At 44.7% G+C, this 64937-nt stretch overlaps 1 protein-coding gene and 1 pseudogene across 1 annotated transcript; one reads left to right on the forward strand and one right to left on the reverse strand.

Moving 5' to 3' along the window:
* LOC135550575 (cell adhesion molecule DSCAML1-like) overlaps nucleotides 1-16171 on the forward strand; it is a 151855-nt pseudogene extending 135684 nt beyond the window's left edge.
* Nucleotides 16172-36918: 20747 nt separating this feature from the next.
* On the reverse strand, nucleotides 36919-60625 carry LOC135550576 (rho GTPase-activating protein 35-like). The gene is made up of 7 exons (XM_064981513.1): nucleotides 60016-60625; nucleotides 46112-50031; nucleotides 45484-45625; nucleotides 44747-44824; nucleotides 44213-44344; nucleotides 40463-40568; nucleotides 36919-40282 (listed from the first exon to the last, which is right to left on the reverse strand). The coding sequence occupies exons 2-7, from the start codon at nucleotides 49838-49840 to the stop codon at nucleotides 39877-39879; spliced, it is 4593 nt and encodes a 1530-aa protein (XP_064837585.1). The 5' UTR covers nucleotides 49841-50031; nucleotides 60016-60625; the 3' UTR covers nucleotides 36919-39876.
* Between the last annotated feature and the right edge of the window lie 4312 nt (nucleotides 60626-64937).

Genomic DNA, 64937 nt, shown 5'->3' on the forward strand with positions numbered 1-64937 from the left:
GTCAGCTGGGGAGGGGCGGGGCCAGGTCAGGGTGTCTCTGAAGGGTTATGTTAGATGTGGTTGTCCCTGTCTCTGAAGGGTTATGTTAGCTGTGGTTGTCCCTGTCTCTGAAGGGTTATGTTCTGTTGCCTGCCTGAAGGGTTATGTTAGCTGTGGTTGTCCCTGTCTCTGAATGGTTATGACTGTGGTTGTCCCTGTCTCTGAAGGGTTATGTTAGATGTGTGGTTGTCCCTGTCTCTGAAGGGATGAACTGTCTCTGAAGGGTTATGTTAGCTGTGGTTGTCTCAGGGCTGTTCCTGGTTGTCCCTGCTCTGAAGGGTTATGTTGCTGTGGTTGCTCTCTGAAGGGTTATGAGCCTGTACTGTCAGTCATCTGAAGGGTTATGTTACTGTGGTTGTCCCTGTCTCTGAAGGGTTATGTTAGCTGTGGTTGTCCCTGTCTCAGGGTTATGTTAGCTGTCTGTCCCTACTCTCTACAGGGTTATGTTACTGTGGTTGTCCCTGTCTCTGAAGGGTTATGTTAGCTGTGGTTGTCCCTGTCTCTGAAGGGTTATGTTAGCTGTGGTTGTCCCTGTCTCTGAAGGGTTATGTTAGCTGTGGTCCTGTCTCTGAAGGGTTATGTCTACACTGGTTGTACTGTCTCTGAAGGGTTATGTTACTGTGTTGTTGTACCTACTGTCTACACGTAATGTCTACTGAAGGGTTATGTTAGCTGTGGTTACTGTCTCTGAAGGGTTATGTCTACATGTGGTTGTCCCTGTCTCATAGCTGTTGTACCTGTCTCTGACTGGTTATGTTACGTTGTCCCTGTCTACACATACTGTCTCCCTGTCTCGTTATGTTAGATGTGGTTGTCTACACATACTGTCTAGGTTATGTTACATACTGTCTGACACGATTTATCTGTCTACAGAGTCATACTGTCTTCCAGTCACTAATGTTAGTTAGGATTGTCTACTACTCTCACTGTCATATTGGACACCGAGACATAAAAATGTATCCACAACTGTCATCTGACTTCAAAACTCATAGTATTTCTATAATGGAGTGTTTATGTGAGCAGGGTTGTTACTGTCTTACTGTAAACTGCTCTGTCTTGGAGGTCAGCTGGGTAATGTCCAGGGTCAGCGGTGACATATGTACCTCAGACACGTAAGCTGTCTCCGTCTGCTGTGCTCTGCCTCATACCCACGTCTAACTCTCTAAGCTGTGGTTGTCCCCCCTAAACAGATGAACACGTAATGTCTCCACTCACTGCCTGGCCACTTGACTGGCTCACACGCCTAAATGTCTACTACGTCATCAACACACATGTTGTCCACACGTACTGTCTACACATACTGTCTACACGTACTGTTTACACATAACTGTCTACACGTACTGTCTACACATACTGTCTACACGTACTGTCTACACATACTGTCTACATTTAACATACTGTCTACACGTACTGTCTACACATACTGTCTGTCACACATACTACACATACTGTCTACTGTCACATACTGTCTACACATACTGTCTGCACGTAATGTCTACACATACTGTCTACACATACTGCCTACACATACTGTCTACACGTAATGTCTACACGTACTGTTTACACGTACTGTTTACACGTACTGTCCACACACACTGTCCACACACACTGTCCACACACACTGTCTACACATTTAATTTAATTTTACCTTTATTTAACCAGGCAAGTCAGTTAAGAACAAATTCTTATTTTCAATGACAGTAGGTTAACTGCCTGTTCAGGGGCAGAACGACAGATTTGTACCTTGTCAGATTTGTACCTACACATACTGTTACCTACTGTCTACACGTAATGTCTACTGTCTACACATACTGTCTACACATACTGTCTACACACTGTACTGTCTACATACTGTCTACACTGTCTACACATACTGTCTACACATACTGTCTCCACACACATACTGTCCACACACACTGTCACACATACTGTCACACATACTGTCCACACATACTGTCTACACATTTAATTTAATTTTACCTTTATTTAACCAGGCAATCAGTTAAGAACAAATTCTATTTTCAATGACAGTAGGTTAACTGCCTGTTCAGAACACCTTGTCAGATTTGTCCACACCTCCGGTTACTGTCTACACACCACTGTCCACACATACTGTCTACAATAATGTTCACGCATACTGTCCACACCTACTGTTCACACATACTGTCTACACATACTGTCTACACATACTGTCCACACCTACTGTCCACACATACTGTCTACACACCTACTGTCTACACATACTGTCCACACCTACTGTCCACACATACTGTCCACACATACTGTCTACAATACACATACTGTCCACACCTACTGTCCACACATACTGTCCACACATACTGTCTACACATACTGTCCACACCTACTGTCCACACATACTGTCTACACATACTGTCTACACATGCTGTCCACACATACTGTCTACACATACTGTCAACACATACTGTCCACACATACTGTCTACAGGACATTACTCTAGGAATACTGCCCACTTCATCAGATAGAAAGACGTGGGTCTCCCTGGGTTACGAGGGACTGGGCTGAAATGAATATTGCGAGGCTCGACTACACTAGACCTTCTTCCATGTATTGTACCGTACTGTAGGACCTAGAGCACACAGATTAATAAGGACACATCCAATCCTAGATAGACATCAGTAGCATTCTGTGCCTGCTGCACTTGACCCTGCTGGATCCTTTATGGATGATAGTGAGACTGTTAGAAAGATCCAGGACCCCCTCTCCCCTCTCTATCCCACCCAGGGCAGCCTGCTCCCCTCAGTAATCCTGCTCTTCCTGGGCCCCCTCCATCCCCTGGGGCTCCATCTCAAGCTGCAGATAATGTCAGGAACGACACCAGGAACATGAGAGAGGGAGGAGAGGGAGGTGGGAGGTGGGTAAAGGGCAGCCCCAGGGGGAGATATGATAGGGGACAGGATGTTTACAGGAGAAAAGCATCATTATCAGAACTGGCCCTCCATGTCAGAATGTGTAGTTAAGGTCCAACTGCTTCTCAAAATCTGCCCGTGTCCAGTCTGTCTGATCCACTGTCAGAACAACCCAATGATATGGAGTCATATACAGTATAGTAATCTACAGAACAACTCATTATAACCATGACCATAACCATGGCTATGTAGCCCAACCACAGCTACCATAACCATGGCTATGTAGCCCAACCACAGCTACCATAACCATGGCTATGTAGCCCAACCACAGCTACCATAACCATGGCTATGTAGCCCAACCACAGCTACCATAACCATGGCTATATAGCCCAACCACAGCTACCATAACCATGGCTATGTAGCCCAACCACAGCTACCATAACCATGGCTATGCAGCCCAACCACAGCTACCATAACCATGGCTATGTAGCCCAACCACAGCTAACATAACCCTTCAGAGAGAGGGACAAATACAGCTAACATAACCCTTCAGAGAGAGGGACAACCACAGCTAACATAACCCTTCAGAGACAGGGACAACCACATCGAACACAACCCTTCAGAGAGAGAGACAACCACATCGAACATAACCCTTCAGAGACAGGGACAACCACAGCTAACATAACCTTTCAGAGAGAGGGACAACCACATCAAACACAACCCTTCAGAGAGAGGGACAAACACAGCTAACATAACCCTTCAGAGAGAGGGACAACCACATCAAACACAACCCTTCAGAGAGAGGGACAAACACAGCTAACATAACCCTTCAGAGAGAGGGACAACCACATCTAACATAACCCTTCAGAGAGAGAGACAACCACAGCTAACATAACCCTTCAGAGACAGGGACAACCACAGCTAACATAACCCTTCAGAGGCAGGGACAACCACAGCGAACATAACCCTTCAGGGACAACCACAGCTAACATAACCCTTCAGGGACAACCACAGCGAACATAACCCTTCAGAGACAGGGCCAACCACAGCTAACATAACCCTTCAGAGAGAGGGACAACCACAGCGAACGTAACCCTTCAGAGACAGGGACAACCACATCTAACATAACCCTTCAGAGACAGGGACAACCACAGCTAACATAATCCTTCAGAGACAGGGACAACCACAGCGAACATAACCCTTCAGGGACAACCACAGCGAACATAACCCTTCAGAGAGAGGGACAACCACATCTAACATAACCCTTCAGAGACAGGGACAACCACAGCGAACATAACCCTTCAGAGACACGGACAACCACAGCGAACATAACCCTTCAGGGACAACCACAGCGAACATAACCCTTCAGGGACAACCACAGCGAACATAACCCTTCAGAGAGAGGGACAACCACATCTAACATAACCCTTCAGAGACAGGGACAACCACAGCGAACATAACCCTGCAGAGACAGGGACAACCACAGCGAACATAACCCTTCAGAGAGAGGGACAACCACATCTAACATAACCCTTCAGGGACAACCACAGCTAACATAGCCCTTCAGAGAGACGTACAACCACAGCGAACTTATGTTAGATGTGGTTGTCCCTCTCTCTGAAGGGTTATGTTAGCTGTGGTTGTCCCTGTCTCTGAAGGGTTATGTTAGATGTGGTTGTCCCTCTCTCTGAAGGGTTATGTTAGCTGTGGTTGTCCCTGTCTCTGAAGGGTTATGTTAGCTGTGGTTGTCCCTGTCTCTGAAGGGTTATGTTAGCTGTGGTTGTCCCTGTCTCTGAAGGGTTATGTTCGCTGTGGTTGTCCCTGTCTCTGAAGGGTTATGTTAGCTGTGGTTGTCCCTCTCTCTGAAGGGTTATGTTAGCTGTGGTTGTCCCTGTCTCTGAAGGGTTATGTTAGATGTGGTTGGCCCTCTCTCTGAAGGGTTATGTTAGATATGGTTGTCCCTGTCTCTGAAGGGTTATGTTAGCTGTGGTTGTCCCTGTCTCTGAAGGGTTATGTTAGCTGTGGTTGTCCCTGTCTCTGAAGGGTTATGTTCACTGTGGTTGTCCGTGTCTCTGAAGGGTTATGTTCGCTGTGGTTGTCCCTGTCTCTGAAGGGTTATGTTAGCTGTGGTAGTCCCTCCCTCTGAAGGGTTATGTTAGCTGTGGTTGTCCCTCTCTCTGAAGGGTTATGTTCGCTGTGGTTGTCCCTGTCTCTGAAGGGTTATGTTAGCTGTGGTTGTCCCTGTCTCTGAAGGGTTATGTTAGCTGTGGTTGTCCCTCTCTCTGAAGGGTTATGTTAGCTGTGGTAGTCCCTGTCTCTGAAGGGTTGTGTTCGCTGTGGTTGTCCCTGTCTCTGAAGGGTTATGTTAGCTGTGGTTGTCCCTGTCTCTGAAGGGTTGTGTTCGCTGTGGTTGTCCCTGTCTCTGAAGGGTTATGTTAGCTGTGGTTGTCCCTCTCTCTGAAGGGTTATGTTAGCTGTGGTTGTCCCTGTCTCTGAAGGGTTATGTTAGCTGTGGTTGTCCCTGTCTCTGAAGGGTTGTGTAAACAGTGTGGTTGTCCCTGTCTCTGAAGGGTTAACAGTATGTGTAGACAGTTGTGTGTCTCTGAAGGGTTATGTTAGCTAGACAGTGTGTCCAGTGTCTCTGAAGGGTTGTGTAAACAGTATGTGGTTGTATGTGTAGACTCTGAAGGGTTATGACAGTATGTGTAGACAGTACGTGTAGACAGTATGTGTAGACAGTATGTGTAGACAGTATGTGTAGACAGTATGTGTAGACAGTATGTGTAGACAGTATGTGTAGACAGTACGTGTAGACAGTATGTGTAGACAGTATGTGTAGACAGTATGTGTAGACAGTATGTGTAAACAGTACGTGTAGACAGTACGTGTAGACATTACGTGTAGACAGTATGTGTAGACAGTACGTGTAGACATTACGTGTGGACAGTACGTGTAGACAGTACGTGTGGACAGTACGTGTAGACAGTACGTGTAGACAGTACGTGTGGACAGTACGTGTGGACAGTACGTGTGGACAGTACGTGTGGACAGTACGTGTGGACAGTACGTGTAGACAGTACGTGTGGACAGTACGTGTGGACAGTACGTGTGGACAGTACGTGTGGACAGTACGTGTAGACAGTACGTGTAGACAGTATGTGTAGACAGTATGTGTAGACAGTAAGTATGTGTAGGGTCCTGTGTGGCTCAGTACGGTAGAGCATGTGCGACATTACGTGTACAGTATGTGTGACAACGTGTAGACAAGCGTGTGGACTGTATGTGTAGACAGTATGTAAATGTAGGCAGTATGTGTATACAGTATGTGTAGACATTACGTGTAGACAGTATGTGTAGACAGTACGTGTGGACTGTATGTGTAGACAGTATGTAAATGTAGACAGTATGTGTAGACAGTATGTGTAGAAAAGCGTCTGCAGTATGTAAATGGGATATATTATTATTATTATTATAGACATTACGTGTAGACAGTATGTGTAGACATTATGTGTAGACAGTATGTGTAGACAGTATGTGTAGACAGTATGTGTATACAGTACGTGTGGACAGTAGGAGGCTTTATGTGTGTTGATGACTGATAGTAGTAAGGCTCTTTAGGCGTCTCAGTGAGCCAGTCAAGTGGCCAGGCAGTGAGTGGAGGATCAGCCTGATACTTGTTCATCTGTTTAGGGGTTAGAGAGTTAGACTGCAGGGTGTCATGGCAGGCCAGAGCACAGCAGACGGAGCAGAGCAGCTCCGCTGACCAGTGTCTGAGGTAACATATGTCACCGCTGACCCTGGTCTGGCCCCGCCCCTCCCCAGCTGACCTCCAAGTTATCTCAGAGCAGTTTACAGCACAAAATAAGATTGGCAATCTGCGAACAACCCTGCTCACTTAAACACTCCGTTATAGAAATACTTCTGAGATTTTGAAGTCAGATGAAGTTGTGGATACATTTTTATGTCTCTGTGTCCAATATGAAGGAAGTGAGAGGTAGTTTTGCGAACCAATCCTAACTAACATTAGCACAATGACTGGAAGCTAGTTCATCTGACTCTGGGGAGGCAGATAAATCCCCAAGTATCCCTTTAACACCCACACACATGCTTGGAAACGTATTTATATTTGTGTTTCTTTGAACATGGCTTTAGTATACACACACACACACACACACACACACAACCCTGCTGACCTGTCTATCTGTTGTGAACTCTCCAGTCCCAGGTCCTCCAGCTGGTATCAAAGCCGTGCCCTCATCTCCCAGCAGTGTGGTCGTGTCCTGGCTACCCCCCCATAAACCCAATGGTGTCATCCGCAAGTACACCATATACTGCTCCAGCCCAGGCTCCGGACAGCCGGTAAGTACCACTGAGAGGGGAGAGTGTGGGATGGGGGAGGCGCAGTTACAGGTATTGGAGAGGCAGATTATTAAGGACCTAACGACAAAACATGATGTGAATGCATGATATAGCACTTGATGGATAATTTATTAGTAACCGTCACTCAGTGTGTGTGTGTGTGTGTGTGTGTGTGTGTGTGTGTGTGTGTGTGTGTGTGTGTGTGTGTATTTGTTCGGGTGTGTCTCTCTCTCTCTCTCTCACTGTGTTTGCTCCGTCACTTTATTTCCTGCCCCCCCCAGATGAACAGATGTGGTTGTCTTGGCAACGTGATGAGACGTAGATATGCAAATGAGGTGGAGAACAAGCTCCCACATGCACACTGCAGCATCAGGAGCTCTCACACACAGGCCTGCACTAGTGATGCAGATTTCACACAGATTTCACACTATGCTCACACACACACATACACATATACATTAAAATCCTGCTATCATGGAAGAATCCCACTTTCTTATCATTCACAAATCCTCACCCTCTCTCTCTCTCTCTCTCTCTCTCTCTGCATGAGTACCATGTGAATGAGTATGGAGGAGGGAGGGAGGGTATCCGTCACACTGAGATGAGAGTGCTTTTGTTCCTCTTTTCATTATGTCCCCGTATCGTTCCCTGAATCACCACGAGACTGCTGCCTCCACACTGGAGGAATGTTCTAATGTTCCTGTTACTCACCCCCCCAGAGCCCCACATTCACCCCTTCTCCCTCCTCCCCTCCCTTCTTCTCTCTATCCCTCTGTCATACCCACCCTGCTCTCCAGCAAGCCTGGGTAGAGGCTGAGATAGGGAGGGAGAGAGAAAGAGAGAACAAGGTAAATGAGGCAAATGGAAAAAGAGGTGAAGATGGGTATTGAGTGGTGAACAGATGAGGGAGGTGGTGCATGTGTGTGTGTACGTGCCTACATACATGCATGAGTTTTACTCCTTAGTTCTAACCCTCTTTGAAGCCATCTGAGCTGTCCCTCATGCCATTAGACCATAGATGCCAAGCTGCCCCTCCAGAGTGCCACCGTACCATGGCATCATATAATGTTAGTAATCTGACCACTGTCTCTCTCCCCCAGGCTCCCAGTGAGTATGAGACCAACCCAGAGATGTTGTTCTACAGGATCACCCATCTGACCCGCGGTAAACAGTACCTCATCTGGGCCTCCGCCGTGACAACCGCTGGCCGCGGCAACATCAGCGAAAAGGTCACCGTGGAGCCTGCTGGGAAAGGTAAGGGAGAAGGGGATGAGGGGTAATAGAGGGGGGGTGGAGGGATTTTTCTAAAGGTTATTAAGAGAACTAAAAAAAGAGGAATAAGTATTGCAGAAATACACAGAGGGATTTAATCTGTCTCTCTCTACCTTTCTTCTCTCTTCTCTTCCCCAATCTCACTATCTCTCCCATTCTCTTCTTCTCTGTCTCTGTCTCTCTCTCTTTCTCTCTCTCTCTCTCTCTTTCTTTCTTTCTTTCTTTCTTTCTTTCTCTCTCTCTCTCTCTCTCTCTCTCTCTCTCTCCCTTTCTCTTTCACTCTCTTTCTTTCTTTCTTTTTTTATTTCTTTCTCTTTCTCTCTCTCTCTTTCTCTCTCTCTCTCTCTGTCTCTCTCTCCTCTCTCTCTCTCTCTCTCTCTCTCTCTCTCTCTCTCTTCCTTCCTTTCTTTCTTTCTCTCTTTCTCTCTCTCTCTCTCTTTCTCTCTCTCTCTGTCTCTCTCTCTGTCTCTCTCTCTCTATCTCTCTTCCTTTCTTTCTTTTTTCTTTCTTTCTCTTTCTCTTTCTCTCTCTCTCTCTTTCTCTCTCTCTCTGTCTCTCTCTCTCTGTCTCTCTCTCCTCTCTCTCTCTCTCTCTCTCTCTCTCTCTATCTCTCTTCCTTCCTTTCTTTCTTTCTTTCTCTTTCTCTCTCTCTCTCTCTTTCTCTCTCTCTCTCCCTGTCTCTCTCTCTGTCTCTCTTCCTTTCTTTCTTTCTTTTTTTCTTTCTTTCTCTTTCTCTTTCTCTCTCTCTCTCTTTCTCTCTCTCTCTGTCTCTCTCTCTCTGTCTCTCTCTCCTCTCTCTCTCTCTCTCTCTCTATCTTGCTTCCTTCCTTTCTTTCTTTCTTTCTTTCTTTCTTTCTCTCTCTCTCTCTCTCTCTCTCTCTCTCTCTCTCTCTCTCTCTCTCTCTCTCTGTCCTATTGACTGACAGCTGTAGTATTGATTGAGGGCTGGCGGTGTAGCAGGAAACACTGTTGTTAATTATGTGGTGATGAACAGGGGAGGGGGGGAGAGACAGGAATCAATACAAGGGAGAATCTATGGAGTATAGATAGACAGAGAGAGATGAGGGCTGGGAGGAGGAAAGGGGGGGGGGCACTCCAGCACTCTGCTCTCATAACAGTGGGTAAAAGGCTACCCTCCAGGCTAACCTACTCAATACCAAGCTCACTCAGCAAACACTAGAGACAAACGCTTACACATCAGAAAATAGAGCAGGGAAGTTAGACTGTGAGGGATGTGTTTGTCTGGCTGTGAGTGTGCCTGGGTGCTTAAGTCTGTGTGTGTGTCTGTGTGAGTGTGTGCATGTGCGGTGTGTGTGCGTGTGTGTGTGTGATACCCAGTTTAAGCTGTGTACCCTGTGTCTGCAGCCCCAGCTAAGATCCTGTCGTTCGGGGGCACAGTGACCACTCCCTGGATGAAGGAGATCCGTTTGCCTTGCAGCTCAGTGGGAGAACCCACCCCCACCTTCAAATGGACCAAAGACAGGTCAGAACTCTCCCAACTCATCCTTAATAGAAGCAAAGTGGGAACTTTAGACTTGATGCCAATGCTGGATTTGGTCGGGGTTAAGTCTACCAGACCGGTGTTTAGCTTGTTGTATTATGATAAGTCTAACTGTGATCCTCTATGTGTGTGAATCAGTGAGTACACGCCTATTCCTGTGACTGTGGACGGACAGCGTCAGATCCTGTCCAATGGTACTCTAGTGCTACGTTCCGTCAAAGCTGAGGATTCTGGGTACTACACGTGCACGGCCACCAACACGCTGGGCTTTGACACCATCATTGTCAACCTGCTGGTGCAAGGTGAGCTGGGATACGCTGGGCTAATGTGTGTATGGTTGTGGAGACATCTGAGTACCTTTTGGGATTGTCTCAGATTGTCTTCTCAGTGGTCCTCTGACTGTGTGTCTGTATTGTCCCTCTGGTCTGTCTATCTGGTATCTCTGGTCTGTCTATCTGGTATCTCTGGTCTCTCTATCTGGTCTCTCTGGTCTCTCTATCTGGTCTCTGGTCTCTCTATCTGGTATCTCTGGTCTCTCTGGTTTCTCTATCTGGTATCTCTGGTCTCTATCTGGTCTCTCGATCTGGTCTCTCTGGTCTCTCTATCTGGTATCTCTGGTTTCTCTATCTGGTGTCTCTGGTCTCTCTATCTGGTATCTCTGGTTTCTCTATCTGGTCTCTCTGTTCTGTCTATCTGGTATCTCTGGTTTCTCTATCTGGTATCTCGGGTCTCTCTATCTGGTATCTCTGGTTTCTCTATCTGGTCTCTCTGGACTGTTTATCTGGTATCTCTGGTCTGTCTATCTGGTATCTCTGGTCTGTCATCTCTGTTTTCTCTATCTGGTCTCTGGTCTGTCTATCTGGTCTCTCTGGTTTCTCTATCTGGTATCTCTGGTTTCTCTATCTGGTATCTCTGGTCTCTCTATCTGGTCTCTCTGGTCTCTCTATCTCTCTTGTCTGTCTATCTGGTATCTCTGGTTTCTCTATCTGGTATCTCTGGTTTCTCTATCTGGTATCTCTGGTTTCTCTATCTGGTCTCTCAGGTCTCACTATCTGGTCTCTCTATCTGGTTCCTCTGGTCACTCTACCTGCTCACTGTAAGTGTGTGCTGTTTGTGCCTGGTCTATGTGATGCTGATTGGCTCTTACTGTGTGATCGCTCTGTATGTCCAGTTCCTCCAGACCAGCCCCGTCTGACCGTCTCCACCACCTCTACCTCTTCCATCACCCTGGCCTGGATACCTGGGGACAACGGAGGCAGCTCCATCAGAGGTACTCCCCTCCACTGCCTCCACCTGGGCTTTAGTGCATTAGGATCAGTCTGAGGAGAGTTCTTTAGCTGCTGTATCTCACTGTCTGCAAAAAATATCAATAACGTCAATATACCTTTTTGTGTATTTGTGTGATTTTGTCCTAATGTCCACTCCTAATGTCTGTCATACTCACAGCAGCAAAATGTATCACGAAGGGGTTTCTAAATCCTTTATATCCCCCCCTGGTGTTAAAGGGGTGTAACAGCAGTTAGAGTTGACCTGATTTTGCCTGGGATTATACATGTACAGTATTTCATTGTTATTTAAATTGTGTCTTTGTGTATTTAGCAGATGATAAGTGAACGTTTAATGAAATATGTGGTGTCTGTCCCTGTGTGTCCTCAGGTTTTGTCCTGCAGTACTCGGTAGACAACACAGAGGAGTGGAGGGATGTGTTCATTACTTCCACTGAGCGTTCCTTCAGGCTGGACAACCTGCGCTGTGGCACCTGGTACAAGGTCAAACTGGCAGCCAAGAACAGTGTGGGTTCAGGACGCATCTCTGAGATCATCGAGGCCAAGACGCACGGACGAGGTGAGGGGAAAGGAAGGATCGTGAGGGGAGGAGGGAAGGAGAAAGAGGAGAGGGAGAGGGGGTAGAGGAGGAAAGATCAGAAAGAGGGAAAATTTAAATCGGCATGACTTATATTTTACCTCACATCATGTGTTGCACATAAACCACATCAACACTCTCAAAACACTGGCTTCAATACTCCCAGTCTGACAGTCTATCCCCCTGTCTCTCCTCTTGCCCTGCAGAGCCTGCGTTCAACAAGGAGCAGCCCCTGCTCACCCACATCAACTCCACCCACGCGGGGCTCAACCTGCAGGGCTGGACCAGTGGAGGCTGCCCCATCACCACTCTGCTGCTGGACTTCCGGCCCAAGGGCACGTGGGCCTGGCAGAGCCTGAAGGCCAACGCCACAGCCCAGCTCTTCCTCAGCGAGCTGCGGGAGGCCACCTGGTACGAACTGAAGATGAAGGCCTGCAACAGTGCCGGCTGTGGGAACCAGAGCTCCCAGTTCGCCACCACAGACTACGATGGCAGTGAGTCACTTCCTGCTTCTACTAGACACTTGCTCTCACTTCCTGCTTTGACATTTACATGACATTCTAGCAGACTCTCTTATTCAAAGCGACTCACAGTCATCAAAGAGAAGGGAAAGGATTGGAGGGAGGAGGGAGGGAGGGAGGGAGGGAGGGAGGGAGGGAGGGAGGGAGGGAGGAAGGAAGGAAGGAAGGAAGGAAGGAAGGAAGGAAGGAAGGAAGGAAGGAAGGAAGGAAGGAAGGAAGGAAGGAAGGAAGCCAAAACCCATGGACGAGAGAGGGAGGGAGGAAGAAAAGTAGAGAGGGTGAAGTAGAATCTGAGTGGGCATGAAAGTAGTAATAAAAACAGTCCTTTAATCTACCTCTGACCCCCTTCCCCTCCCCTCCCCTTCCCCTCCCACCCCTTCTCTTCCTCCCAGGTACCATCCCTCCTATAAACTCGGCCCAGGAGGACAGAGACGATGTGAAGAAGCTGTTCTCCATAGGCTCTCCTGTCATCCTGGTCACCCTGGGCGTCGCCCTGCTCTTCATCATCCACAAGAAACGCAAGGAGAAGAGACTGAAACGACTCAGAGGTGAGAGACATAGGCAAGGAAGGAGAAAGAGAAGGAAAGAAGGGGGAGGGGAGAAACAGAGAGGGAGAGAATTAATTGCTTGCGAGGAAGTATCTCAGAAGCACTAAAGGTAACAGGTCAAAACAGTTGACCTAATCCACATGATGATCCATCATATCTAGTAACGATATTTGTGTTTGTTTTCACAGATGCTAAGAGCCTTGCAGAGATGCTTATCAGGCAAGAATAATACACTTGATTGATTGGTGCCTGTGGTTGTGGATGTGTCATATTCCAGTGGACCTTGATGGATATTTGAATACACCTATCAGTCCTAGTAAACTCTGTTAAAGTATCACCAATATACCCCAGTTCTATATGTACTGTATGTAAGTACTGCTGATGTGACAGTGAATCCAGTCTAAGAATGTTTCTTGTTTTGTGTGTTGAGCAGTAAGAACAACCGCAGCATGGACACCCCAGTGAAGGGTCCCTCCCAGGGCCCCCGGCTCCACATCGACATCCCCCGTGTCCAGCTGCTCATCGAGGACAAGGAGGGGATCAAACAGATAGGTCAGTATGGACACACTGCAGCCAATCAGATTGATCAGACAGAATATCGTCCAATTAGATAGCCTGCAGTTACAGTAGACTAACTAACCTATTATATATAAACTATTATTCTCAAGTTACTAAATACATATTGATAGAGTGTGATTTACAATCAGCCTATGAGGAGAACATCTGACAAGGGAGATGAATTGTGTATCACAGATATTTTTGCACAACGGTCATAATATATTTTCCTCATCCCCTGCCTCCAATAGGTGAGGACAAAGCAGCGGCCCCAGTGACGGACAGCGAGTTCAGCCAATCGGTGAATCCACAGAGCTTCTGCACGGGCGTGTCTCTGCACCACCCCGCCCTCATCCAGAACACAGGGCCATTGATTGACATGTCAGACATCCGCCCTGGAACCAGTGAGTACTTCACATACAGTGGGATGTGCATAGAATAGAAAGATGTCATATTACAGTGTAATGTGTAGAAGTTAACTTGATCTGACACCCAAAGTGGTTATAAAGCACCATTAATGTTGTACATGCTGATAAGAACTGATATGAATAGCATCCTCTCACCGTCCTCCTATCCTCTCCTCAGACCCAGTGTCGAGGAAGAGTGTGAAGTCGGCCCACAGCTCCAGGAACCGTTACTCCAGCCAGTGGACCTTGAGCAGGCCGGGCCAGAGCCAATCAACAGCCTCCGCAAGAACTCTGACCTCTGACTGGCGCACCATGGGCTCTCACGGCATCACCGCCACCGAGAGTGACAGCTACAGCGCCAGCCTGTCACAGGACACTGGTGGGTACCGCCCCGCCCTGGCAACAACGCCATTAAGACCCATCATTAACACATCTATCTTTTACATCCCCAAACCAGACCTGTAGGATACCTTGAAAGGCCTACTGGCACAGCTGTACTGTATGCAAACTTCATATTGTATTATTTAATATGGTATCTCATATATTGTTTCTCCAGATAAGGGTCGTAACAGCATGGTGTCCACAGAGAGTGCGTCGTCCACGTATGAGGAGCTAGCGCGGGCCTACGAACACGCCAAACTGGAGGAGCACCTGCAGCATGCCAAGTTCACTATCACAGAATGTTTCATCTCCGACAGCTCCTCTGATCAGATGACCACTGGCACCAACGACCCGGCCGACAGCATGACATCACTCAGCACGCCGTCCGAAACAGGCCTTTGTCGCTTCACCGCCTCGCCACCCAAACCCCAAGAATATGACCGCGGCAGACCTACCAATGTGGCCGTGCCCATCCCCCACCGCGCCAACAAGAGTGAGTACAGAGAGCCACCCTGACTGGCACAGTGGCACCATATTATACTGTGCCACAGGCTGTACATCTCAACATGCCCTCCCTCTCTCTGTTCTGTCCTCATCACTAGGTGAATTCTGCAACCTCCCACTCTACATGAAGACAGACCCTTTCTTTAGGAAACAGGCAGAACTGCATGACCCGTGCCCTGCTGTACCGCCCCGGGAGGCCTCCATCCGCAGCCTGGCACAGCGGGCGTACCACACCCAGGGCCGTCACATGACTCTGGACCCGTCCAAGCAGCAGGCCCTGACGCTGGGACACTCTGGGCTGGCCAGCCTGGGTGTGAGCTCAGGTACTGCCACCCTGCCCCAGAGGACTCTCACTATGCCCAGCTCCAACCCTGCAGCCACAGCCTCCACCTCCAGCACCAGCAGTAATCCCACTGGCTCCAACACCAAGATGGGGGGCTCCAGAGACTCACTGCTAGAGAACAGCTCCTCAGCGTTGGGCAGACTGCAGAAGCAAGGGGTCGGGGCCTACTCCAAGTCTTACACACTGGTGTAGCTACTAGCCCCCCTTCTCTCTCTCAAAGACTATACACTCCTGTCTGGCCCGGCCCCACACCAGTGTTCTACACATCAGGTCAGGGTGGGTATGTAGTGCAGTGCAGTGCAGCAGGTGTCCCCAGCTAACAGCTAACTACTGTAACAGCTAATTACCCAGTAGCGTGAGTAGTCTTTATTCTGACCTTGGGTTCTGCCTCCCAGGAATGACCAGAGACCATTGTAACCTGCCTGATTCATGCTCACCTGGACTTGTATAAAACAAACTACTATCTACTGACTACCAGTTAGCCTGCTGCCATGCTAGCATGCTGCTCAGTATCCGGGGACGTATCACACACACACACACACACACACACACACACACACACACACACACACAGAGGGAGACCTGGAGCTGTTCTCCAAGGTCATTTCAAACCAATTGAGTATTACTGAGGAGCTGAACGGTGAAAGCTCACTGCTCGTGCTGATGAAGTCAATGATAGACGAGGAGTCTGGTCTAAAAGCATTGTTGATCACACACACATACATTATGCTGCCCTCCACGGTTTTATCCCCTCTAGTCTCGTCTCACTCTCTATGTCTCCACGCCCAGTCTCACTCTCTATGTCTCCACATCCAGTCTCACTCTCTATGTCTCCACGTCCAGTCTCACTCTCTATGTCTCCACGTCCAGTCTCACTCTATATGTCTCCACGCCCAGTCTCACTCTCCATGTCTCCACATCCAGTCTCACTCTCTATGTCTCCACGCCCAGTCTCACTCTCTATGTCTCCACGTCCAGTCTCACTCTCTATGTCTCTCCAGTCTCACTCTATGTCTCCACGCCCAGTCTCACTCTCATGTCTCCACATCCAGTCTCTCCTACGTCCAGTCTCACTCTCTATGTCTCCACGCCCAGTCTCACTCTCTATGTCTCCACGTCCAGTCTCACTCTCTATGTCTCCACAGTCTCACTCCATGTCTCACGTCGTCTCACTCTCTATGTCTCCACGTCCAGTCTCACTCTCTATGTCTCCACGCCCAGTCTCACTCTCTATGTCTCCACGTCCAGTCTCACTCTCTATGTCTCCACGCCCAGTCTCACTCTCTATGTCTCCACGTCCAGTCTCACTCTCTATGTCTCCACGTCCAGTCTCACTCTCCATCGGCAGTTACTCTCTCTCTCTCTCTCTCTCTCTGTGGATTCCATAAGGAAGGGTTTCAGGTTCGCCTCACTCAGAATTTTAAGTTCGTATTTTTAGCACATTTATTGTTGATATGTCCCACCCTCCCCTCCTCTTTCCCAACTCAACATTATCCGATAGCTTTTGACCGAAACATGACAACCCAAATAACCCAGCAATGATTTGAAAACATCAGGGCTCTCGCAATACAAACAAATATAGAATATTTGGTATTTTAAAGATTTTACGTATATATTTCTATATAAGTATATTATGTCATTTAAGTGAAATTATGGCAAAGAATAAAACTATACAACCATTTAAATGTTTTAAAAACTATAAGAATGAGACAATCGCTCAATCATGTGAAGAGCAGGGAAAATGAAAGAGGAGGAAAGAATAGAAGAGTATTATGAAGAGGGAGGAGCACGTGTATATAGAGGGTGTTCTTTATGTTACTGTAGACAGGCTGAGAGGAATGAGGTGACTTCCTTTTCAGACAGGAAGTGTCTATCTCAAAGCCCCCTATTAGTTAGTATCTTATAAGATCGTCAGTGATTGGTTGGTGTACTTACTTTCAGAAGCCAAATCATTTCCTCTGAAGACGGGTGCATCCAGGGCGACCTACACTGTTGACACTGTTGTCTATCATCTCTCTGCTTTCGTTCACCTGTTACTTGAGTAAACAGAGGCCATGACCTCTCAGGGCCTCAGGTAGGGGCATTTGACCTTTGACCTGTGGTAGCAGCGGGGTTACAGAGTCACTGTGAGTGGAGCAGAAGTCAGGGATCAGAGCACGGCTACTGTACCCACAGCTAGCTACCACACAGAGTGTACACCAGTAGCCCTGTGACATCTACCAACCTCTCAGCCCATGTATTACTGTCTCCCTCCTTCCAATACAAAATGGCCGCAAAGACACCAAGGAGGATAATCATGTGAAGTAAGTTAATTGTCTAGTTTACCAGAGAGACGTTACCAGCCAGTCAGGGTGTTCAGTTTGAATATGATAAGATGATGTGCAGTCAGTGGTCTATTGGTGTCTCTGTTGCTGCCCTGTCTGAAGTACTGTATATTTCCCACTTCTTTCTCCATCCCCAATATCCATGTCCATCCTCATCCCCTGCACCATTTTGTGCTACTACATGTACATCAACACAGGAACTTGTTGGAATGTCTATTGAAGTATTGCCATTCAAGTGTTTTGTCGTTTCTTTTGTTTTTGGATTATTTGTCCATCTGTTGATTTTAATTGAATATGTTTGTTTTTGCTTGTTTATTTATGTGTATTTTTTGGGTTCCAGAGGCCAGACAGTACTGAGGCATAACACACCTATGATTTCGGCCAGCTTTAACCAAGTAAAATCAGGGACTAGCTCTTTAGGTCACACCAGAGCCATGTATTTAGAAAGCAGGGCCAATGTGGTTTCTGCATTATGATGCATTTACATGACACTTCAACATTCTATGGCAGCCATGTTAGCTCCCCATTAGCATCACATGGGGAATATTTCAGCAATGCTATGTAACTGAATGTCTAGAATTCTAAAAGTTGTTTGAACTCTCTATATACAGTGGGGAGAACAAGTATTTGATACACTGCCCATTTTGCAGGTTTTCCTACTTACAAAGCATGTAGAGGTCTGTAATTTTTATCATAGGTACACTTCAACTGTGAGAGGCGGAATCTAAAACAAAAATCCAGAAAATCACATTGTATGATTTTTAAGTAATTAATTTGCATTTTATTGCATGACATACGTATTTGATCAGCTACCAACCAGTAAGAATTCCGACTCTCACAGACCTGTTAGTTTTTCTTTAAGAAGCCTTCCTGTTCTCCACTCATTACCTGTATTAACTGCATCTGTTTGAACTCGTAACCTGTATAAAAGCCACCTGTCCACACACTCAATCAAACAGACTCCAACCTCTCCACAATGGCCAAGACCAGAGACCTGTGTAAGGACTTCAGGGATACATTTGTAGACCTGCACAAGGCTGGGATGGGCTACAGGACAATAGGCAAGCAGCTTGGTGGAAAGGCAGCAACTGTTGGCGCAATTATTAAAAAATGGAAGAAGTTCAAGATGACCCTCGGTCTGGGGCTCCATGCAAGATCTCACCTCGTGGGGCATCAATGATCATGAGGAAGGTGAGGGATCAGCCCAGAACTACACGGCAGGACCTGCTCAATGACCTGAAGAGAGCTGGGACCACAGTCTCAAAGAAAACCATTAATAACACACTACGCCGTCATGGATTAAAATCCTGCAGCGCACGCAAGGTCCCCCTGCTCAAGCCAGCGCATGTCCAGGCCCGTCTGAAGTTTGCCAATGACCATCTGGATGATCCAGAGGAGGAATGGGAGAAGGTCATGTGGTCTGATGAGACAAAAATAGAGTTTTTTGGTCTAAACTCCACTCGCCATGTTTGGAGGAAGAAGAAGGATGAGTACAACCCCAAGAACACCATCCCAACTGTGAAGCATGGAGGTGGAAACATCATTCTTTGGGGATGCTTTTCTGCAAAGGGGACAGGACGACTGCACTGTATTGAGGGGAGGATGGATGGGGCCATGTTTCGCGAGATCTTGGCCAACAACCTCCTTCCCTCAGTAAAAGCATTGAAGATGGGTCGTGGCTGGGTCTTCCAGCATGATAATGACCCGAAACACACAGCCAGGGCAACTAAGGAGTAGCTCTGTAAGAAGAATCTCAAGGTCCTGGAGTGGCCAAGCCAGTCTCCAGATCTGAACCCAATCTGCCCAGCGACAGCCCCGAAACCTGAATGATCTGGAGAAGGTCTGTATGGAGAATTGGGCCAAAATACCTGCTGCAGTGTGTGCAATCCTGGTCAAGAACTACAGAAAACGTATGATCTCTGTAATTGCAAACAAAGGTTTCTGTACCAAATATTAAGTTCTGTTTTTCTGATGTATCAAATACTTATGTCATGCAATAAAATGCAAATGTATTACTTAAAAATCATACAATGTGATTTTCTGGATTTTTGTTTTAGATTCCGTCTCTCATAGTTGAAGTGTACCTATGATTAAAAAAAATACAGACCTCTGCATGCTTTGTAAGTAGGAAAACCTGCAAAATCGGCAGTGTATCAAATACTTGTTCTCCACACTGTATATGTCTCTGGGTCACACACACTGAAGTTGTGTATATACTGGACAGGGTCAGGAAAAGCTGACACTCCCAACCAGCTCTCCCTAGTCAACTCCCTGCCACCTTGGACATACAGTATATACACTACCCCTGGCAGTATTGTTTAGAAATTAACTCTTGTACATAAAACACAGTTTTGTATGAAGAGCTATTTTCATCAGAATAAAATAGTGCAAAATCAGGGTTGAATCATGCCCCACTTCAAAATGAAAACAACATGAATGAAAATATTGATTTGATAAACATTAATTTCGACCTTGGGCAACAAATGTTTTTTTCTCTATTCCCTTCATGTTTTTATACTAATTTGTTGAATTTTTATGCTTTTTTAAAGGTATTTTGATGTTGTCATTTGTCCTGTTCACTTTTTTAATGATCATTTTTTGTATTTTGTTCATCCTCAAAAATGACATTGCATGCTTGGTAAAAGGGAAAAGGTGAGGGAAAGAAATGTACAAAAAATTTAAATTTGAAGAAAAGAAAATGTTGAGAGGATTCCAAACATTTGTTTGAGTTGCTTCTAATAGCAATTGCTTGTCTTTAAAAGAACATTTTCTATGAAAAGTAATGAAAAAAACTAACAAAAAGAGTATTCTAACACCTTGTGCAATAAAGCTATCTTTCTATATGCCATGGCTTCTGTCATTCTTAATAGACTTGCCTGCTACGCTAGCAACAAACACTTGCCTGAAGAAATTTTTTGTTATTATACTGCTCTGTTAGCTACATACTTCAGTCTGAGACTGCCAGTGTTGAAGTCATTTGTGGTGTCAACATGAGGGTGTTGTACAAAACAATGTCATCTTTGATTGGATCATCTCTAACCAATCAGAGTAACAAAGCCAATGGCGAATTTTCAAAATGCCGCTTTATCCACGTGGGCTCTGGCCCAACCCCATCGGTTTCTGGGACAAACCAGAACGGTCAGAATGTGTTTGTGTTTAGAAATCGTCAGGGAGGTACTCAGATGCAGACTCATTGCGGAGAAGAAACAAACTTCCTTGAGCGTGGCGTAGCGTTTGGCCGGAACAAGGTGTTTGGGTAGCCAGGCAAAACAAACTACCACATTCTGCTAGTGTTGGGAACAGGAATCAGAACTAGAACCAAGGAATAATCAAGATGGATAATAATTAAACCATAACGAAAATGAAAAAGCATCAATAGAAATAATACATTCGAATTGAAAAATCATGTAGCATGTGATTGTTTTTACTGTTGAATCCATTCCTTAAGCTTCTGACTATACGTGTTCATTCTGGTGATAGACTGAAGCATGCTGCAACCCACAATCAGGTTCTCATATTTTATTAGGCACACGCATTTGCTCCCATTTACAGCCTGAAAACCTATTTAGTGTCAGCCTGGGTCCACCAATCTACCATCACTCAATAATGTTCAATGTGTGAATTATACTGAACAAAAATATAAATGCAACATGTAAAGTGTTGGTCCCATGTTTTATGAGCTGAAATGATCCCAGAAATGTTCCATGGGATCGTTGGTTTATGGTTAAGGGGATGGTTTGTTTATGGTTCATGGGATGGTTTGTTTATGGTTAATGGGATGGTTTGTTTATGGTTAATGGGATGGTTTGTTTGTGGTTAATGGGATGGTTTGTTTATGGTTAATGGAATGGTTTGTTTATGGGTAAAGGGATGGTTTGTTTATGGTTAATGGGATGGTTTGTTTGTGGGTAATGGGATGGTTTGGTTGTGGGTAATGGGATGGTTTGTTTATGGGTAAAGGGATGGTTTGTTTATGGTTAATGGGATAGTTGGTTTGTGTTTAATGGGATGATTTGTTTATGGTTAATGGAATGGTTTGTTTGTGGTTAATGGGATGGTTGGTTTATGTTTGATGGGATGGTTTGTTTATAGTTAATGGGATGGTTGGTTTGTGGTTAATGGGATGGTTGGTTTATGGTTAATGGGATGGTTGGTTTGTGGTAAAAAGGATGCTTTGTTTGTTTGTGGTTAATGGGATGGTTGGTTTGTGGTTAATGGGATGGTTTGTTTGTGGTTAAAGGGATGGTTTGTTTGTGGTTAAAGGAATGGTTTGTTTGTGGTTAAAGGGATGGTTTGTTTTGCTGTGTCAGAGAATGGTAGATATAGTGGTGCATTCTGTTCAATGAACTATCTACAGTCCTCTCCAAGCGAAAACAAATCCACAGAATCCTTACATTCTAAGCTGCCATCATTTAATGCATGAAATGATGCGTTTATGCCTGTCATGTAGTAAACATGCGCTCAGAAGCAAGATTTCAAGTAGTTGCATGTCTTACCAATAGTTATTTTGATAACAGAAAAAATACATTGAATACATCAATCAAATCCGTGCATCATAAGTTAGAAAACATATGAAAATAAGAAGTTGGGTCTATTAGACCTCGGTAGTAGTTTCATTCATCTCTTTCAATGCATTTCTCTGCAAACCCGAAAATGTTGTGCGCTAAAGATGTCATTGCAGCCACACTAATACATTAGAAGATCATTGTCAACCAGATCAGAAACACTATGCTCACAACCTGTATCTCCTAAATGGTGTCGCTGGCGTATTTTGTTCGAATATTGTAATATGTTATGCAAAAGGCTTTAAGGTTTTTACAAGGTGTGTGTCCATCCATCCTGTTTGGGAATCACAAGTGAGAAATGTATATTGCAAACACTCACCCATTCTTTAGATAAAAAAAATATTGGCCTACCTTCATGTTGTGTCAACCATCCCTCCAAATAATGTAATTTCATGTCTACCTTTGTCTTTATAAACGTTCACACGTATTCCATAATATGGGCTTTTACATGTTGTCACATGTTATCACGTTTCTTTTACATGTTGTCACACGTTATCACGTTGCTTTTACATGTTGTCACATGTTATCACATTGCTTTTACATGTTGTCACGTTATCACGTTGCTTTTACATGTTGTCCCACGTTATCACGTTGCTTTTACATGTTGTCACATGTTATCACGTTGCTTTTACATGTTGTCACGTTATCACGTTGCTTTTACATGTTGTCACACGTTATCACGTTGCTTTTACATGTTATCACGTTGCTTTTACATGTTGTCACGTTATCACGTTGCTTTTACATGTTGTCATGTTATCACGTTGCTTTTACATGTTGTCATGTTATCACGTTGATTTTACATGTTGTCACACGTTTTCACGTTGCTTTTACATGTTGTCATGTTATCACGTTGCTTTTACATGTTGTCACATGTTATCACGTTGCTTTTACATGTTGTCACATGTTATCACGTTTCTTTTACATGTTGTCACACGTTATCACGTTGCTTTTACATGTTGTCACATGTTATCACATTGCTTTTACATGTTGTCACGTTATCACCTTGCTTTTACATGTTGTCACATGTTATCACGTTGCTTTTACATGTTGTCACGTTATCACGTTGCTTTTTATCACCTTGATTTTACATGTTGTTGCTTTTACATGTTGTCACGTTATCACCTTGATTTTACATGTTGTCACATGTTATCACGTTGCTTTTACATGTTGTCACGTTATCACGTTGATTTTACATGTTGTCATATGTTATCACGTTGCTTTTGCATGTTGTCATTTTATCACATTGCTTTTACATGTTGTCACACGTTATCACGTTGCTTTTACATGTTGTCACGTTATAACGTGGTTTTTACATGTTGTCACATGTTATCACGTTGCTTTTACATGTTGTCACACATTATCACGTTGCTTTTACATGTTGTCATGTTATCACATTGCTTTTACATGTTGTCACGTTATCACGTTGCTTTTACATGTTGTCACGTTATCACGTTGCTTTTACATGTTGTCACGTTATCACGTTGCTTTTACATGTTGTCACATGTTATCACGTTGCTTTTACATGTTGTCATGTTATCACGTTGCTTTTACATGTTGTCATGTTATCACGTTGCTTTTACATGTTGTCATGTTATCACGTTGCTTTTACATGTTGTCACACGTTATCACGTTGCTTTTACATTTGTACGTTATGTTGCTTTTACATGTTGTCACACATTATCACGTTGCTTTTACATGTTGTCATGTTATCACGTTGCTTTTACATGTTGTCATGTTATCACATTGCTTTTACATGTTGTCACGTTATCACGTTGCTTTTACATGTTGTCACGTTATCACGTTGCTTTTACATGTTGTCATGTTATCACGTTGCTTTTACATGTTGTCATGTTATCACGTTGCTTTTACATGTTGTCACGTTATCACGTTGCTTTTACATGTTGTCATGTTATCACGTGGTTTTTACATGTTGTCACGTTATCACGTTGCTTTTACATGTTGTCACAAGTTATCACGTGGTTTTTCAGTGAGGGATATGATACAAATCCTTTATAAAGCATCGTTAACCCAATAGAGAGAAGGACAACAGTGAGAAACTGTGTGGAGTTGTGGGGAGCTGTGGGGAGTTTCCTATATTCTCTTAGTTCAAACAGGTAAAATGTGTCTTCAGCAGATGGTGTACCTTGTGTGAATTGAGTGTGTGCTGGGTGTGTACGTGTGTATGTGCACATATGTGTGTTTGAAGAGAGAGAACACTGATGAGGTTAGACAGAGAGAGTGGTAAGGGGAGGGCACACAGTTCACCCACTCACACAGAGACACCCACTCACACAGAGACACCAACTCACACAGAGACACCCACTTACACAGAGACACCCACTCACACAGAGACACCAACTCAGAGTGGAAGGAGGCAGCTCAGCTGCTCCAGGTTTGAGAACACTGCGCAGATCAGAGCAAAGTAGGAGAGTGATGGACGGACAGACAGACTGACGGATAGGCAGACAGACAGAGGCATTAGGGTGAGAGCTGAGAGAGAAGAACACAGAACACTACGGGATTGCAAACCTCTGCACAGGTATTGTACACTTTCCTTCACTGCAAATATTCGAAACGTCTTACTGTATCTACATAAAAACCTTCTCATTTCTGTCAGGACGAACCTGGGTCTCCGGAGTGAGAAACAGTCACTTAACCAACTGAGCCACGAATAGTCAGCAGAACCCAGAAGATGAGGCAGACACAGCAGTACTTAAGACGGTGTATTTAATAAAGAAAAAATCCTAAAATACAAAAAATGGCAAATCCAAAAGGTGGTAGGAAAAACACAAAAAGACCTCAAAAGAAACTCACCAAAAAATAAACAAAAACAAAAAACAGAATACCACAAGAACTTCACCCGGAATCGACAAGAGCACACAGAACACTAGGGCAGGGTGCTAACATACAAACACAGAGCACAGAACTGAGGGAAACAAAGGGTTTAAATACAATCAGGGGAAACGAGACACAGGTGCAAACAATAATGGGGATCAAGGGAAAAACACAGGGACAAAAAGCACAATGGGGACATCTACTGACAAAAACCCGGAACACCCTGGCCAAATCCTGTCTAGGAACGGCTCCTGACGTTCCTACCAGCTCTCTCAGGGTGGAGGACCCTGAACTGACGAATGAGGTCAGGGTCCAGGATGTCTTTGGCAGGAACCCAGGAGCGCTCCTCAGGACCGTAGCCTTCCCAGTCCACCAGATACTGCCAGGACCGCTGCACCCGGCGGGAATCCAGTATCCGGTGGACGGTATAAGCCGGCTGGCCTCCAATGACACGAGGCGGAGGGGGAGGTCTGTCTGCCGGGACAAGGGGAGAAAAAACAACAGGTTTTAACAATGACACATGAAATGTGGGATTAATCTTAAGGGATCTGGGTAAGTGTAGGCGATAAGAAACTGGGTTAACTCTCCTGGCAACCTTGAAGGGACCGATGTATTTTTGGGACACTTGAGACTCCACCCGTAGAGGTAAGTCTCTTGTGGAAAGCCAGACTCTCTGGCCGGGGCGCAGGGTAGGCCCGGGACGGCGACGTCTGTTGGCTTGTTGTTGATACCTCTGTGAGGAACGCATCAGATTAAGACGGGTCTTCCTCCACATAAGCCGACAGCGTCTGACGAACCTCAAGGCTGAAGGCACTCTGACTTCTGCCTCCTGGTCCGGGAACAATGGAGGAGCATAGCCAAACTGACACTGTGCGGGGACATACCAGTGGAGGAGGAGCGCAAGGTGTTGTGCGCGTATTCGGCCCAAACAATAAAGGATGACCATGTGGACGGGTTGTCACGAGTCATACATCGGAGGGTGGTTTCCAGCTCTTGATTCATCCTCTCTGTTTGGCCGTTGGACTCCGGATGGTACCCTGAAGATAGACTGGCAGAAGCCCCCATGAGTTGGCAGAAGGCCTTCCAAAACCTTGAGGCGAACTGGGGACCTCTGTCAGAAACCACATCTTGAGGAATGCCGAAGACTCGGAACACATGATTAATAACCAACTCAGCCGTTTCCTTGGCAGAAGGTAACTTAGTCAGAGGGACGAACCTGGCCGCCTTTGAAAACCTGTCGATTATGACTAGGATAGTAGTATTGCCATGAGATGGAGGAAGTCCAGTAATAAAGTCCAATGAGATATGGGACCAGGGTCTGTGGGGAACAGGTAAAGGGTGAAGGAGTCCTTGAGGGCGGAGGTGAGAAGATTTGCCCTGGCAGCACACGGGGCAGGCATTGACGAAAGGCAACGTCTTCTCTTATGGTAGGCCACCAGAACTTACGCTGGATGAACTCCAAGGTGCGACCTACGCCCGGATGACAGGTGAGGCGAGAGGAGTGCCCCCACAGAAGGACCTGAGTCCTCACTGCCTTGGGGACAAACAACCGATTGGCAGGGCCTCCTTTAGGGTCCGGTTCGCTAGCTTGAGCACGTCTCACAGTATCCTCAACTTGCCACGAGATCGGAGCCACAATCTTAGCAGCAGGAAGGACAGGCATGTCCGTGTCATCTCGAATGGCAGGAGCGTAGACTCGGGACAGGGCATCCGGTTTGAGATTCTTCGACCCGGGCCGATAGGTGAGGATAAACTGGAATCGATTGAAGAAAAGAGACCATCTAGCTTGTCTAGAGTTCATCGCTTCGCCTGCTGGATATACTCCAGATTTTTGTGGTCCGTAAGCACTTGAAACGGGTGAGAAGCCCCCTCGAGCCAGTGTCTCCATTCCTTCAATGCCATCTTAACCGCTAGGAGTTCACGATCCCCCACATCGTAGTTCCTCTCAGTCGGGGTAAGCCGGTGTGAGAAGAAAGCGCACGGATGAAGCTTCTTGTCTTCACCCCTCTGAGACAGGACAGCTCCAACACCAACCTCTGATGCGTCTACCTCCACCACAAATGGTTCATCCGTACGGTAGTATCAGGATGGGAGCACGCGCTGCTTGAGTCCAGAGAACGTCTCAGCTTCTCTTCCCCACACAAACCTTGCATTGCCACCTTTGGTTAAAGCTGAGAGAGGAGCTGCCACCAAACTGAAGTTCTTGATGAACTTGCGGTAAAAGTTTGTGAAGCCCAGGAAACTGAACATCCTTAACGGATTTGGGGGTGGGCCAATCCGACCGACACCCTACCTTCCTAGGGTCCATTTGGACTCACGGGTTCCACTACAAATCCCAGGAATTGTACTCGGGATGAATGGAATTCACAGCTTAACGACAGATGGCTGTCCAGGAGGCGTTTGAGTACTTGTCTGACATGCTTAGTGTGTTCTTGAAGGGAGCTCGAAAAGATGAGGATGTCATCCAAGTAAACGAACACAAATATGTTAAGCATATCCCTAAGCACATCGTTTATGAGCGCTTGGAACACCGCTGGGGCGTTGGTCAGGCCGAAGGGCATCACCAAGTATTCATAGTGACCAGTAGGCGTGTTGAAAGCGGTCTTCCACTCGTCACCAGGTCTGATCCGCACAAGATGGTATGCGTTCACGCAGGTCAACAGTGAAAACAACTGCTTCCTGGAGCAGCTCGAAGGCTGTGGCCATAAGGGGTAGCGGGTAACGGTTACGGACGGTTATGTCATTGAGTCCCCGGTAGTCGATGCAAGGACGTAATCCACCATCTTTCTTGGCCACAAAGAAAAACGGGGAGGTTGATGACATGAGGCCTGCTTCCAGAGAGTCCTTGATGTAGGTATCCATAGCAGCTCGTTCGGGTGGAGATAGGGAAAAGATCCGACCCCTGGGGGGCAAGTGCCCGGAAACAGGTCGATGGGGCAATCGTAAGATCTATGGGGTGGTAGCATGGTGGCCCTCTGTTTGCTAAACACCAGTTTGATGTCATGGTAACACTCGGGAACTCGGGTCAGGTCGATGGATTCTAAAGACTCGGGAGTAGAACTCGGGGAATTCTGGAAAATACAAGTAGCTTGGCACGTAGGACCCCACTGCTTGATAGTGCCCACAGACCAGTCGATGTGAGGGTTATGGCTGTGAAGCCAGGGGTATCCAAGGACGAGAGGGAACTCGGAACAGGAGATCAAATGAAAGTTCATCAATTCCTGGTGTTGTGAAACTGAAAGTCTCAAGGAGGTACACATGAGTGACAAGTCCAGATCCCAGGGCTTCCATCCAGAGTAACCCTCATGGGGTCACACAGAGACAGAGGGAACGCCATTCTCCTTCGCCCAGACACCATCCATGAAGTTACCTGCGGCTCCAGAGTCACCAAGGCTTGAAGGTGAAGCTTGTGGTTGTCCCAGGAGAGGGTGACTGGAATGAGCAGACGGGAGTTGGACACCGTTACAGTTCCCCCGGTCTGTACGGGACAGCGTTTCCCAGCCCGGGACACGTGGAACGGAAACGCAATATAGACAGCGTCGCTCCCTCATCCGGCGGTCTCTCTCAGCCTGGGAGAGACATGGGTTCCGCTGGAGCCAGCGATGATAAAGGTGGGGACTCGGAGCTGGGACTGATAGGGGCAGAGGTCTACGGTTGAGTTCTCTCTCTCAGACGCTGGTCAATGCGTGAGGCCAGATCAGGGACACCCGAGTGGCCAGTTCATCTTGGATAGTGTCGGAAAGGCCTTTCAGAAAGCACACCGTGAGCGCCTCGTTGTTCCAGCCACTCGCTGCTGCCACCGTGCGGAACTGGATGGCATAGTCCGTCACGCTGCGCCAACCTTGATGGAGAGTCAGGAGCTGTTTGGCTGAGTCAGAACCACTGCTTGGGCCTTGAAACACTCGTTTGAATTCCTCAGCAAAGGCAGAGTAGCTGGCACAGCAGGAACTATGGGCATCCCACACAGCAGTAGCCCAGGCCAGGGCTTTTTCCGACAGCAGGGTAATGATATATGCGATCTTAGACCGGTCGGTGGGAAAGCGAAGGTTGCAGCTCAAAGGAGAGAGAACATTTGAAAGCCTTTACAAGCACTTGGATCACCTGAGAACCGTTGGGGAGGTGGAAGACAGGTTCATCCAGGGGGTTAACTGCCATGGGTACGTGAACCTGAGGTACTGGGACGGGAACCGTTGCCGGGGGTAAGTCGATCAGATATCTGCTTTATGGAAGTCAGCATCTCCGACAGAAGATGAGAATGTCTAGCCATTAAGGCCTCTTGCTGAACCAGGCGGCTTCGTGGCGTTGGACAGTCTCCTGGTGGTGGGACAGCGTGGCAAAAAGGTCCTGGGAACTGGCTGCCTCTGGGTTCATTTTTGGCTCTGTGTTTCTGTCAGGACCCGGTTTCGAACCTGGGTCTCCGGAGTGAGAAACAGTCACTTAACCAACTGAGCCACGAATAGTCAGCAGAACCCAGAAGATGAGGCAGACACAGCAGTACTTAAGACGGTGTATTTAATAAAGAAAAAATCCTAAAATACAAAAAATGGCAAATCCAAAAGGTGGTAGGAAAAACACAAAAAGACCTCAAAAGAAACTCACCAAAAAATAAACAAAAACAAAAAACAGAATACCACAAGAACTTCACCCGGAATCGACAAGAGCACACAGAACACTAGGGCAGGGTGCTAACATACAAACACAGAGCACAGAACTGAGGGAAACAAAGGGTTAAATACAATCAGGGGAAACGAGACACAGGTGCAAACAATAATGGGGATCAAGGGAAAAACACAGGGACAAAAAGCACAATGGGGACATCTACTGACAAAAACCCGGAACAACCCTGGCCAAATCCTGACAATTTCATTGATACATTCACACATCTTAAAGTCATGGTTTTTGTTTGGTTCTGTATTTACTGTTAGAGATAATAATACATGGAACAGAATAGATCAGAATTCCAGTCACTCTTATGGAAACAAAATACAGTGGGAACCTATTGAATTAAAGTCTATTAATGAATAATAATAATACTTTTCAAAAATAGCCAGTTGTGTGGACAGTTCTATCACCTATATAATCCCAGATCATCAACTTGAAATGCCAGAAGTTCTGTTGGGTGTTTGATTGGACACAGCTGTTGCTCTACCTGGGATAATCAAAAGAAATTCATTATTTACCATGTTACAGAGAAAGGCATTTGACCATACTGTAATGGAATTGCGTACAATATTGAACATTTTTATTCTATATTTAATGTTTTCATTCAATATTGCTGTATAGCTTTTTCTAGGGAACTATAAAATGCATAAACAAAAACCTAACAGTTATTATAGTCTCATCGGGGAAAATATGTACATTCTGTTCTTTGCTCTATTTTTGAACATGCATCATTTCAGTTGAGTATATAATTTCATAAAGCTTTAAAAATGTCAGGAATAATTGATTTGCTCAAGGTGTGGAAAATGCGGAACCCAAAGATAAGGAGAACAACTTCTATATTTAAAGCTTTAAGAGACAGACAATAGACAGGTGCATATGGGGAGATAGACATGTTCCTCTGAGAGGTTTGTAGCAATCTGTCAACCTCCTCAAGGGCAGGCAGGCATAAATACCCTTGTTTATCTGTTTGTTCTCCAAGTGTTCCGGGCCCCTGGTCAAAACATGAATCAAGGTTGTCGACACCACTTAGGTCAGAGTGAGCCGTATATTAGATTTCTCTACCATTTAAAACCTTTACAGCCATTGGCCCTTGGTCTCAGGGCACCTAGAGGTCATCTAGGATACCAGGTTCTGCTTCATGGTGACTCCTAACCTCTTGGAAGTCACTCGGGCTGAGTTCAGATTTAAGGGGGGCCAAGAATGTAGATCTTAACACCCACCTAGTTGTCTATTAATGTACTGCATCAAAAACAAAGCTCTATCAAATTGTAAATCAGTGATTGGCTTAAAAATATGATTTTGGTTGGAATAATACTGTGAAATTGTGAAAAGATAATGCCCTTTTAGTATAAGTGCTGTTTGAAAAGTCCGCCTGAAATTTCAGCCTTTTTTGGGGGGATGGAGTTGGTGACATCACAATGTGGTAAATTAGTTATAGACCAATAAGAAAGAGAGTTCCAAACCTCTCTTCCAATAACAGCTAATTTTCAGTTTTCCTTTACCCACTCAGACCACTCTCAGACAGTCCTATCAAAATTCTTGCTTGAGAAATTGCCCTTTGCTAAGTAGCCATTATTGTTTATTTTGACCATTTTAATTGAAAACAATCACAGTAAGGTACTTAATTGTTACCGAGGAATGATTTTATATTAAGATAAGAAACGACTGCATTGGATCTTTAAAACACTCAAACGCCTTGTGTATTTCCATTCTCTTTACAGTCCACCAATTCTGGTTAGAGATGGACCCAGTGTTTGAGAGATCTGTGGGTGGCTCCTCCAATGCCAGCCTTGCCGTACCTCCTCAGAACCACAGTGACCCATTAGCGCTGTTCTGAGGTCTGCAGTTGCTGTTGAGCTACCACCCTCTGTTCATCCCTCTCTACTGCCCTCTGGTGGCCGTGGCCTGCGTGGGCAGCACTCTCCAGCTAGCGTTCATCTTGACAGACAGACAGGAAGCTCCACAACGCCACCAACTTCTTCATAGCGAACCGTTACTACACAGGCCTATCATTAGCAATTAGGTAGAGTTTTTACTACTTGTTTGTATAGTGAATAAGTAGTCAAAACACTACAGGTAGACTACACCGGCTTTTCAGTAGTGATCAGTAGAGTTTTGCAGCTCGTTGCTGCACTTCCTGTGCTCTTGACCTCAGAAGAAGATATAAAAGGTTGCTGGCATCATTGATAAGTTCATATCTATCACACTCTCTTTATAACTCTCAAAGGATGTACTGTACATCACTGATATACTGCCTCGTCTATGAAAGTGTGTTTGCCAATGATCTAGATTGTCACTGTGCATGTGTGTCATTATCTTCCACAGCATACATCATTTTTTATTATCTTTCCACAAGCTGTTACAAATGATTATGTAAAGTAACATTTAATGTTTGAGGCAGCGTTTCCCAGCTCCAGTCCTCCAGTACCCCCAACAGCACACATATTTGTTGTAGCCCCAGACAAACTCACCTCATTCAACTCATTGAGGGCTTGATGATTCGTTGACAAGTTGAATCAGGTCTGCTTGTCCAGGGCTAAATGAAAATGTGTACTGTTGTGTATTGGAGGAATGGAGTCGGGAAACACTGGTTTAAAGGCAGGGATGAACTCCAGTCCTTGGGGCCTGATTGGTGTCACACTTTTCCCCCAGCTAACACACCTGACTCCAATAATCAATTAATCATGATAGTCAGTTTAGAATGCAATTAGTTTAATCCACTGTGTTTGCTAGGGATGGGGAAAAAGGGACTCCACTTCAGCCCCCGAGGACTGGAGTTGCCCATCTCTGGTGACATATCTCTAAGCAGACATGTCTTTTCATTATGTTTGCACCATAGATGTACCAAACAGTGAACAAATAGGTTTCCTCCCCAATGATGTTGACTCTTCCTGTCTTGTAGCTGCTGTGGTATGGATGAAAAGCAAAGACATTTGTGGAGTCCACCCACACAGGTGTCTTTGCTGGTGGAGCAGCTATAGCCGGTGTTCCTGTCTTGAGTCCAGCTACAGACCAGGGGGGATGTAGCCAGTGAGATTCATAGAAAGACACTGTGTGTGATGTTGAGTGCAAACACAAGTCTGGTATTATGATGAAACTCCCAACTATGTCACTCATCCTCAAAGGGTCCTCTATTTTTACTATACACTCACACCTCACAACTAGACTACTGTATGTGTTCACTCACTGCAGGGATACAAATACACACACATCTCATATTACCTGCAAATCTCTATCTGGTTTACATAGCCTTGTCACAGTCTAGACATGCAGTGTCTTTCTGGTGTTCTGTGCCTTATGTTGCTTTAAGGAAGGTTATGTTAAGTTTCAGTATTTCTGGTTTGCTGTATCTAGCTAGTTCTCTTGTGGCACTGTAGAAGGTTATGTTAGGGTTTGTGTTTGGTGCCAGCATTAACATCCCGGGGTCAAAGGCCATGTTTTGTTTATCAATTATGACAGATGTGTTATAGACCAATAAGAGAGTTTCAAACCTCTCTGCCAAAAACATCACGTTTTCTGTTTCCCCCTCCCCACTCAGACCACTCACAGACAGTCCTAACAAAATGCTTTCTTGAGAAATTGCTAAAAAAAAACGTTTTTGTTCATTTTAACCATTTTAATTGAAAACAATCACAGTAAGGCACTTAATTGTTATCCAGAAATTAATTGATATTTGATTGAGAAAACGGCTGCATTGGAACTTTAAGTTCAACCATGTAAACTGTGACATTCTACATTCTCCCCTTACTCCTCTCTGCTTAAAGCCCGACAGGGCTGCCTAATGCAGCAGTCCCACACAGGGGAGAGAAAAGGCTCTCAAAAGAGCATTCTCAGGTCATGAACTGTGAAAAATTCTCAAATACTCCAAAGGTCATGCAGGCTGATGAAAGCTCCACTGAAGGTACAATGTAGATCTGCAGTGTTCTCTGTTCCCTCTGCTGACTATCAGTCCTGCTAGCAGGGAAGTATAGTAAGTGTGAGCCTCCTAACATGCCAATCACCAGAAGAACTTAAGCCTTGTTCACACTGTAGGCCTTAATGCTCAAATCAGTTTTATTTTGTTTTGGAATATTGACTGTCCAAACAGCAAGTTGCAAGTGACCAAATCGGATGTGTGTGTGTTCAAACAGCAATCATTTGCTGACATGGCTACGGTAGTTGACATAGTAACAATGGATGTGTTGCAGTGGTGTAGACTGATTGGTGGTGGTGCTCCTGCTTCCCATCACTCAGACGTTGTGTAGCAGCTAAAGTGACAACAATGTCTGCCATGGATGTTTCCCAGTTGCTTTGAATGTCAACTAGCTAGCTAGGTAGCTTCTAGCGTTTTAGTGTTCTAGCACATTCACTCATTTGTTTGTAAACTATTAACAAGCTAGTTGGCTACCACATGTTCTTGTTAAACTGTCAACAGAGTAGCTAGCAAGCAACAAGATATGCCAAATACCAGTCTAGAAACTACTAGAGGGCAAATAAATCAAATTTGACTGCTCAGACACAAGTCGCATGGCCAGGCATCAGATTTGTATCTGACTTCAAACCACCTACAATGGAAATATCTGATTCCTTGTAGGATTCAAGTAGGATTAGCAAAAAAATGCACAATATGATACATCCAATGTCATTTGGAAAATACTTATGTAGGGGTTCCCAATAACTTACAGTAGCAGTGGTTTGACTGTGTACATCTTTCCATTGTAAGGGATGATCATGTGGTATAGTAATGGACAGTGACCATGAGTGAAACATCTGATCTGAAGTCAGCCCTGGCCTTTCCGCAAGCTAACTGAAAAGGCAACCTCATCTGTTGACAGCATAAAACGCTGATAGAATAAAATCCAGGAGGCATATACTGTATTGTGTACACACAGCATAAGGAACAGTACAACAATTCAGTGCATACGCTTTTATTACAATTTCATAATAACACAGATTCAATCTCATGCCAAGCGCCATAGCAGGCATTTCTGTATTTAATCTGATAAACGAGGCATGTGTGCATCTGTATGAGTAATTAGCAGGGAAGGAAACAGCGGGGAGAGGAGGTGCAGGCAGACAGAGCTCCTTCACATCACTTCAGCCTCAGTTTAACATAGAGGAGGACCATACTTACCAGCCCTGAAGGGCCCTCAAGAGCCTGATCAATGGTAAATACACATACATGCACATTGCACAAAGGCATAATTACACAAATATTGCTGCTACAGTGTGTGCATGACATTCTAATCGGAGCCATTTTAGTTGATAATGTACGTGGTTCACATGCACAAGCTTTCCCTTCTGCCAACCATCATCACACAGGCATGCTAATTAAAGAGACTGGATCTATGCTACTATCGTATCAATATACTGGCATGTCTGGAACTCAACTGTCTCCCCTTTAAACTCACGGTTGAACATCATACACCTGACATCTTTTGTGGAAGACATTTCCAAGTCATTTAATCCATAGGAGCCTAAGGATGTCCTAGTCACTGTGAGCAATCATGAAGAATCAGTCAACAAAATAGGTTACCTCAAATCAAATTTAATTTGTCACATACACGTGTTTAGCAGATGTTATTGCGGGTGTAGTGAAATGCTTGTGTTTCCAGCTCCAACAGGGCAGTAATATCTAACAAGTAACATCTAACAATACACAATCTAAAGAAAAGGAATTAAGAATATATAAATATTTGGATGAGCAATGTCAGAGCAGCATAGACTAAGATACAGTAAAATAGGATAGAATACAGTATATACATATGAAATGAGTAATGCAAAATATGTAAACATATATTAAAGTGACTAGTGTTCCATTATTAAAATGGCCATTGATTTCAAGTTTATGCAGCAGCCTCTAATGTGCTAGTGATGACTATCTAACAATCTGATGGCCTTGAGATAGAAGCTGTTTTTAGTCTCTCGGTCCCAGCTTTGATGCACCTGTACTGACCTCGCCTTCTGGATGATTGCGGGGTGAACAGGCAGTGGCTCAAGGTGGTTGTTGCCCTTGATTATCTTTTTGGCCTTCCTGTGACATCGGGTGCTATAGGTGTCCTGGAGGGCAGGTACCTTGTCCCCGGTGATGCGTTGGGCAGACAGGCAGTGATACAGCCCGACAGGATTCTGTTGTTTCCTGAAGTCCACAATCAGCTCCTTAGTTTTGTTGACGTTGGGTGAGAGGTTATTTTCCTGGCGCCACACTCCCAGGGCCCTCACCTCTCTGTAGGCTGTCTCGTCATTGTTGGTAATCAGGCCTACTACTGTTGTGTCGTCTGCAAACTTGATTGAGTTGGAGGCATGCGTGGCCCCGCAGTCATGGGTGAACAGGGAGTACAGGAGGGGGCTGAGCACACATCCTTGTGGAGGTGTTGTTTCCTATCTTCAACACCTGGGGGTGGCCTGTCAGGAAGTCCAGGACCCAGTTGCACAGGGTGGGATTCAAATGAGCAGCATAGTCAATGAGCAGCATTCTTACATAGGTATTCCTCTTGTCCAGATAGGATAGGGCAGTTGTGATGGCGATTGCATCGTCTGTGGATCTTTTGGGGCAGTAAGCAAATTGAAGTGGGTCTAGGATGTCAGGTAAGGTAGAGGTGATATGATCCTTGTCTAGTCTTTCAAATCACTTCATGATGACAGAAGTGAGTGCTACGGAGTGATAGTAATTTAGTTGTTATCTTTGCTTTTTTGGGTATAGGGTCAGTGGTGGACGTCTTGAAACTGTGGGGACAACAGACTGGGATAGGGAGAGATTGAGTGAATATGTGAGCACTCCACCTCAGTATGATTCAGTGACATCATAGCCAAGTTAAATATATATATATATATATTATTTTTTTTAAGTATGATGGTGGTGCGGCACTATAGTTATAAAACCACCAGGTGGCATCAGATGATTCAGATAGTAAACAGTGAAACCTGATGAGACAGAGTAGTAGTTACCCAGAGCAGTCACGCTTGACAAGCTGTAGATGTCGACAGTGAATTATTGATGTGTTTCAATGGCACCTTCAATGGTCCCCAATTATTTAACCCACACATTAGGCACTCGAGCAGAGTTTCACCTCTTTACCTCGATGGGGTTCTCGCTCTCTCTGAAATAACCATACCTAAAAGGTTAGAAATATGGGTTTGAGATTGAGATGCAATACCTTATAGTGAAATAACGTTCACGTGTGCAGTGTGTACAAATATATTTTGTTTTAATATCACAAATAAATCTCCTGTCACAGAATGACAGCTAAATAGGCAATACAATTATAATAGAACAAACACGCAGTGAGATCTTCTTGTACATTTTGCTCCATGATTAGGGAAGTGGTGTGTTCACTCACACATGCACACAGAGAATCACAGGAGGTCTGGACAATTTTACGATATTTAATTTATTAACTATGATACAGATCACATAAGGCCTTCATCTTCATTACACCATTCTCAGTCAGACAAATTCCATGGTTTGCTGTAGATGCACAGTACTTCATCTTTCACTTGTTTTAAGCTACTGTATTTCACTTTCATTGATCTCACACTAATGTCATGTTTTAAAATCATGAAAATGGTTGAACATTCTCCCTTGGTGTGTTCTTAAATCATGCACTAAACTGAAGTGGCCTTAAACCATTCACAAAATTGTAAAAATTGACTTTCAATCATTGAAATACACACAAAAAATGTTTTCTACCATTGACTAAAGGGCAAAGTGTTAGACCCCCTAACATACAAATAAACAACCATTTTACTATTGTTTGGACAGCAGTCCTCTTCTTTTTCTCTACCATTTCCCAGCAGATCTGTCAGAGTTGTGTAGAAAATGAAGTGATGCAGCCACATAGGTCCTCTTAGCCAAAGACACATTCTACTGGGAGTTTGTTTTCCTATCCATCTCCAATCTGATCTTTTGTGCGTCTGGTAATACTGTACTGCACTGCCCTGGACTGGGTGAGGAGTCACTGCAGCGTTAGTCCATCAATCAGAGATAACTGCCTCCCACAGCAGGAAAACCCCAAAGATAAGTACCAGAGAGTGATCCCAAGTATTAATTAGTTGACCCTCATTACAACCAAAAGCTTTGACTGATCTGTTCTGAATTGGCAGCATGAGCAACATCCAAGATGGCTGACATCGAGTACAGCCATGATTCCTGGCCAATCCTCCATCAAGATGCCAGTGGCACTCCTCTCATGGGTCAACATTCATCTGATAGAAGAACCCAGAATATAGTAGGAGTATTCATTCAACTACTTTACATTGACTGCATGTTTGTTTTCTACAAGAGAGAGGACAGATAAAGACCAACATAAACCCCATAGTATACTGGAGCTACAGTAGTTACTCTTGCTTTGTTGACATTCCTGAGCATGAGTCCAGACACACGTGCACCATCTCTATAGGATATACTATACTGTTATTGCTGTACTGTAGTTAATTGCAGTGGCAGTGTTTTCTGTATGCACACCTTGCCTCAGTTTAAGGTCCTTAATATTAGATGAGTACAAAGAGCTCAATTGGCTAGATACCCACAGCAACATATCCAGCAACCTATCATTTTGCAATAGGGCAGTGGTTTCCATGGCCACCAGATAGCACAGTGGAACAGACACGGTACGTGTAGAGGCCTGGCCTGGTATTTTGATTTATTTTACCTTCATTTATTTAAGAACAAATTCTTATTTTCAATGACAGCCTAGGAACAGTGGGTTAACTGCCTTGTTCATGGGCAGAACGACAGATTTTTACCTTGTCAGCTCGAGGCTACCTGCCACCCCCAGTATGACTAACCTCACCCTTGTCATGCTACTGTCTGATGTTACTGTCAATCATTCCCATAATCAATCTTCAATGTGGCCATCAACCCCTAACTTATGGAGTGGATCTGACATCTCAACCAAGAGTATTCCTCTCCTGGATCCCAAAGGGTCTGATTAACTGACCCTGGCTCAAACTCACTTTCCTAAACACTACCACTCAAAACAGGTGACTTCCTTAGTCAAAACATCAGTAAAGCAACAGCAGTCCTTAAAAGAGGGGAAACTCCAGGCTATTCAAACCTGCATGCTCAGAACTATTTATAACATGGCTAAAAGGAATATGAAACCAATATTAATGGTTGGGTTTTCCATGGGGTTATAAAGTGAGCCCTGAATCCTCGAAAAGAACACATATAATAACAGGATCGTGTTAACGAGTCTCTTTACTACTGCCACGCCCACCCGGACATTAAAACAAACTAGTCAATTAATCAAGGTTGCATTTCATGGAACTTAACACTACAATTTAAAAGTGCTTCAGATAAGTATGAGGATACAAAAACAAGGGTTTGGATGTAAACAACGTTTTGATCTGCAAAGGACCCTTATGAGAGGCAATGGGTATGGTTCCTTGAGCTGTGAACTCGGCACACTAAAACATTCTGACCTAACAAACCCCTTTTAAAAACAAAACCCCTACAACATTCTGACCATTAAAGGGCATCCCTGGATGTCCCCACCCCAACCCCCTAGCAGGGGCCCTACAGGCAGACAGGGAGGCTCCCCTCACGGCTGTGTGTACGTTACCAACTACAGCCCTGAGAGAGGCACAGTCCATACATCCAGTGGCTACTTTCATTAACAAACAGAACATTTAAAAACTATTATTCGCAAATAAAAACATGGTGATGGGCACAAATCATATCTTCCAGCTTGACATGGAGGCTTGGACTTTTTTTTAAAAATCATAGTGTATTGTTAGGGTAAGAACGGTTGGTTGGCAGAGAGATGCTTACTGTAACAATGACACCCACTCTGTTCTGCCCCCAGCCCTCCTGTGAGTGAGTCGTAGGTAGAGTCAGGTTATCAGGGGCTATAGGGGGTGGAGTGGACGGGTCAGCATGGTGATCTGCATTGGCACACAGGTGACAGGGACGGGTCAGCATGGTGATCTGCATTGGCACACAGGTGACAGAGACGGGTCAGCATGGTGATCTGCATTGGCACACAGGTGACAGGGACGGGTCAGCATGGTGATCTGCATTGGCACACAGGTGACAGGGACGGGTCAGCATGGTGATCTGCATTGGCACACAGGTGACAGGGACGGGTTAGCATGATGCTGTTCACAAGTGGCAAGTTTATTTGTCAAACACTAATCGTCTCCTCTCTCTGTTAACATGTTATTATCGACGACCGAACAATGTACTATCAGTATGTATGTTTTGTGTGTGTGTGTGTGTGTGTAAGTGACTAAGGTCCAGCATATTCAGATCAGGGGTGCAGCAGCATCAGATCAGGGGTGCAGCAGCATCAGATCAGGGGTGCAGCATCTGTTCCCTTCTCAGTGTCTCTCACAGTGTCTCTTGCTCGGTGGGGGTATGGTGGGGGTGTTGGTGGAGGGGGGTCAGGAGGGACTGCAGGGGAGACTGGGGGGTGGTGGGTGGCGACTGCTGCAGGGGGCTGAAGTGCGTGGCGGTGGAGGGAGGGGAGGAGTGGTAGCAGGAATAAGTAGAGCCCCCGGTGAGGGTGGTGGTGGGGGAGGCACGGAGGCCAGCCAGGCCAGTGGGGGAGTCCAGGAGGGGCTGGTTGTAGAAGAAGAAAGCACACTGGTGGATGAAGGTCTCGATGATTGTCTGGTAGGTCCGCGTGGCCGTCAGGGCATCCATGGTGGTGAAGTCTGGCCGCATCAGAGTGGGCCAGAAACAGATGGACAGATTCTCACTGGTCATCAGGTTCTGTCTGCTCAACTGGCTCACCCTGGGAGAGACAACACAATACACCTCCATCAACAACAGCTACTAGTGTAATAACATTATTACACAGGTGTAAGAGCTACTTGATGATACATGTTACAAAAAATGCAAATGGTTTCAGTAACAATGCAGTCAGGGCCAAGGTCATAGAATGGAACAGTTAGCCAGTCTGATCTGCACTCACTTGTGTAAGTGGCTCATGACAAATCTGAAGACGTCATAGTTCTCCCTGGGAAACCTCCTCAGTACATCCTTCATGGTGTACAGCCTCTGTTCCCTGTCGTTGATCTCTGCACACACACACACACACACACACACACACACACACACACACACACACACACACACACACACACACACACACACACACACAGGAGGGAGGGAAGGGGTCAACGCTATGACTCATATGATATCAACACTGTTACTCCATCTGTTACTCCATATGCAGCATTACATACACACGCTATATATACACACAAGAGTATGTGGCCACCCCTTCAAATGATTGGATTCGGCTATTTCAGCCACACAGCCAGGCAGTCTCCATAGACAAATGTTTGGCAGTAGAATAGCCTTACTGAAGAGCTCAGTGACTTAGCCCCGTCATACGTCATTTCCAACAAGTCAGTTCGTCAAATTTCTGCCCTGCTAGAGCTGCCCCGGTCAACTGTAAGGGCTGCTATTGTGAAGTGGAAATGTCTAGGAGCAGCAACTGTTTAGCCGCAAAATGGTAGGCCACACAAGCTCACAGAACGGGACCGCAGAGTGCTGAAGCACCTAGCATGTAAAAATAATCTGTCCGCGGTTGCAACACTCACTATGGAGTTCCAAACTGACCCTGGAAGCAACATCTGCACAAGAACGGTTCGTTGGGAGCTTCATGAAATGGGTTTCCATGGCCGAGCAGCCGCACACAAGTACGATCTTTGTCCCCATGTGCAGTTACAAACCGAATGCCAAGTATCGTCTGGAGTGGTGTAAAGCTCGACGCCATTATACTCCGGAGCAGTAGAAACGCGTTTTCTGGAGTGATGAATCATGCTTCACCATCTGACAGTCCGACCGACTAATCTGGGTTTGGCGGATGCCAGGAGAACACTTCCTGCCCCAATATATAGTGCCAACTGTACACTTTGGTGGAGGAAGAATAATGGTCTGGGGCTGTTTATCATGGTTCAGGATAAGCCCCTTAGTTCTACTGAAGGGAAATATAATGACATTCTGGTTTGTCGAGATCGGTGTGGAACAACTTGACTGGTTTGCACCGAGCCCTGATATCAACCCCATCGAACACCTTTGGGATGAAGTGGAGCGCAGACTGTGAGCCAGGCCTAATCGCCCAACATCAGTGCCCGACCTCACTAATGCTCTTGTGGCTGAATGGAAGCATGTCCCCACAGCAATGTTCCAACATCTAGTGGAAAGCCTTCCCAGAAGAGTGGAGGCTGTTGCAGCAGCAAAGAGGGACCAACTCCATATTATTGCCCATGATTTTCAACAAGCAGATGTTCAACAAGCAGGTGTCCACATACTTTTGGTCATGTAGTGTACATACCTACATACATATTAGTATACAAACAGTTGAAGTCGGAAGTTTACATACACTTAGCTTGGAGTCATTAAAACTCGTTTTTTAACCACTCCACAAATGTCCTGTTAACAAACTATATTTTTGGCACATCTGTTAGGACATCTACTTTGTGCATGACACAAGTAATCTTTCCAACAATTGTTTACAGACAGATTATTTCACTGTATCACAATTTCAGTGGGCCAGAAGTTTACATACACTAAGTTGACTGTGTCTTTAAACAGCTTGGAAAATTCCAGAAAATGATGTCATGGCTTTAGAAGCTTCTGATAGACTAATTGACATAATTTGAGTCAATTGGAGGTGTACCCGTGGATGTATTTCAAGGCCTACCTTCAAACTCAGTGCCTCTTTGCTAGACATCATGGGAAAATCAAAAGAAATCAGCCAAGACCTTGCAGACCTCCACAAGTCTGGTTCATCCTTGGGAGCAATTTCCAAATGCCTGAAGGTACCACGTTCATCTGTACAAACAATAGTATGCAAGTATAAACACCATGGGACCACGCAGCCATCATACCGCTCAGGAAGGAAACGCATTCTGTCTCCTAGAGATGAACATACTGTGGTGCGAAAAGAGCAAATCAATTCCAGAACAACAGCAAAGGACCTTGTGAAGATGCTGGAGGAAACAGGTACAAAAGTATCTATAGCCACAGTAAAACGAGTCCTATAGCGACATAACCTGAAAGGCCGCTCAGCATGGAAGAAGCCACTGCTCCAAACCCGCCATAAAAAAGCCAGACTTCGGTTTGTAACTGCACATGGGTACAAAGATCGTACTTTTGGGAGAAATTTCCTCTGGTCTGATGAAACAAAAAATAGAACTGTTTGGTCATAATGACCATCGTTATGTTTGGAGGAAAAAGGGAGAGGCTTGCAAGCCGAAGAACACCAACCCAACCATGAAGCATGGGGGTGGCAGCATCATGTTGTGGGGAAGCTTTGCTGCAGGAGGGGCTGGTGCACTTCACAAAATAGATGGCATCATGAGGGAGGAAAATTACGTGGATATATTGAAGCAACATCTCAAGACATCAGTCAGGAAGAAAAAGCTTGACGCAAATGGGTCTTCCAAATGGACAATGAACCCAAGCACACTTCCAAAGTTGTGGCAAAATGGCTTAAGGGCAACAAGGTATTGGGAGTGGCCATCACAAAGCCCTGACCTCAATCCTATAGAACATTTGTGGGCAGAACTGAGCGTGTGTGAGCAAGGAGGCCTACAAACCTGACTCAGTTACACCAGCTGTCAGGAGGAATGGGCCATAATTCTCCCAGCTTATTGTGGGAAGCTTGTGGAAGGCTACCCAAAACATCTGACCCAAGTTAAACAATTTAAAGGCAATGCTACCAAATACTAATTGAGAGTATGTGAACTTCTGACCCGCTGTGAATGTGATGAAAGAAATAAAAGCTGAAATAAAATCACTCTACTATTATTCTGACATTTCACATTCTTAAAATAAAGTGGTGATCCTAACTGACCTAAGACAGGGAATTCTTTACTAGGATTAAATGTCAGGAATTGTATAAAACTGAGTTTAAATGTATTTGGCTAAGGTGTATGTAAACGTCTGAGACTTCAACTGTATATCCTCATCCACCCCTCTATGAGAGGTCCTCCCCAAACCCTTAGCCTGTAATAACCTGATACTTTCACAAGCACAAGAATCTTACCATACTCCATGTCTTTCTGAACCCTCCAGAACCCCAGTACCCCCATCCCTAACCCCAGCCAGCTCCATGTCTTTCTGAACCCCCCAGAACCCCTGTACCCCCACCCAGAACCACAGTAGCCCCATCCTTAACCCCAACCAACTCCATGTCTTTCTGAACCCTTCAGAACCCCAGTACCTCATCCCTAACACCAGCTAGCTACATGTCTTACTGAACCCTCCAGAACCCCAGTACCTCATCCCTTACCCCAGCTTGCTCCATGTCTTTCTGAACCCTTCAGAACCCCAGTACCTCATCCCTAACCCCAGCTAGCTCCATGTCTTTCTGAACCCTCCAGAACCCCAAAACCACTCCTTAAGCCCAACCAGCTCCATGTCTTTCTGAACCCTTCAGAACCCCAGTACCTCATCCCTAACCCCAGCTAGCTCCATGTCTTTCTGAACCCTCCAGAACCCCAAAACCACTCCTTAAGCCCAACCAGCTCCATGTCTTTCTGAACCCTTCAGAACCTCAGTACCTCATCCCTAACCCCAGCTAGCTACATGTCTTATTGAACCCTCCAGAACCCCAAAACCACTCCTTAAGCCCAACCAGCTCCATGTCTTTCTGAACCCTTCAGAACCCCAAAACCACTCCTTAACCCCAGCCAGCTCTGTGTCTTACTGAAGGCCTCAAGCAGCTCCACCTGCAGGATGCAGGGCACCAGGGGCTCTGGCAGCTCAGAGAAAAAGGCCTTCAGAGCCCCAGCCACCGTGTTGATGGCAAAGTCCTTCTCCACCAGGTCCAGCCCATGGTCTACAGGGGGAGAGAGGTAGACAGGGAGATAAAGACGGAAGAAGAGACGTAAAGGAAAGTGAGATGTAGAAGAAGAAAATCAAGAGAGGAGAGAGAGAGAAGAAGAGGGAGGTGAGGGGAAGGGAAAGAAAAATAGATAGAGGGAGGAGAAGGAGACCGGGGGGAAAGAGAAAATAATAGGGATGTTGTGTCAGAGGTAGTCATTTTGTCACTGTTCTAAATATATTTAGTTATGTCATCATTTCCTCTGCAGCTCATGTGTCTATATATTGATTAGCCACATAACTAATCAGGGTTAGTCCAGGTACTGGGGACAGACAGTGTGGCAAGTACAGTCGATCCCTCTGTGGGTCTGGTACATTGTTTTAGACCAGACAGACATGACTGGGTACAGCAACTCACCCTGGTCAAACTGCCTCTGCATACTCTCCATCTCACACTTGTTCCCGCTCACCCTGTAGAGCCCCTCTGTGTTGAGACCTGCAGAGAGACAGAGATAGAAACCACCATCTGCATTATGTCATCAACCATTTCCAGTAAAGTCAATGAGGACACTGCTGCAGTACAGTACAGGACATTGCTGCAGTACAGTACAGGACACTGCTGCAGTACAGTACAGTACAGGACACTGCTGCAGTACAGTACAGGACACTGCTGCAGTACAGTACAGGACACTGCTGCAGTACAGTACAGGACACTGCTGCAGTACAGTACAGGACACTGCTGCAGTACAGTACAGGACACTGCTGCAGTACAGTACAGGACACTGCTGCAGTACAGTACAGGACACTGCTGCAGTACAGCAGTTGATCATTGGCTACATTTGCTGTAGTGTAGTTATTTTAATAAGTCAAGAAGAACTAACGCCCTCACCCAGAACGACTTAAAGTATATCATATTGAAATTACACAACCACATAATGTGAGTATTGTAAGGAAAAACAATCACAGTGCAACAATAAGACATTACACAGTTTAATCCTTCAGCAACACAGGTTTACCTCAGAATAAACTTATTATCAATGAATAATATTATTTGTATGTTTTGCACAGCATCCAAGTCAAATAACATAATGAATCAGACAAATATACATATGAACAAACACAGCGGAGAAGAGGAGAAAGAAAATAGTGACCCACCTGTGGTCTCAATAAAGCGGACACACTTGTCAATGAAGAGTGGGATAGGTCTGTCTGGGCACACCACGTTGACCAGGGGCACCCCGAAGTAGCTGCTCTCCAGGGGCTTGGGAATAGAGGACCGAGCCTTTGGTCTGGTTTTCTGCAGAGAAACACAGGAATGTTGACATTGTTAATGACCACAGACGTCTACATTAGATTTTTGTACATTATGTCAACACTATGTTTATTCAGCTTGTCAGCTGCAAGATTTGCCTTTATGTATTCAGCATCAGAATCAACAGCTGTCGTTTCAAGTGTCTCAGTAACTCTGAAATAGAGGCTGCTTTCTTCTTAAAATTCCAACACTTTGGAATTTCACATGAATAACTTACTTTCTATGAATAGCATATTAGCATTGAGGAAAAGTTGAGTAAAACAATCAAGCAATTACCCAGTAAAAAAGGTTTTTAAAAGTAAAGAGATTACATGAAAAATCAAATTAACCATGTTGTCATTACTTAACCACGTTTATCGTATCAAAGCTGGCCAATTACCTACAATTGAAAGAACAGTCTTTCAAGCCTGAAAAGAATAGTGTTTACGCATTAGCAGTTAAGGGGAGACTACTAACTGAAGCAACACATACCTTGGCAGTTCGCCGCAGGCTCTTCAGAATGTTCCTCTTCTTGGGGTCCTCTCCCTCCTCATTGATGATGTCTCCTTTCAGGGTTCCGAAATCATCCTCCTTGGTTTTTGGCAGAGCCCCCATCTCGTCTTCGCTGCCAATGAAGCTGGTGCGGAAGCTGCTGAACTTGCCCAGGCGTTTAGAGCGGTCGCGGTAGAGTCGTGGCTTTACCCCCGCCGCCGAGAACTTCCTGCGGCGCTCCAGGGAGCTGCTGTCCGCCTCACTGTCTGAGCCGTTCCCGTTGGCGTGCATCCGATTGGCATTGCGGATGGTAATAATCTTGCCCTGCGTGCTGTCATGGGGCACAGAGTAGATGATCTCCTCGTTGCTGGGCCGGGGCTTGGACAAAGCATCCATGGGCTCTGCGTAGTCCGAGGGGTCGTAACCTCCGTCCCCACCTGGCACCCATGTCACAGCGGAGGGCAGGGAGCGACGGTGACCCATGGTGTCTGTGTTGTAGGGGTTTCTGCCCACCTTCCGGAAGTCAAAGGTCACAGAGGGCTTGGGTCTCACCTGGGGCGGGGCTTTGCTATTGAGCTTGTTCTCAAAGGAGCTGATGTCAGAGATGATAGAGACATCGCTGGAGTCCAGGTCAGGCAGGTTGAGGCTCCCACCATGGGAGGTGAGTGTGCCGTCGTAGTAAGGTGGGGATGGCTCCACGTCATCCATGTCAGAGTCTAGGAACATAGTGCCAGTGCTGGGTGAGCTACAGCGAGGGGAGTAGGCAGTCTCGTTAATGCAGGCCTCAGCCACGTTATCATACATGTGAGTGGCCTCCACGATGTTGCGTTTCTCCACCACCTCCATCAGGAAGGGATGAAACATCTCCATCCTGTGCAGGCCACCCACCACCCCTCCTGACCCACACACCACACTGTTGAACCTGCCCTCTATCTCTTGGGCCAGCTCCTCTCCCTGGACCAGCTGCTCTCTGGCAGACTCACTTTCTGTGAGCTCCACCTGGCTCTCCCCCACAGCCAGCAGCTGAACAGGAATGATGTCCTGGACCTCACATAGGAAGGCACACAGGGTCTCCAGAGAGGCCTTACGGCGGGCTGAGTACACAGCGATGTAGCCATGCACTAATCTGCTCTTCCTCAGGGAGAAGGAGGCGTGGTAGGAAAGGAGAGAGAGCTCAATCACCTGTTTGTGAGGCCCCACTGTCTGCTCCAGTATCACCGAGGTGCCACTGTTGGATGTTGGCCTGCAGTGCTGAGGCAGTAGGAAGGGAGAGAGGAGCTGTTCCACGTCATAGTTGTCTCCACACATCAAGCACATGACGATGCGGATGTCTGCCTCTGGGCTGGGCTGGTGAGGAGAGTCTCTGGGACCTGGAGTTTGAGGGGGCAGAGGTGGGGAGCTGCTACTGAAAGATGAGCTCCTTCTAGAGTCCAGAAGACCTCTCAATACTTGGTTGATCTGACTCTCATTCACATTGTGCCCATAGCCCACACCAGGTGAAGCCGGGTCGAGGAAGCTACACTGCAATCTCCTTGCTACCTGCTGTCCCTGTGTTATCAGACCTAAAGCAGTTTCTCCACCAATATCTGCATAGGTCCCTACACCCCTTTTAGTAACCAGGAGCAGAGATGTTAAAAGCTGAGCTATATGGCTGTCCCTTCTACCGATTGTTGACTCCCGCAACCTTTCAATGCTTTCTACGACGTAGGTTAGGGACTCTTTTGAGTTGTACAGACACAAGCACCCATGGGGTGTGAAGGTGGGAGTGTGGAAGGAGTTAACAGGAAGTCGTACATTGCCCTCGATAGGTCGCAGGGTGAGCTCATACATCTTCCCATCCAACACATATCGGTCGTCATTGGTACAGAGAGCTCTGATCTCATTGGCAAACTCCCTAGCCAGTCCGTCTTTGCCCAATATCACAAGGTTGATGCGGTCCGCTTTAATATCCCCAAAATAAGACTTCACGTTGAAGAATGGGTAGCATGTTGGGAAGCGTAAGGCCAGGAGCTGCTCTATCCTGAAGTCTCCACACTGTGGGCTGCTGGGACAGGTCTCCTTGGTGGGGTGGTAGACAAAGTGAATATGCTTCAATACCAGAGCATCTCTCTCAGCTGGAAGCTTCTGCAGGGCTTTGAACCGCTGCTCCTCCCCTAAAACCTCCTGGATGGCCCCCATCTTCTCCTTGCTGGGCTTTGCGTCCACCTCCAGCTCATAGAAGAGCTCGGAATACTCCAGCAGAAGCTCCTGGAAGTCCTCTTTAGCGTGGCCGATGATCTCTTTCTGGTGGCGGTTGTAGAGGTCCAGGTACTCTGATTCCTCCAACCATTGGTAGAAGTCTTCATTCATGATGAAGCTGCGGGCCTCTTCCCAGGGCTTGCCAGGCGTGACAAAGGGAGAACAGGCCAACTTGTGCTTGAACTCCTGCCTCATCTCAGCCCGCTTGCACTCATTCCTCAGGTGCTCCAGGTGGGCGTCGAAAATGTCCTCGGCTGGTAACGTTTCCAGCAGGTCTGAGGGGATGCGCTCATCCTCCATGTTGTCTATGTGAGACGTGTCCTCCCATGGAGAGTCCTCCAGAACCACAAACCAGTGGGCAAAGTGCTGCTTGGACTCCAGGACCTTCTGAACCCCAGACCAGCTCAGCTGGTCGATCTCATCCAGGTCAGGTACCAGGGAGCTAAGTGCTAGAGGAAGAGTGCTCAGATAGATTTTCCGACGTCTCTCAATGTGCTCCTGTTTCAGACGGTACACCAGCTGCTGGAAGAGCTTCTTGCATTTTGCTGTACCCTCCAGAAAGACGTATTCATTGAACTCTGAAGAGGTGTGCATGCGTCTGCTGGTGTTAAGCCAGGTCTCGTTGTGGTTCTTCACTATGCGGTTGACTAGCCATTCGTATCGGTCTTTAGCCAAGGCTATCTGCTGACTCTGAAGCTTGAGGGCCTCAAAGTAAGGAATGATCTTGGGCTTGCCCCTGCTCTTATCAATGAGTTGCACCAAAGTAAGGAAGGCTAGGTCAACATTGATGTTAGAGCGTGCAGATGTCTCCACTACTGGAAGACTCTTTTTAGTGATGGCGAAGGTGTGAGAATCTTTGATGTAGCGTTCAACCCCCTCATCACACTTGGTTAAGACCAGCACAATGGGCTTCTTTGTTTTGCTCAGATGACCATAAAGGTTTGTGACAAACTTCAACTGGTCGTCAAAGTTGCGGTTCATCCCCCTACTGACGTCCATACAGAGCACAAACCCGTCAGCCTGTAACTTGCCCTCTGGCATCTGCTTCTGCTCAAAGTCCTGCTCCAGCCCCAGCTGGTCCGTGCAGAAGTACATCAGCTTCTCTGCAGAGGCCAGCTTGGTGGAGGCCGCCCTCTTGATGTAGGGCTGCATGGCAGTGCTGCGGTGTGGCTGGAACGTCTGGTCATCAATGAACTCTGTCTGCTCCACCACATGCATCCTGCACTCCGGCCCCTCCTCTACCACCCGCCCCACCTCCCCCCAGAACAGGAAATGGTCATTGTTAACCACTCTACCCCCAAAGTCACTGGTGCTCAGCACTGACGTGTGGTCCAGATAGAAGTCATCGGCGCTGGGGCGCACAAAGCGGTTGCACAGACAGGACTTGCCCACTCCACACTGGCCCTTCTCTTTCTCAGTTCCTGACAAACCCACCACAATAAGGTTGTATGTGGGTGACTTAACATCTTGCTTTTTCGCCATCATTATCATCAGCTGACACTCATCCTGCCATAATCAGGCACTCGATCAGAGAGTACACTTGGACGTGTGTCCATAAAGTGGCACTGGGGATGAAGTTTAGTTGCCGTTTCCTCTAGTGTGCTACATGTTCTATCAACAACAGTGCAGGGGTGTAGCAAAGACAGAGGCTTCTCTCAGTCATTCCTAATGTAGCTATGACCCTGCCAGACAAAATAAAAGAGCACAAAAATAAGAATTAGCTAAACAAAATCTTACATTTAATGTTAAAAAATAACAAATACTAGTTTGAGAAAAGTTAACCTCATTTCTGCTCTTATCAACAACAAAAAAGATCAGTCAAACACCTTCACAAGAAAAACAGTGGTTAAAAGAAGACAACACTAAGAATAATTTCCCTTCAACTTAATAAGATAACAGTGAGTAGGGACATTCATTTCTAATCTCATCTCAAGCTGGGCTGGCCTTTTAATAGAACAGCAAATGAGATACACAAAGAAAAAAACTCAATATTCCCTGCAAATAAAGTGAGACCTAAAATACAGTGCCTTCAGAAAGTATTCATACCCCTTGACTTATTCCACATTGTTGTGTTCGACTGAATTTAAAATTTATTAAATAGATTTTCTTTCCCCCAAACTCATCGACATACAATACCCCATAATGACAAGTTTTTATAAATTTGTGCAAATTTATTGTGCAAACTACTTTACATATTCACACCCGCACTCATATTTGGCAGTGAATACAGCTGTGAGTCTTTCTGGATAAGTCTCTAAGAACTTTGCACACCTGGATTGTACAATATTAGCACATTCTTTTTGAACTCTGTCAAGTTGGTTGTTGATCATTGCTAGACAGCCATCTTAATGTATATTTTCAAGACAATTTACAGCACCAGTCAAAAGTTTGGACATGCATACTCATTCAAGAGTTTTTATTTTTATTATTTTCTACATTGTAGAATAATAGTGAAGACAAACTATGAAAAACACATGGAATCATGTAGTAGCCCCCCAACAAAAGTGTTAATCAAGTCAAAATATATTTTATATTCTTCAAAGTAGCCACCCTTTGCCTTGACAGCTTTGCTCACTCTTGACAATCTCTCAACCAGCTTCACCTGAAAGGCTTTTCTAACAGTCTTGAAGGAGATCCCACATATGCTGGGCACTCGTTGGCTGCTTTTCCGTCACTGTGGTCCAACTCATCCCAAACCATCTCAATTGGGTTGAGGTCGGGTGACTTTGGAGGCCAGGTCATCTGATGCACCACTCCATCACTCTCCTTCTTGGTAAAATAGCCCTTACACAGCCTGGAGGTGTGTTGGGTCATTGTCCTGTTGAAAAAACAAATGATAGTGGGACTAAGCGCAAACCAGATGGGATGGCGTATCGCTGCAGAAAGCTGTGGTAGCCATCCATGCTGGTTAAGTGTGCCTTGAATTCTAAATAAAATCAGTGTCACCAGAAAATAACCCCAACACATCACACCTCCTCCATGCATCACGGTGGGAACCACACATGTGGAGATCCGTTCACCTACTCTTGCTCTCACAAAGACATGGCAGTTGGAACCAAAAATCTCAAGTTTGGACTACAGACCAAAGGACAGATTTCCATCTGTCAAATGTCCATTGCTCGTGTTTCTTGGCCAAAGCAAGTCTTATTCTTATTGGTGTCCTTTAGTAGTGAAGACCTGATTCACGCAGTCCCCTCTGAACAGTTGATGTTTAGATGTGTCTGTTACTTGAACTCTGTGAAGCATTTATTTGGGCTGCAATTTACGAGGCTGGTAACTCTAATGAACATATCCTCTACAGCAGAGGTAACTCTGGGTCTTCCTTTCTTGTGGCGGTCCTCGTGAAAGCCAGTTTCATCATAGCGTTTGATGGTTTTTGTGACTGCACTTGGAGAAACTTTCAAAGTTCTTGACATTTTCCGGATTGATTGACCTTCATGTCTTATAGTAATGATGGTCTGTCGCTACTCTTTGCTTAATTGAGCTGTTCTTGCCATAATATGGACTTGGTCTTTTACAAAATAGGGCTATCTTCTGTATATCACCCCTACCTTGTCAAAACACACCTGATGGACTCAAATGCTTAACAAGGAAAGACATTCCACAAATTAACAAGGCACAACTGTGAATTGAAATGCATTCCAGGTGACTACCTCATGAAGCTGGTTGAGAGAATGCCAACAGTGTGCAAAGCTGTTATCAAGGCAAAGGGTGGCTACTTTGAAGAATCTCAAATATATTTGGATTTGTTTAACACTGTTTTGGTTACCTCATGATTCCATGTGTGTTATTTTATACTGAAATATCAAATTTACATAAGTATTCTGACCCTTTACTCAGTAATTTGCTGAAGCACCTTTGGCAGCAATTAAAGCATTGGGTCTTCTTGGTTAGGATGCTACAACATTCGCACACCTGTATTTGGGGAGTTTCTCCCATTCTTCTCTGCAAATTCTCTTAAACTCTGTCAGGTTGAATGGGGAGCGTCAATGTACAGCTATTTTCAGGAATTTCCAGAGCTGTTCGATCGGGTTCAAGTCCGGGGCTCTGGCTGGGCCACTCAAGGACATTCAGAGACTTGTCCCGTAGCCACTCCTGCATTGCCTTAACTGTATGCCCAGAGTCGTTGTCTAGTTGGAAGGTGACCCTTCACCCCAGTCTGAGGTCTGGAGCAGGTTTTCATCAAGGATCTTTCTGTACTTTGCTCGGTTCATCTTTCCCTCGATCCTGAAAAATAGCCTAACAGCATGATGCTACAACCACCATGCTTCACCGTCGGGATGGTGCCATGCTTCCTGTAGGCACTGTATGTTGAGGGGGTATGTAGTAAAACTAGATATCATTTTCTTTCCTTGCCTTGTATGAGAGGTGTCACCTGAAAGGATTCTACATGGGACTGGAGTCACACCATTCTGACCGCTCAGCAATGGGTCCACATTATTTACCTCAATGACAAGTGTATCACATATAGGCTACTGACAAGCACACAAAAGGATCACAACAACTACAGTACATGTGATGGAGATATTGGCGCTGCATTGGAAAGCGGACATTTTAAGGCAACATAACTTTAGTCTGGCCAAGAGAAGCTAGAACAATTTATAGTATAGTTCCTTCAATACTTACAGTACACCATTGCGCTATATTGTGTATTATTTTTTTTCCCCACTGATCTTTTTTTGTACATAATGTTTCCGCCATAGTTTCCTATGACCGAAAAAAGCTTTTGGACATTAGAACAGCCATCACTAACCTCGATTTGGACGAGGCCTTCTACTTCAATGAGATGGAGGCGAAATACATTAAGTCTGTAATATACTATACTTCTCTGAGTCATGGCTGAACAAGGACAATATACATCTAGCTGTTTTTTCTATGCATCAGCAGGCCAGAAGGTCTGAGCCCGGTAAGATCAGGGGGTGGTGTGTGTCTCTTTGTTAACAACAGCTGGTGAGCAATCTCTAATATTAAGGAAGTCTCGAGGTTCTGCTCGCCTGAGTTAGAATACCTCATGATAAGCTGCAGACCATACTATTTACCATACTATAGCTGTCTATTTACCATACTATAGCTGTCTATTTACCATACTATAGCTGTCTATTTACCATACTATAGCTGTCTATTTACCATACTATAGCTGTCTATTTACCATACTATAGCTGTCTATTTACCAGTACAAACTGATGCTGGCACTAAGACCACACTCAACAAGATGTATAGGGGCCATAAGCAAACAAGAAAATGCTCTTCCAGAGGCGGCACAACCAATTACCAATGATTTGAATGCAGGGAAACTGAAATCCGTTTTACCAGCATGTCACCTGTTTAACTAGAGAGAAGAAGAAAATACTCTAGATCACCTTTCCTCCACACACAGAGACACATACAAAGCTCTCCCTCCATTTGGCAAATCTGATCATAACTATATCCTCCGGATTCCTGCTTACGAGCAAAAACTCAAACGGGAAGTATCAGTGACACGCTCAATACGGAAGTGGTCCGATGAAGCGGATGCTGCACTAGCACAGACTGGAATATGTTCCGGGATTTATCTGATGGCATTGAGGAGTTTACCACATTGGTCACTGGTTTCATTAATAGGTGCATCGACGACGTCATCTCCACAGTGTCCATATCCCAACCAGAAGCCATGGATTACAGGCAACATTCGCACTGAGCTAAAGGCTCGAGATTCCACTTTCAAGGAGTGGGACTCTAATCCGGACGCTTATGAGAAATCCCGCTACGCACTACAGTGAACCATGAAACAGGCAAAGCGCCAATACAGGAATAAGATCGAATCCTACAACACTGGCTCTGACCTCTTGTATTATTTATATCTTAATGTTTTTGCACTGACTCTCTTGAACAAGGTCTATGCACGCTCACTATACTCCATCCAAAAACACTATACTGACACTCCAACACACACACAAGCATATTGACACCACACACACTGCTGCTACTCGGTTTATTATATATCCTGATTGCCTGGTCACTTTTACCTCTACCCACATGTACATACTGAATTACCTCAACTACCTCATACCCTTGCACATTGACTCAGTACTGGTACTTCTTGTATATAGTCTCGTTGTTATTTTGTTACCATATTTATTTGAGCAAATATTTTTCTTACTTTTTTAACTCTATTGTTGGGAATTGGCTCGTGAGTAAGCATTTCACAGTGCAGATTACACCCGTTGTATTCGGCGCATGTGACCAATAAAATGGGATTTGATGTTGGTCATGTCAAGTGAATCAAATCAGGGTTACAATACCCTATAGACAGCTTGGGATTGAATCATTAACCTGCTAGTAAGTAGTCCGGTTCCCTAACCATAAAGCTCTATTGTACTTCTGCCCAGAGCTATCTTTATTTTGGCACTTTTTCATACTACTCATGACTTGGCAGGTTTTGTAGTGTGAGCAGGGAGGGGAGTGGAGTGGAGGAAAAGGAGAAGCACTCTTCACACTAATTGGAATCCCATCCTACCTATTGCTAGTCAAGACCATTGAAGGGATGGATGGTCTCGGTGTCCTTCATAACCATGCAAGATAAGTCCTCCATCTCGAGGGTGGCCAAGGACCACTTCGGACAAAGAGCTGGGCAGTGGTGTTGGATTCCTTGCCAACCGGGACCTTTAGCGGTCACTATTAAGTAGAAATGCTCTCAATAATGGACTTGATCATGGATGAATGACAAACATTTACAGTGCATTAGGAAAGTATTCAGACCCCTTGACTTTTCCCACTTTGTTACGTTACAGCCTTATTCTAAAATTGATCAAATAAAAATCCTCATCAATATATTACCCATAATAACAAAGTGAAAACAGGTTTTAATTTAAAAAAAATATATATATATTTTTTTACAAATGTATAAAAATAAAAAATACAACTTTCTTAGGGCTGAGATCCCGTTAACGGGATCGTTATAACAGTCAGTGAAAGTGCAGGGCGCCAAATTCAAAACAGAAATCTACTAATTAAAATTCCTCAAACACATCGTATACCATTTTAAAAGGGAATATTGTTGTTAATCCCACCACAGTGTCCAATTTCAAATAGGCTTTACAGCAAAAGCACAACAAACGATTATGTTAGGTTAGAGCCATATCACAGAAAAACAGCCATTTTTCCAGCCAAAGAGTGGAGTCACAAAAATCAGAAACAGAGATAGAATTAATCACTAACCTTTGATGATCTTCATCACATGACACTCATAGGACTTCATGTTACACAATACATGTATGTTCTGTTCGATAAAGTTCATATTTATAAAACAAAATCTCAGTATACATTGGCACATTACGTTCACACACTAAGCAAACCATGCAATAATCTGAGTACGGCGCTCAGAGAACCAACAAGCCAAAAAGATAGCCATATTGTGCAGTCAACAGAAGTCATAAATAATATTTATGATGTTAACTTACCTTTGATGATCTTCATCAGAATGCACTCCCAGGAATCCCAGTTCCACAATAAATGTTTGATTTGTTCGATAATGTCCATCATTTATGTCCAAATAGTTACTTTTGTTAGAGCGTTTGGTAAACAAATCAAAACTCACGAAGCGCGTTCACTAGTTGCAGGCGAAATGTTAAAAAGTTCCGTTACAGTCCGTAGAAACATGTCAAACGATGTATAGAATCAATCTTTAGGATGTTTTTAACATAAAACATCAATAATATTCCAACCGGAGAATTCCTTTGTCTTCAGAAAAGCAAATGTAACGGGAGCTACCTCTCATGTGAATGTGCATGACTGCTGGCAGACCTCTGACTCATTCCCCTCTCATTCAGCCCCCCTTCATAGTAGAAGCCTCAAACAAGTTTCTAAAGATGGATGACATCAAGTGGAAGCCTTAGGAAGTGGACGATGAACAATATCCCACTGTATCTTCAATTTGGTCTGAGTTGAAAATCAACCAACCTCAGATTTCCCACATCCTGGTTGGATTTGTTCTCAGGTTTTTGCCTGCCAGAGTTCTGTTATACTCACGGATATCATTCAAACAGTTTTATAAACTTCAGAGTGTTTTCTATCCAAATAGACTAGTAATATGCATATATTACCAACTGGGACTGAGGAGCAGGCAGTTTACTCTGGGCACCTTATTCATCCAAGCTACTCAATACTGCCCCCAGCCATAAGAAGTTAAGTATTCAGACCCTTTACTATGAGACTAGAAATTGAGCTTAGGTGCATCCTGTCTCCATTGATCATCCTTGAGATGTTTGTACAACTTGATTGGAGTCCACCTGTGGTAGGTAGCCTAGTGGTTAGAGCATTGGGCGCGTAACCGAAAGGTTGCTAGATCAAATCCCTGAGCTGACAAGGTACAAATCTGTTGTTCTGCCCCTGAACAAGGCAGTTAACCCACTGTGCCTAGGCAGTCACTGTCAATAAGAATTTGTTCTTAACTGACTTTCCTAGTTAAATAAAAAATGTAATTAATAAAAAAAATTCAACTGGACATTTTTTTAGAAAGGCACAAGTCTGTCTACATAAGGTCCCACGGTTAACACAGCATGTCAGAGGAAAAACCAAGCCACGAGGTCGAAGGAATTGTCCTTAGAGTGCAGAGACAGGATTGTGAGGGGGCACAGATCTGGTGAAGGGTACCAAAAAATTTCCTGGCCATGGACCCAAAATATTGATGTTTTGTTCCCCAAGCCACTTAGTTATCACTTTTGCCTTATGGCAAGGTGCTCCATCATGCTGGAAAAGGGATTGTTCGTCACCAAACTGTTCCTGGATGGTTGGGAGAAGTTGCTCTCGGAGGTTGTGTTGGTACCATTCTTTATTCATGGCTGTGTTCTTAGGCAAAATTGTGAGTGAGCCCACTCCCTCGGCTGAGAAGCAACCCCTCACATGAATGGTCTCAGGATGCTTTACTGTTGACATGACACAGGAATGATGGTAGCGCTCACCTTGTCTTCTCCGGACAAGCTTTTTTCCGGATACCCCAAACAATCGGAAAGAGGATTCATCAGAGAAAATGACTTTACCCCAGTTCTCAGCAGTCCAATCCCAGTAACGTTTGCAGAATATCAGTATGTCCCTTGTGTTTTTCCTGGAGAGAAGTGGCTTCTTTGCTGCCCTTCTTGACACCAGGCCATCCTCCAAAAGTCTTTGCCTCACTGTGCGTGCAGATGCACTCACACCTGCCTGCTGCCATTCCTGAGCAAGCTCTGTACTGGTGGTGCCCTGATCCCGCAGCTGAATCAACTTCAGGAGACGGTCCTGGCGCTTGCTGGACTTTCTTGAGCGCCCTGAAACCTTCTTCACAACAATTGAACCGCTCTCCTTGAAGTTCTTGATGATCTGATAAATGGTTGATTTAGGTGAAATCTTACTGGCAGCAAGCCCTTTTTGTGCAAAGCAATGATGATGGCACGTGTTTCCTTGCAGGTAACCATGGTTGACAGAGGAAGAACAATGATTCCAAGCACCACCCTCCTTTTGAAGCTTCCAGTCTGTTATTCAAACTCAATCAGCATGATAGAATGATCTCCAGCCTTGTCCTCGTCAACACTCACACCTGTGTTAATGAGAGAATCACTGACATGATGTCAGCTGGTCCTTTTGTGGCAGGGCTGAAATGCAGTGGAAATGTTTTTTGGGGATTCAGTTCATTTGCATGGCAAAGAGGGACTTTGCAATTAAATACAATTAATCTGATCACTCCTCATAACATTCTGGAGTATATGCAAATTGCAATCATACAAACTGAGGCAGCAGACTTTGTGAAAATGTATATTTGTGTCATTCTCAAAACTTTTGGCCACGACTGTATACTGGCTATGACATCTCAAAATGGACAAACAAGACAAAGACAAGCAAATATCTTTTAAGGGTGTATGCGAGCACACTCGTTCGGTTCGCCTTGCCGACAATGGCGAGCCGCCAGCTTAATCACTGTAACTTTTGCAGAATATCAGTATGTCCCTTGTCCCGCGGCAGGGTAGCCTAGTGGTTAGAGCGTTGGACTAATAACCGCAAGGTTGCAAGTTCAAACCCCCGAGTTGACAAGGTACAAATCTGTCATTCTGCCCGTGAACAGGCAATTAACCCACTGTTCCTAGGCCATCATTGAAAATAAGAATTTGTTCTTAACTAACTTGCCGAGTTAAATAAAGTTTATAAAAAATAAAAATAGAATCAGGTAAGTTGGGGTAATATTGTTTGTCAAGTTGCCTAGCAGTATATTTTATACACAGAGGATGGGACCATACTGGAGATGCTCCATAACTAGAACCAATGCGCAAACAGGAAAAACAATGTATGATAGTCTCGTTTATAAATCGAGAGTGAAATACAACCTCATCTCTAACTTGTAGGCTCAGCATTCCCTAACAGTCCCATTGCAAGTCAGAATGTTGAACAAAGTTCATTTCAACTTACTTTACCTGACAATTTTGCCCCCATGTCAAAGGTAATCTGAGACAAAATAGCCACAGGGAAGCGTTATCAACCCAACCTTCAGTACGCTGGTCTGTATAAAAGGGTTTTTTGCACCCTACAAACACTTGAGCAATATGGCTGAGCCTAACCGAACCACAGACCGAATGTTGTCCCACGTTATCATATGGCAAATTCCACAAACACTTCCAGCTGATTGAGAGGAAACGTGCTTTGGTCGACTATGTTTGATTATTGTGATGTTCAATGCGTCAGGAGATTGAAAATACAAGCGAGAGAACCTCCGAGAGAAATTAGGGTAAACAACATTTTCCTGTGGATACCCCATCTCCACCTCCTACTGTCAAAAGGACCAACAGCACAGACAACCGATAGAGTAAATATAATTTTATTCAACATTATGGCTTGTAGACTCCTGTCTTTTTAGGCAGACTTCCTTCAGACTGAATATCCGTGGGGTAACCATGGTAACATACTGATGTTTAGGCAAGAGGATGCTCAAAGTACATCCAGAAAACAACCATACTGTGTTATTGTGATACAATCACGCATGTAAATAGAAACATATACATACTGTCTGTGTGTGTGTGTCTGAGTGTGTGTCTGAGTGTGTGTACCGTTTCACTATTGAAATGAAATGTGTCAACATAGGCTACTGCCATTCAATAAAACGTTATTGTTTATAAAATGTGGCATCTCATGTTCTAAACCTATAGAAAATTCAAACCATGTCTACATTCCTCAGCAAAGGCACAGTAGGAAGTCAATTGCGCTGAGCTAGGCCTGACAGACAACCAGATTGAACAGGCAAATTCTTTGGAAGTGAAAACAGGCAAGTCACTATCCTACCCTGTGATTTTAAAGATACATGGCTTTCTACATTCAGAAGAACACATATACTTGCGTCATATTGTTCAAAGTCGTCAATATAGCGGGTTACAACTCCTTATGCATATTGTAATGGATTAGCAAAGGTTTTGGAATGAATGTTCATGGAAAGGACTGGCCACACCAGGCCTCTTGTCCACAGAATAAATTGCCGAATCGTAACTAAAACACATTTACCTCGTATTTCCGAATCCACTTGGACTTTTTAAAAATCAGCAGTTTCACTCAAATATACATTTGTAACAGACAATTGTTACAATTGTGCGTAAATTGATCATGAGAATGTCTCTCGAACACTGGTTTCAATCCGTGTTTCAGATTAAAATGGGGAGAAAGTGAATACATACCATCGCATTCTCCCTGCATCCGTCAGGCCAGCGCTTGCCGCAGCCCTGTCCGCATGATATGCATGTACATAAGAAACAAAAATAACGTGGCTCTTCTGATTCCCAGACAGAACTAAGTAGGTTATTATTGTTTACTTACATATTAATTGTAAATCTACATCTCGATGGTGTTCTAATCCATTGATCTGTTTGTCTTTTTTTGTGATAATAAAACTACAAAGGTAAAAACATTTTTCTTTTTCTCTCCTTGTTAAAAATGAAAGGCGTATAAAAGCTTGTTTCGCCGTCTTCTCCTTGCTTCACCACGTTGCTTTTGACGAATTATTATGCCCATTGTTGTGGCAACATCATACTGGATCGATCATGCACGGGACACCGGTCGAGTTGCTGCACTTCCTGTACAATGTTTCTTCTAAACAGCCCTAATGCAACAAATTGGTAACGTCCTTATCAATTTAACAAGAGATGGCGTGTGTGAAAGTGTTTTTTTTCCAGCTTCCCAATAATGGCGACGGCCCTTCTCCCAGAGCTAATTCTCTTCTCCTTTTCTCTGAAAAAAAGCAACTACGGAGACAGACGCGGAGGAGACTCGCCCAGCGGCACGCACACACAACTGCAGCACGTACAATATTTACAAAGGCGAGACGCTGCTGTCATGCCGACACGCGTAATCGCCATCACTGTTACAAATATGACTTTAGCCAACATATGTCAAGCTCCCATAAATTAAATTGGCTTTGGTATATCTCTGTGTCAAGACCACTTAGGCTGCATTCATGCTTTTCTCTATTGGCATCACCTGCTTTAGTAGGCCATATGTATTTGTCTTATTCTATTAACATTGTGTCCTACTCTAAATTCACCCAATACATCATAGTAGGCGTAATATTTTTTTCAAATTATTATTAGGCTAATCTATGAAAGGCCATTCCACCAAAATTTTTTGGTCGATACTTACTCCAAATGTTTAGATACTTAACTAAAAATGTCGAGATACTATATAAACATTTCGAGATCCTATCCTAAATATTTGAGATACTCTCTAAAAGTGTCGAGATACTATATCGAAATTTCGAGATATTTGTTATGGTCCGGTAATACAGGACTAGTAAAGGCCCGGTGCATTTTTTTGTGAGATAATTGTTATTATTTTTGTAGAGCTTTAGGTAGGTTAGAGAAGCCTATGCACCATGATCCTCTCTGGTCAGGGGAAGTGGTAAGGCATGTATTTATAGCCTAAATCAGGCATATTTATTTGTGTTAAGAGAATTTTGAAAGTGATCAAATTTATTTTATATTCAAACCTCGGGTGGCTAGGCTACCTAGACCTTATCAATCCAAAATGATTGACTGAAATTAATCAATCAACACAATAGTGATGAAATACTGATTGAATAACTTTAAGTACAGACGCAAAAGGCCCACATGATGCAACCCTGCATGCTCAACCCTATATTGTCCAATAGCAGTTGTTGTCTAGTTTTTATGGAAGCCCATTCCCACCATCCAAAACATTTTTTAAAGTCGATATTATCTCAAGATTTTTAGATATATCAAGTCAACATTTTGAAATACTAATTCAAAATATCGAGATACTACCTAAAAATGTCAAAATACTATCTAAACATTTCCAGATATAGGATATGTTTCTTCATTTGTAGCATTGTGTGGTGATTTCCATCTATTCATGTTGCATAGATCAGCACAGCAATAACCTTCCAGGTAAAGACATTCCTGTGGTCCATTAAGCTACACGTTGTGTGTGTGTGTGTGTGTGTGTGTGTGTGTGTGTGTGTGTGTGTGTGTGTGTGTGTGTGTGTGTGTGTGTGTGTGTGTGTGTGTGTGTGTGTGTGTGTGTGTGTGTGTGTCCTGTTTAGGACAATAAATATAAAATGTAAATGTTATCTGACAGAGTTGATAATATTGTGCTGCTTTTTATGATAATTAGGGTTATTCTTTTCCGTGGCTTAGCTGATGTTGTAATAATATGTGTAATTAGAGGGGCGGGGGGTTACCTACTTTGTCCATGTCTCAAGACTCCCCATGTCTATTGTTATACATTGATTGGTTGGGGTGTATTTGTGGCCCTGATAAGCACCTAATTTTCTTAATTTCTTACATAGGCAATGGACAATATCATTGAGGACTTCTTCCGTCGTGGATTCACACATAACAATAAGTTTTCAGATCATATAGAGAGTTCTAAGCAGAAATCAGCTCTTGCGGGTTAAAAACAAAACTGATGGAGCAGAGGTGCTCTCTTTCATACAACAGCAGCTTCAAACATTAGGTCGACAACATGGCGACTGGTGAATGCACCAGAAATGTTAGATGGCCTGAATAGTTACTGACAGGGAAAATGTCAGTCAACTTCTGTGCCTCCATCCAGGTGAGGGTGCCAACCTGTGAGCAAGGAACCACCTGAGAAGTTGAGAATATAACGTTTGTGGCCCATTTTACTGTTTTCACACAAAATTACATGGCTAGAAGGCTACAAGGCAAACAATGACCCTAGGATCATTGCTGGGTATTTCTTGGATGCTGTGAGTGACAGTAACAGATGCCCCCATAGACTGAGGCTTGATCATGGAACTGAAAATACCCATATTGCAGAGATGCAAAAATGTCTGCGTCACTCTGCGGATGAGGCTGTAACAGACTGTGTCTCTTTGGGCCCAGCACTGGAAATCAAAGAATTGAGCGTTTATGGGTCACTCTGAGAAGCAAATGTTGCTTGTTTTGGATGGACCATTTTGACCATCTTAGAGGAGATGGGCACTTTGCACACATTTTCTTAGACACATTTCTGATCCAGTTTTGTTTCCAAAACACAATACAGGTAATACCATCTCTCATATAGTTAGTTGAGTAGTCTGATTTAGTACGCATGCCATTGTACTGTGTGTACTCCAGTTCATGTGCAAATTAGCTTAATTTGAGTATCCTTTTTAACCCTATGAATTTCCAACTTTATGTACAGTATTAATAACATTTTCTCCTGGTAAGCAACTTTTTAAGCCTCTCTTCAGCTATGTGTCAAATCAGTGTCAACTAATGTGCAAGCTCAGTGGAATCCCACATTATTTCCTCTGTCTAGGAGGAGCTGGATCAGGTGGTTTATGCATGGAGCAACCACTTAATAAGGCCATCCCACAAGGCTCTGGCTCCCAATGGTCGCCCAATTATGATGAATGCGTTCCCCAACTTGTACGGAGCCCAGAACTACTTACAACCTGTGGACCGTAGGGAAGCTGATACTTGACAGGAGGACTGTGCTTTTAAAGACTACACTTGTAATGAGGATGTGTTTCACCTTTGTGTTGAACTCATGGCACAACACAACCTTATAATGTCTGATGATCTGTATGTATGAAATTATAGACTTCATCAAATGATCCTTGATGGACTGGGTGTTGAGGATTATAGCTTCTTCTCTCACTTAAAGGGCCAATCCTCAGTTGCTCCATACATTTTTTTACTTATAAATTAATGATAGGAATGGGGGGATACCTAGTCAGTTGTACAACTGAAATGTGTCTTCCACATTTAACCCAGCCCCTCATAATCAACATCAACGTCTTCACTGTCCAGGGAACAGTGGGTTAATGCCTTGCTCTGGGGCAGAACGACAACTTTCTACCTTGTCAGCTCGGGGATTCGATCCTGCAACCTTTCCCATACTGGGCCAACACTCTAACCACTAGGCTACCTGCCGATACTGTATGTACCCATTGAATCGTGAAGAACAGGCTATAATATCTAAATCTGACCAGGAAACATACAACCAATTATCCAAATTGGTTCAAACATTGAATACAGGTTAACAAATTATACATCTAAAGACAATAACTAGTTGTGACACTCTAACACCCCCGCCCCCCCTCCCCACCACCACCATTATCAAAATTGGTTCAAACATTGAATACCAAACATTGAACGCAGGTGAACACATTATGTATCCAAAGGCAAGAACTAGGTGTGACACTCTCTCCCTACTACTCAATGTCCATGACCCACTATTTGCTCTCTAGAATCTTGTTCAACTCAGATCAAAAGTCTGGGTAGTTGTCATAGTATATTTAAGAAATAAGACCCAAGGGGGTGTGGTATATGGCCAATATACCACGACTAAGGGCTGTTCATAGGCATGACTCAACACCATATACCACAAACCCCTGAGCTGCCTAATTGCTATTATAAACTGGTTACCAAAGTAATTAGAGTAAACATAATTTTTTGTCAGCCAATCAGCATTCAGGGCTGAAACCACCCAGTTTATAATGACAACTTTGGAACAGAACTGCAGATATGCACTAGTGGTCTTTGCTGGAGGCCTTGGATCTCTGTAAAGCTGACTGCGATTCTCTTCCCCAAAAACAGATCAGATCCTGTGCAGAACTGGAGGAACTGACACAGCTGATGTGAATCTGCTTCTCTTAGATATGTCATCATACAGTGCATTCGGAATGTATTCAGACCCCTTGACATTATCCCCATGTTATGTTACAGCCTTATTGTAAAATGGATAAAAGCGTTGTTTTTTCCCCCTCATCAATCTACACACAATACACCATAAAGACAGAGCAAAAACAGATTTTTTAATGTTTTCGGAAATGTATAAAAAATAAAAAACTGAAATATCACATTTACATAAGTATTCAGACCCTTTGCTCAGTACTTTGTTTAAGGACCTTTGGCAACGATTACAGCCTCGAGTCTTCTTGGGTATAACACTACAAGCTTGGCACACCTGTATTTTGGGAGTTTCTCACATTCTTTTCTGCAGATCCTCTCAAGCTCTGTCAGGTTGGATGGGGAGCATCACTGCACAGCTATTTCCAGGTCTCTCTAGACATGTTCGATCAGGTTCAAGACTTGTCCCAAAGCCACTCCTACATTGTCTTGGCTGTGTGCTTAGGGTC

This window comes from Oncorhynchus masou, chromosome 12 (assembly GCF_036934945.1).
Source record: "Oncorhynchus masou masou isolate Uvic2021 chromosome 12, UVic_Omas_1.1, whole genome shotgun sequence".
In the NCBI taxonomy this organism is placed as follows: domain Eukaryota; kingdom Metazoa; phylum Chordata; class Actinopteri; order Salmoniformes; family Salmonidae; genus Oncorhynchus; species Oncorhynchus masou.

Bases quoted from the DNA above. Each gene is read 5' to 3' on its own strand.
- LOC135550576 (XM_064981513.1), bottom strand. From the start codon at position 49,840: ATGATAATGATGGCGAAAAAGCAAGATGTTAAGTCACCCACATACAAC. The intron at 44,345-44,746 runs GTGAGTTGCTGT...CTCCCCCTGTAG, and splicing joins GCAGAGGCAGTTTGACCAGG to ACCATGGGCTGGACCTGGTG. The intron at 40,283-40,462 runs GTGAGTGCAGAT...TGTCTCTCCCAG, and splicing joins GTCATGAGCCACTTACACAA to GGTGAGCCAGTTGAGCAGAC.